The following is a 71,022-nucleotide window of genomic DNA, read 5'->3' on the forward strand; positions in this document are numbered from 1 at the left end:
TATCTTTTTGAAGAATTGTCTTTTGTTGGGGTGGAATGTGGAATTTCTTCTCCACTCCCCATCCGCGCTTCTGATTGGTGCATACATTGAGCCAATGAGAAATCGCCACGGAAAAGTACTCAACCAACTTCTCCAGCTCAAATGAGCGAAGGTATTAATCATGCTATCAGTATGAAATCCGGTGTCGAGTTTGGAATACTACCACTACAGCCATCGTCCCGTGGTCGGAAGGTGCCGAATGAACCCTTACTCAACAATCAGGAGTGCATACCCGCAGGGAGTGGGTTTCAGGGTCACATTCATTTCGCAGAACTTACGAAAGATGTGCCACGACAATCCATTTCCACAATTGCAGCATTAACAGCACTGGAGTTACGTGAGACAACAAGAGTCTCAACGACAACAACGCCACCGGTGAGCAACCCGTCTTCAGGCCTGGTGGCAGTGAATAAGTCCCCCCTCCCATCACATATGATCGCTTTGACGCCACAGACAGCACACTTTGCGGTGAATACAAACCCCATCGCCTCGGAGATGTTGCGGCAACACAAATGGGAGACCTGTCGGAGGAAGTGGTTGATGTGAGTGCGTAGGGAGTATTTACTTTCTGGCCAGTCTCGTTTAGCCTGACTACGGCTGCGCGACGCAGTCATTTACTGATTTTGGAGAATATTAATCTTTGAGATATTAAAAACCCCACAAATTAGTGATATAAGTTTTCTTTGGAATTGCAATAATGCAGGATATTTTAACAAGGGAATATAAGACGAGCCAAGAGAGAGAGGGAGGCAGAGACAGAGGCAGATGGGGGGAGAGGGAGGGAGTATTTCGGCTAGAGATTTACGCAGGTCTCACCCAAATTAAAAAGGCCACATGCATGAATGTTCACTTAAACAAAGACTGGTCGACTGTATAGAGTTTTTGTTTTTCTCTGCCTCCTCCCTCCCCCACTGGTGAATTTTTGGATAGACGCAACAGGTGGAGGCTGCAATGTATTTGGGACACTCCCATGAATTTTTCCCCCAAGGATGTACAGTTAAATAATTTTCTAAAAGAGAGATGATGAAAAAATCATTTTCTTTTAAGCCTATTGGATGATTTTTTGAGGGTGTATATGGATGTCCATGTCAAGAGCCCGTGAGTAATTATTAGACTGTCGCCTTGATAATTAGACCAAAATTAAGGAAGAATGTCATTTTATTTTCTTTTACAAATTAACTGATGTGTTGAAAATCTTACTAAATGAGAACAAAAAGGAACTTACAAACTTTTACTAAAAACCTTTTTTGCCTTCTTTAAGTCCACCAGAAGCGACTTTATCGAGGAGACCTATCCAAGTGACCTTAAAAATTGATTAATTATTTATTTCTTTCCCAGCAATATTTTTTAAAAGTTTCGTTGAATTATTTCTATATATTTCTGTTGTTTTAAACACAAATATGTCTGTTTTCTCGTCTGAAAATGTATATACCCCTGCTTAGGAATACAAGGCGGTCAACTTAAGTGGTGGAAAAAAACTCGAGTAAATTATTATTTCTCCCCCTTTATAAAAATTGCCTAATATTTTAATAAATAAAACAAAATGTAGGCCTTTTTAGGGCATTTGTTGGATGCATGAGATAGTCAAGTTGGTATTTAGCAGGTTTTAGTTCGAGGAACAGTTCCCTCCATTTTTTCTTACTTTAAAAGAGAAAACAAGCATCAGCAGGCCACAATTAAATGTCAAAGAATTAAAAATTTGTATAACAACTCTTTTCTTTAGGTAAAAAAAGGCTTCTTAAATAGGCGGTACCGGGGACGGTGCTGAAACCAAACAGTGGGAGGTTCGCACTGCCTCTCCTTTTTGCAAAAAGTACGTAAAAGCTGGGAGGATGAAAATGGAAAGGGGATCGGTGGGTTTGGAATAGAGCAAAATTTAATGACCACCAACTGTCGGCATTGTGACCGTCTTTTTTACAACCCCAAAGTGAGTGGGCCATAGCCGGAGCCTTGGACCTCGGCAATCGAGTTGGGAGTGGGGGTGGGGGTGTCCCCACCCTCCTCCTCCCCCCTCCAACATTCTGGTGGTATTTATTGCGGTGTTAGTCAAGGCCCGCACACTCACACACACACACACGGAAGAGGAGGAAAAAAGAGCAATAAAATTTGTTAAAATTTAATTGAGAGGCTTTTTACTTTTCTCTTTTTTTTCACCTTTTTTTATCGCTCCTCAATAAGAAGCGTGTCGTTCTTGAGAGGAAAAATAAGCGAGATAAATATAAAGCAGATATGTACTTAATGATTAAAAAAAAGATACAACTTGTAGTTTTAAATTTTTTTTTTGGCATAAAAAAATTGCCAATTTTTTGGTACCAGTTGTTAAAAAGTCAACATTTTGTCTTAATTTGAAAGCCCTCGAGGTCAGCAGCGCCTTCAAGAAACCAATCAGGTTTGTGCGATTTCTAGTGAAGTTGACTTAATTTTTCCCCGTACGAGGAATTTTTTTAAAAGTATATGCATCCACCTATTGTTATGCACTTTTAACCCCCTGTCTCCCTCGCCATGTCACGGAATGTGTCAGTCAAACTGAGTGGATGTAAGCGGAGCCGATTAAGTGGAGAGGCTTCAAAGTCTAGGCCTATAATAACAAAGGAAATAAGCGTAGAGTGAAATCCTTACAAGGGCAGTTAGAGGACCCTAAATAACTTTGGTTAAGTGGCGGATCAAGCTAAACTGTCAATTTGGTCTTCACGTGACAGGCTTTCAAGTCTGTCTGCTGTGTGGTTGCGGACAGACGGACTGGTTGATTTGTGAAGCGATTTGACATTCTTAATTTAGCGATGTGGTGACTCACTTATCGAGTCATTGTTTGCCAGTCACAACATTGCATAAAATAATTTCTTTGGGCTTTTCCTCTGGAATGCTAAATAAAATATAAAAAAGGAAAATTGCATGAATTTGGTTGGCTACCGTGGAGGGTCAACATCCTTCGCACGACCTCCTTTTGACCTGCCTGTGTCCGCACCAAATGTAGCGTCAACCAATGACACGGAGAAGCTCAAACAATTGCGGAAAATCAAATTTCTTTATTTTTTAAAGTATAAATTCTGGGCTAGTAAATGGGATCATCCCTCCCTTAATGCATTATTTCCACCTATCTCCTCCATCTCAACTATATACCCTATAAAATAACAATCAGTCTCTTAATGGCCACAAATTTATGCAAAATGGATTTTTTTATATTTTTTATAATAATAATTTTTATTAATCGCTTTGTTTTACGGCAGGATTTAAATACACCGCGATTATTTATTTTTGCCCAACTGACCAATGAAATTATTGGGCGTAAAACAGTGCCTTTTTTAGAATTTTCTTCTTTTTTGGAACAAAAACACAAACATAGGAATTAGGCGGTAGAGTAGTGGCATATTTATTAGGCACTACTCTGCCTCTGCGCTTTCGACCGTAGGAGGAAGTGTCACTCGCATGTCAGTTTATATTATCAATTGTTTATTCGGGTCGGGGAGAAATTGGAGGCACAATTTTTCATCCCAATGATCATTTTAGGTAAGTTTATGCCACTCTGAGGTAAATATTTGGTAGGACTTACTCTCATGTTATATTTCAGTTCAATGTAGTGGGTGAAAGACAAATGGGTGGTGAAAAAATTAGGGAAGGAAAAAGAGAAGCATTAGGGACGATGATCCTTATCTCCTTCTCCTACCCATCTTCCAAATGGTAAACTTTTAATGTCTTCTTTCTTGGCTGTGGAAATCTTACCAGCACTGGCTATAACTTACAGACTGCCTAAAGGTTTTCGGGCACGGTCAACATGTCATACCACCGAACGGAGGGAAAAAGTGGAGCTAGAATTGAGCAGCCTGCTTAGCTAAGCGTACAGGTAGACACGTAGTAACTGCGCTGCTTTTTTACACTCCTCCTTTTGAGCGCCTCTTTCCTCTAACTTATTTTATAGGTCACTTGGGTCATTAAATTGCCTTGCAGATGCATTTTGTTGCCTCGTCGTTGAGGCGGGGGGAGGGAGGAGTACACTGATATCGTACAGATCAAGGTGGGATGGTAAACTCTCCTGAGACTTCATGAAAGTGAACGCCTCACAGAAACAGGCGTCAACGGCTGATGCACTTCATTAGACAATTTGTGTGGTAAAATTGCTAAAGGCAAAAAGCCCTAACTCCAGAAAAACGTCCATTTTTTACCATGATGAGGCACATATTATCACTAATAAGCAAACACGGTAGTAAATACGTCAGAAAGGAGTTTTTGTAGAAGCATGATTGTTCGTCTTAGGCCATATTAATCCATTATGTGTTGTCTCGAAAAAATGACTAAAACTTATCCACTTAACATGATATTGTCTAAAAATGTCACCCAGACCATTGGTACCCCCCTCGGAAATCGTGAGCCGCTCACATTACCCTACACCATAGGATCTACCCGTGAGGAGACTTGCCCTTTCCTAGCCATCTGTAATCACCCCTCCTTCTCCACCCCAGAGTTGACATTTCTTCAGTTAATGGTTATCGTCTCTTCAAGTAGACAGACGAAAGTAACTGGACTAATGGAAATTCCGATCTGAGAAAGACACGGAGGTAGGTAGAGTTAATTTGAGGCCAGCTTGTGCCTCACTGAGGCGGAGAGACATTTAAAGAAGTCCTTAGCCTTCACGAACTCGTTTGCTTCATTTATACCTTGACAGAAGAGTGGGCATCGTTCTGGCCGTCGTTCTGGTGCTAATTTGTGTTGTCTACCAATTCTGCTCCTGGACAAGTCGATGGCAGAAACGGCGCACCTTTCTGCTGGTGCAAAGAACTCCCGCCTCCTGCGTCAGTGATGGTCGAAGCAATTCGGAGACGGAATTTGTGCTAAGTGGTGTCAACATCACTTTATGCAATGCTAATCCGTTTCGGTAGGCGGATTGATTTCAAATCCTCTCTCAAGTTCTCTAAGGAATAGGAACTTGGTGCCAGATTATCCTGCAAAACCTAAAAAATAGGGTTTTTAAGAATAGATAAATTTTTTAGGCTAAAATTTCAATGAACAAAATTACGTTTATTACCAAAATTGTCATTTTTGGTTATTTACCTCTTATTTCATGCAATACTACTGATTAGTGGCTTATCAGTAGCAAGAAATCATTATTTAGAAATCCATAAAAATTGATGACATACTATTATTTTTGCGCATTTTATCAATATTTCTTAATTTGGTAAAAATCTAAATAACAACGAGCTGCTAAAAGACATAATTTGAGGCCCATTTATATTTATTTTACAAACCCGAATTAACCTGCTTTTTATTCAATATTTAAATTAGAAAAAAAACTTTCCGATATTTATTGGTTGAACTATTATTACCGGAAAGGGTCGTGCGGATTTACTAATGCCTTGGTGCAACGACCTGTCGTAACTCGGGGACGTGGGGTGAGGCTCTGTTATTTTATGCGCGTTTTATAAAGCACAGACAGATGGGCCCGTCCGCCACTTCTACCACATTTCCCATTTCATTGTGCACTTTTCCAGGTCCTCAAAATGTAAATTGGTATTATTTGGTTCAACCTCGTCCAATTGTGGCATTGGCTCTCGTCCAGAAGGATCATCAACCTTTGACAATGGCAGAGAATTACGTGTCAGCATTGATTATAATGTCAAAGGAAATCCAGCGAAGATGCAGCCGTCAATTTATATTTAAATCAAAGGATATAAAAGTTATCGTAGTGAAAGTTAAGCGGTTGGACTCCCTCCAAATGCGTATATAGATACCAATACATGTGGAGGAGAATCAAGTTGCTCTTCCACACAAATCCGTCAATATTAGTACCTGGCGGGGTGAGAAGAGTCTTTTTCAGGGCAAAATGAGCAAGCAAATAAATCACTGGCTACCCTTAGACGGTCCACTCACTACCCTCCCCACACATCCAAAACACATTCACATCTCCAGAAGACTATGATAATCTTTTGTCTCCAAAGCTAAAGCCTTTTCCTAGAAACAGGAGTTTGTTCCAACCTCACACCCTCTAAGAGGATTAGATAAGCTGTTCTGTCGGTTAATTATCTGTGATTTTCCTACAAAAATATGCTTTATTCATGTGTTCAAAGATAAAGGGGATATAATGCTCTACTATTTTGATAGACCTGCCATTTGCAAGTGGTTTTTTGTGATTTGATATGACTTTACTGACGATCTATATGTAAACTTGGTAAGAAGTTCACAGCGCACGTAGGCCTACAAGCAGACACTCGAAAATCTTACAAAATTTCGACTCGTAAAAAAACCTACAGGTGATTAATTTAAACATGGAAAATATTATGGTGGTTTCCCGAAAAACGGCCTGTTTTGAAACTAATTTTTGTAAAATAACTGTTGTTTTATTAAGATATTCTTTTTAAGTATTTGAAAGTCAAGCAATTGAAGCCATCTCAAACTCCCAATTCGAAATACATTTCATTAAATAATTCTTACTAACCATCACCAACGACTGTTTTTTTTAGACTTAGATTTGTATTGCCATGCTTCGTGATGCCTAGAAGTGATTTTGAAAAGGATGTTAATGGGAAATTCTCCAATATATCAATAATCCGGAAACGAATGGAGGTAGCTGATTGACTTAAGGCTCATGACAACTGACTAGGCTTTTGTGGGACACGAGTCATTCCTTTTATTCCCAGTATGATAAATAAGTTGTATAGCATTATTGCATTGTACTCTCTGGCCTAGTTGGCATCATCTTTTTCTTTCAACTAACCGTTCGGGAACACAATACACGCACTTTTAATTGTCCTTTAGGTAAAACGCTTCATCGAGGTTGGCAAAATTGTTCAGGAATAAAAGTATAGTCCCATTTTTAGCCAACATGAGAAACGATGTTCACAACGGCTAGATTTGTAGATAAAATGTTATAGTAGATATAAATTACCAGCAACTTGCGCTTTTAAAAAGTACACCAAAAAACGTGGATCTGACACTGTGATCTGATTAATTCGGAGAAATCATCATCTTTTAGATGTTTTCTCCCCCCTTTCATCACCACTTTCCCATCTAGACATCACAAGCGATCATTTTTTTCGGGGTTTTTGAACCATCTTTCCTCCCCGTCTTATCCTCTTTTAGAGGATCCGCAATCTTTGACTTGCCCAGTGGAAGTTACCTCTACGACACCTTGACGCGAATTCGCAGTGGAGCTATGCGTGTTCCCGACTTTGCCAAGGAGCTCAGCAAACAAAGTCTCTCCACCCTCATCGCTATCTCACATCACATTCCCGATATGCTAAAAAGGTGAGCCTCACTTTTTTTCTTTGAGAATATTCTCTTCCCCCCTCAGATTGATTGCCATTTAACAGTGCGCTGATTGGCTGATTTAAAAAAAACATTTCTCATTAGATTTTTCCCCGTTAATGCAATTTTTGGTTTTTGAGGGGAAATAAGAGTCACAAATGTAAAGATTTTGTAGAATTTGGGATGCGCTTGTTCAAAAACTTGTTTTGAAGTGTAAATAAGTGTAAAGAAATTTTGTGTATTGGGTATAACTTGGAATTTTGACATTTTATTAAGAATTGAAACCTTTTTTCCTATTTTTACCTAAGAATGCCGTTATTAATGTGTCAGCCCTGGAGAAGTCTCGGCGCTCTGCGTGATCGCTAGGGCTGGTGGAGAGGTTGAGGGCGTTGCAAATTAATATTTTCTCTTCCCACGACATTTCGGTGTGGTAGGTCTACCGGTGAATAATTCAAACAAATGTTGGAAGGATTAGGCTAAAAAAGGTAGGTATACTCTATTCCGACCGGTAGTCACTTTGAGAAACATGACGACAGCAAAATGACGCCAATGTTGGGGAATGTCACCAGAAAATCAGGCTTTGTTTATCCGCCTCTCTCTAAGGCGTCAGTAAAGTTGGTAAGGGGAGACCGCTAAATTACCGGTTTACTTTTGCCTGTCCAAGCCTAATTAGAGCGGGTATCGGCCGGCTTTCAGAGTCGGGTGTTGGGGCAGGTCTACTTCATGACAGTGTAATATCTCAAGATGGTGGGATCTCAGCCCACTGTTAAACTGACCGGTGAGGAACATTGTGCTGCATTTGATGGGAGGGGCAGAGTGAGTGAGAGAGAGCGGAGACATGGGTTCACGTCAACTTTACCTCCTTTTCCCCAGGTGATAATTATCGCCTCTTGGCATGTACAATGACATGAAGAGGTGACGTAGATATCTGGGCGATAAAAGAGAGCTAGGAAGGGAGGTGAGTGGTGAAGAGGATGACGAAAGAGAAGGCAAGGGTTGAGATGGGTTGCTGGGGTTGTTTTCTTGTCAAGGCAAAGAGCTTTATACACGTCTTCCCCCCCCCCCCCTTAAGTCTACGTCTCCTGGGTAAAAGGAACCGCCTACCCTAGATTAGAGCAGTGACGCTGTCACTGAAAGAAAAGAAATTCCAAGATTTCTCTCTTTTTAAATTATGTTATTCCCTCCTCACCTGTTTTATTGGTAAATCACAGTTCTACTACTCCATCGTGTCGTCAACCTGGTGTTTGTCTCCAGCTAATTTTCGGACACAAAAGGTACGCCGAATCACACTCAACACATTCTCCGTGTGTGGGATATTTTGCACGCACCTTGGAATCTTTGTTGTTCTCATACAAAGTTAAAATAAACCCTCTCTTTTTTGGTCTCTTTTCATACACAAAAGAAGATTTTGCACTTTTTTTATGACGGCGGAAGAGAAGGTGGAGAAGGGGAGTGGGGTCTTTTATTAAAATAAATTAAAAATCAACCTTTTTGACACAAATTCTTTGTTATTTGTCTTGTCTTTTAGCACTTCCTAATTGTGGGGTTGTTGTTACTAAGGTGACTGAAAAAAAAGACTTTTCTGTCAATAAGAATATTCGCATTGTAAGATATGCTAGTCTCTGTTAAGGGCTAAAGCTTTTCATCTTTCCAAATTTTCGTGGTTTAGAAACGAAAAACACAGCCTTTTAATCTGTTTGTAGGCAAATGTCCTGCATCACTCATCGGTGCCTAAGTGAGGAAAAAATGAAGGGAGGAATAAAGAGAAATTTTATGCATCCTGTCTCTCTTTCAGTTGTACGATCAACGGGCTGTCCTGTGGACAGAGGGACTTTGAAAGTGTCGTTAATTTCAACCGGCTCTGTTTCCGTCTAGCCCTGAATTCTTCAGGTAAGTAAAAAAGTGGAAGCACTATAGAGTATACCCGTGAAGTATAGGTTTATAACCCCTGATCTACTTATTAACTTGTGAGTAGTATTTAGCTATGTGTTAATAAATTACAAAGAAATCTTAGCTTTTGTGATTACATAATCATAAAAGATACTATTTTTATTTAAAAAATTTTTAACAATTTTTACGAAGAATGACGTCAAAGGTTGGCCGAGTTTTAGAACTCGACTTGGAGCTAGGTGTCAGTTGATGACCCCTTATGCTGTGGGTCAGGTCAATTAAGGCACGCACAGTGTTGTAATAATTAAATGCGGAACTGGAGGAGGTCCAGATAATGTTGCGGCTGTGGATGGGATTGGTTGATCGCTGATTACTACATGAGGTACTGCCGTCAAATTGAAGGGTTGGAAGGTCATTTCGCTGAGAGAGGCGCACCCTGAGGAGAGAGTGAAAATTTCAACCACTTCACAACGCAATTGAACAAAGTCCATTGGACTACGGTCTCTACAGTTTACACTTTAGCTGACTTGCAAACCTCAAGAAGGGGAAAAGAGCGGAGAAGTCCTTCTCCAAGCCTGACGACATTGCGTCTCCGGTCGTGAAAGGACACACACCAGTTGAGAGGAATGTCTCCAGCCAGCATGGAGACGCACTAGGTGGCGACAAATGTTAATTAGCCGGCGTGCAATCAACTGGCTCATTCAAACACTCAGCACGCTTCCACAGAAAGGAAATTCAAGTACAGATCATCCCAAAGGAATTTTGCATTCTTAGATAACAAAATGAAAACCTCCCTGTCCACAAAACAAGAAGTTTATGCAAAAAGATTATTTATCCGGTGAACTAGGTAATAAATAGTTTGTTTAAATCGTGCCGGAGTTAAATGAGCAAGTGTTTAAACCATACATTCTAGTTGAAAAAAAAGGGGCAAATTCAATGTCAAATAGAGCCTCCCCTTTTGGTCTTTTCTTTAAAAAAGAAGAAAAGGAAAGGAGAAAGAAAAACTTGGAGTGTAGAGGTCTTCTTGTGCCTCGTTAATTTAGTGCAATAGTCACTCAAGCTGAAAGTTCCACCGCCGTTACGCATGCGTTAGCAGGCTGCGGTTAAGAGAGGAGGAAAGAAAAAAAAGAGAATGGAAATACGTGAAAAAATCGTCTTGTCACTTTGATTAGAAGAAATAAAAGTGTACTTTTCTTTCTACCATTTCGAAAAAGGGTCACCTGTAACGCCTGAGTGTCGACGCTATTATCCTGCTAGAGCGGTAAAAAGCCGGCCATTGCTTTATCATTCCGTCCATCTCTCTCGACATCTGCCAACCCATCTATCCATCCGTCCACGCAAGTCATTCCATCTATCCACTCCGTGTCCATCCAACCATCCATCCATTCATTCACCCATCCATCGACCCATTCACCCATCCATTCATTCACCCATTCACCCATCCATCCATCCATCCATCCACCCATTCACCCATCCATCCATTCATTCACCCATCTATCCATTTGTCCATCCATCCATCCATTCTGTATCCACCCACCCATCCAGCCTGCATCGATCAATCCACTTACCAGTCCGTTTATCTTGCCATCACTCTATCTACCCACTTGCCTCTCTATTCGTCTATCTGTCAAATCACCTTCTGCCTGCAGTCTAAGAGCCATCGCAAAGTCTTTCGTTCACCTCATCGAGCGGTGTTTAAGTAAACGACCGAACAAGGCAACCAACTTTTTCAGTCCATCAAAGACGGCTTTGTAATTAAATACTTTAACAATACAAGGGCAGAGTGAGGAAACACTTCTTCCTTATCCCTTTGAATAAAAAAGTGGTAGAGTCAGGGTGGAGGGCCAGGCAGAGGCGGAGGAGAAAAGGTTGATATTTTGGTCAACTTTACCCTCAACTAGCCATCGCATCCCTTTTTACTTAGCTGACTTCCCCAAACTAAGGAGGAGTGTCACTCATATCGGAGGATAATTAACACCTCCGCCTAACACAGTTAATTTGTGTTGCTACGGCAACTTTTGTTTAATAAAATAACCCTTCAGATCGGCTGCCGTAACACATAAACCCTGTTAAATTTAAGGTGCTTCTCTCTTCTCCACCTTTTGAATTTCTCCCTTTTTCCTAGCGCGAGAGCTTCGGCTGATCTTGGATCCGCAAGAACACGAGTACCTTCTACCCAATGAGGCAGTGGTCGGCTTCTACCTCTCAGTGGACAATAGCCACGACCAGGCCATATCATCTCGAATGGGTTTGAAGCAGTACGAACGATCCATTGATATACTTCAACCACCGTCAGAAGGCGATGAACTGTTTGTGGGCTCCCAGTTCCAGACCTTCATCCAAGTCGGCTTCTCCGATGCTGTAGGTTGGAGGCGGCCTTAGATTTGTCCATTGTTCCTTCATTTTTTTTCTTGAAGAGACACTTCCATTGTACTGCTTTGGAGGGAAGTACTTATGGTGATTGGACTTCTAGTCCCATTTTCTTGTTCGACGTTCTGATCTACGGATGGTGTGCTTTTAAATGGCTGGAGGAAGATAAGGGTGAAGATTAAAACAAATTGGAGGTTTATTTTACCTTTTACCTTTTAAAGATTTGTACGTCATTCAGGATCAAGGAGGGAAAGCGGGAGGGATGGGGGGCACTAATTTACCTCACCTCCACCTCCGTTCCCCCAGGTGATGATTATCTCTCGTGTTGGTACGTACATTGCCATGGTAAGGTGAAGCAGACAGTTGGACAGTAAACTAGAGATACAAAGGGAGGTGAGGTGGGGGGAGAGGAGAGGAGAGACGGCTAGAGGTGGGCTTGGCAGCTTGCTTGTGGAGACAAGGTGCTTTACAACAGCCTTCCTCCCCAAGACCGCGTCTCTTGGATGGGGAAGGAATTGCAAATCATAGATTGAAGTAATGATTATGCAAAGAAAATAACATTTTTTCTCTATTACAACCACAAACCATTGAATCATTATTACTAAAAAATGAAAGTTTTTCCCATTTTCTTCTCTTCTTTAGCCAATCCTACCTCCCAGCTCTCTATCATCAAATTCCAAAGGTACGATTTAAGTAGTATATTTCCCACTGTTTTTTGAAGACAAGGAGGGCGTCAATTAAATCTGCTACTTCCTGCATTCAGCTCATTCCATCCGCTCGGTGATACGCTCGGTGGTACAGGTTGCCAAGCCAGTGTTCAGTTCCAACCTCCTTCAATTACGGGAGCCAATCACATTCCGAGGCACCTCCAGGATGACAAAGGCTCGACTAGTTCAACAGTGGGCCTACCTACGACATGAAAATACCTCAACTATTGTGGTTATTGAAAATCTGGCCCTCCGATTGGGTAACCTCAAGAAGGACTTCGATAGAATGCTTCAGAGTCTAGCGGAATTGAGAGCAGCACAGCACATGACCTCTACGTTTGAGGTGGGTCAAGTGTCCAAAATTCACCATTCACTTTGAGAAAGAATTTAGTAGACCGAAAGGTCACGGTATGAGTCATTTTGGCCAAGTCAGTAAGTGAGAGGAAGTAAAGATATCGTGGATGCGCTTGTCGACTAGTCTTCCGCGGGGTTTCAAGTCGATGCGTCTAGGGATTGCGTGGTCATGAAAGCTCCTGACCACTCGCTCCTGGATTAATCAGGCTGATTTCCCGATCCAGACACTAACAACTACCTCAAATCTCCGGAAATAGACATGGCATGACATGACGTAATGCAAATGATTAACCCTAAGCTCAGCTTTCCTGTCGCCAAGAGGCAGATTCAGACAGTCTCGGGTTTAATATAAAAATTTTTAGAACCTGTAGAGCCAAAAACAAAATTTCTAGGACCCAAAAATAGTTTAAAAAAATGCCACGACGTTTCATTGTCTTCCCTCTTGTAAAATAAAAAGCCTCTTTTCTGTGGTAGAGGGGAGAGAGGAGTAGGAATCGCAACTTCTTTTGCCTTTCTTTTCTTCCCCTCAAATAAAGTGGGGCTCGCGGAGGAGAGGCCATGTACCCGCTTTTCCTCCTAGCTACCCAACACATACCAAGGGGTGATGGCTTAGGGGGAAGGGAAAAAATAATGTGACATGACGTGACATGTTTGACGTGGCATTTGTACTCGGTTTTGGCAAGTGCCCTGGTGCATTGACCAACTGACAGGGGGCTGAGATAGCTGCCACCGCTACCAATTTGCCTTGATCTTAATGAACGTGTCGCACATACTACTGAAATAGCAAGCTGCTTATATATTACTTGTAACCTTTGACCCGAAATGGGGGGAACGTGGAGATTGAATTAGTCGAAATCACCGTGTCATTGTCCGTTGGCTTTCAGTAGAGCCGAGACAGGCACACGCGAACCCCCAAGAGGTGATTTAAGGGGGTAGGGAGGGAAAGACGGTGGAAGGCAGAACCATGGCAATAAAGCATTTTGATAGTCACATTTTTTGATTAAAAGAAAAGACGACTAGTCTACCACTATGGCAACCATGAGTTTGAACCCTCCGTAGCAAAAAAGGGCGGTTCAAATGACGACAGGAGTTCCAAAATCTCTCTCCTAATTAAGTAGAGCCATCTGTGGTATTTAAATTTGAGTGTACCTATTTTATTGTTCAAAAAGGCAAAAAATGAAGCTTTGGAGGAGATTTATTACTTTAATGTTGCTATTGGAAACCAACTAATTTGGAGCGCATAATTTTTTTTGCTTGGAAACGTTGAAAATGCTACGAACTCCTCCCAACTGCATATACTATTTATATCAAATGCGCTGTGTATTTTGATACAAGAAAATAATTATTAATTGGAGGTCTTCACTAGACGATCCAGAAATTTCGACCTAATTTCGTCCACTAAGACGTGGAAGAGAGAGTTAGAGAGCTGGAGAGAGATAGAGACGAAAGGAGGGAGGGCAAAATCAAGCAGCAAAACACAACGGCCCTGTCGGTGCTGACCTCGCTTGTCGGTCAGTTGGGTGTCGGTTAGACCGAGGTAAGGCTTACAGCAGCACCTACCACTAAGGTGTTTGGTGGTGAAGGCGATGTCACTCCCGCATACGACTCCTCCTACCTACTTCAATACGGAATTATTCTATAATGCCGTTGGGTGGAGATTTGGGTGCCCTTGTGGGTGAAAGCGCATATAAACAAACAACACATCACTCTAAGCTCCCCTCTCACCCCATACCCCCATTTAAGTGCTGTTCCCGCCGTTCTTTGTGGCAGTTCTCCTGCTCTAGCCGTAATGGTAGTCTGGGTAACAGAATCTAAGTTGCCACTTAGTAACGATAGTGCAGACGAGCAGATCGCAGAGGTTAAAGGCCATGCCTTTGGCTAGGAGCGGAGCCTGTGCTCTTTGCCACTTCAAATTTTACCTTCTTACAGCCTTCAAAGTGGGACTACGTGGAGACGTGTCTCTCCCCAACTGGCATAGCCTTGAATACAATCGTCAACTTTACTGACGGTTTCCACGACCACCTCTGTAGCCTGCTGGATTCCAGTGACCAGGACTCCTTCCTAATCCGCAACATTCACTGTGACGCTGAGCTAACACAATTGCAGCCTCCATCTTCCACCTTGGAGACGGGTTCTACTCTCCAACTCTCTGTAGTACAGATGCTCTTCTCTCGACCTCACACCACGAACCAACATATCATCCAACTCCTCCGAAGACAAGTCAGCTTTCTTTCCATCGTGAATCAGGAGTTGCAGCAACACCATACAGCTGGCAACATGAATGGTGTTGAACTGTTGGAGTGCACGCGATGTGAGCGTCTAGGAGGTGGCGGCATTGATGTTAGAGCTTCCATGAGTTGTCACCGCATGGATCGAAAAGCCAAAGTTAATATGACGCAGCATTGGGAGCTCTTCAAGAAGTTCAATCAGGCAATTGCAGCGTGTACACAACGACTGGATGCCCTGAATAAGGACTTGGAGGCCACCACGATGGCAAACTTGAAGCACATCCGGGCTTTTGTAAGAGGCGTAGGAAACGATGCAACAGAGATGGGATCGGCTACACATGGGTAAGTCAAATATCATCGTAATGTCCCCTCCCAAGACGGTAAGTGACCTCCACTAGTTTTGTGTGCCATGTCATTAACGAGAGACGGTGGCAAATTGTCCTCCATCACTTCCGTGGGAAACACGAAACTCCGCCGCATATTTTGCCTCATTTACTGATGAAAGAGGGCTTTTTTGCAGTCAAACAATACTCTCCTGTGATACGCATCACTTCATCTCCACCAGACCATATCAACTTTTGTGTGGAGCTCTGTGCTGGGGTAACTGTTCCCTAGGAAGTGCTCACCTCTTAAAGGTCAAATGGCAACCGCGGATCCTGATCGAATGCTACTTTGCCAGGACAACTGGAAATTGCTAATCAAATGGAATTAGGTCCTAACTACTCCTAAGAGGGAGCCTATACAGACGGATGGGTGCCACTGCATTGACAGTTGTCAAGGCTCCCAATAGAGGCTCCGTTCGCCGACACAAGGTTATGCAGTGTCGCGTGGCTGGGGTGGTTTTTTACTGGCAGACCGTTTATTGCGTTAAAAGTCATTTAAGCTGTTGCTAGGACGTGACACTTTGATTGTCGGTGGTCAGTAGCCCTCTTACGGACGCTTGAATCCACTGATCGGGGCCATTTTTGACTATTCGCTTTTCGGGAGGCATGAATCGCCTGGGCCTTGACAATTATATCACTTCTCACTTAAGGGTGAAAAAAAAGCAATCCCGCTGCTTTCCCACACCCTCTCAATAAATCTGACATTTCCGAGATAATCTTCCCCTCTTTAAGCTAGTAGAAGTAGCGCTTGACGTGTAATCAAACTGACAACCCTCAATTAAGGAAATTTTTCCTCTTTTAATAACAAAGTAGAATACGCAGATCTTGTAGAAGAGTCAAATACAAATAAAATTCATTTACTGTCTCTTTAAGGTGTTAAATTTCACTCGCCTTAGGTAGTAAGCCCTTGGAAGGGAAATAGGGGTGAGAAAGGGCGGAGGGGTGGAGGAGGGTGGGAGTTAAAGCCCATATCAATGAGTATCAGCTCGTTTCATTACATACAGACGCACGTATACACCCCGACGTGGTCTTCGCGCACCGCATAGGGGAGAAGGACTCTTACATTTCTGTGCCCTTATCTGTATTCCATTATCTGTTTACACCTTTTGTGGTCGCCTAACTTTCTGGTAACTTGTGAGGGCAGTACCTAAAGCGGATGTATTTTTTCTCTTCCTCGGTGAAATTTAATCCATTTGGTTTTATTACAAGCAGCGGAGGACCAATGCGTTGGCCAGTGCTCATGCCCTCGGAGCTGCGACTGTATGTGTGTCTCAGGGGATCGAAATAATCCACACAATAACCCACTCAAATGACAGCCATACTAGTTAACCTTGCACATAGTGCTAATATGCCCTTAAAAGTAGCAAGGACCAACTATAATTAAGGTAAGCTCGATTCTGTGCCGCTTTACGCTATACCCCGAAAAAATCGATAAATTCGCTGGACCACCGAGGAAACCGACTGTAGTAAATCCACTTCCGAAGCAATTGAGGAGGTGCATTTCCTGCAGCCTGGAATTGGGGAAGAATTAGTCATGTGCATGGAGGCAACATTTCTTTAAATTTAAGTTTGTTATTCTCTTTCCCCTTTACCAACAATGTTGGGCATTTTTAGTTGCTATCGCACTACTGCAAGGAGTGTATTTTAAACAGTGGGTGTAATGCTCCCTTGCATTGGACTGCTTTTAAGCACCTCTCCTTCATACCGGCAGGTGAAAAAATATAATCTATTAAAAGGTCAATGAAACGTTCCCCTTTTCTTTAAATTTTTTCCTAGCGTTATTTCTAGCATTGCCCAGTTATCAGTATTATCGAGGTTGATGTTAAAATTTGTCGAGATCGCGCCTTTTTTAATGTATTATTCATGATTCCATAAAAGTGCCTTAACAGACAAGTTCCGTGGAGGGAGAGAGGGATGAGGAGGTGCTCGAGGCGGCGCAATAATGCAGTGTCGCTTTTAATGAGACTTTTAGCTACGCGGCTTCCCCAAACCTGCCCGATTCGACCGACACCTTGTCGCTGATGGCGAAGCCAAGGGATCGGAGGGGTCCAAGTACCTTTCGATTTAACTTAGAGATATACTTTTGAGGTGAAGATGTACTTCAGATTCCCGGTACGTCTGAACTAACCTGATGGGTGGGATTTGAAGTCGACTAATCCGTGTATATAAGCTTAAGCCCAAAGCTGTTGAATTATATCTGCGGCAGCAGAAAGGCCGTAAATGTCGGAACAATTCGACTGTATTTACATCAACGAGGAAGGAAAGTCACTGCGGAAACTAAGCCGCTACACTGTTCTTCACTCAGTAAAAAGGAGGCGGGATTTGATGTGAGACTACCGTTCCATTTCTACCGTTTGTTGAGCGCACGATCCAGATATTACCGGGCACACCTAAGACCTCGCAGAAGAACAAAAGATAGCTTTATGTGTACGTGCGACCAGAAATGCTCACCATTAACTCCTTGCTGATGACAAAGCATTTGCAGGTAAGATATTTTGGACAGAATACCTGCAGTCAGAAGCAGTCGGTAGGGTGGAGAACGAGGGATACCGCCTCATTTGTGTCCTCCGTACCCTCCCTCAGGTGATGATTATCTCTGTATTTTGACATTCGACATACTGACTAGACGTGGGCAGGAGATTGGACGATTAGGAAGTGAAAATGAGATAGGAATGGATTTAGCCATCCTGTTTTTTCCTATCAACTACACTTATTTTTATTACAGAAAAGCTTAAAAATATTTTCTTTTTTGGTTTTGTTTTAAACTCTTATTACATCCCTGATCCACCGGAAGACACTATTGGGACTACAGGTCTGAAAACAGGAGCATCTCATGCGTACCGAAAGGCGGAAAGACCAGCGGTGTAGATTACCAAGTCATCATTAGGGCCAGGAAAATGCATTCATCTTGGAGTAATGTCATCCTCTTCCTCTCTTGCTCCCCTCCTACTTTGAGCGTGGTCCCACTGCTTCAACTAATGCGGCCAGAAGCCTTTTTGGTTCCCATTTTTGACTTTACTGCTGTCAAAATGTAGAAGTACTACAGATCAGAGGGGAGTTTTTCAGTGCGTGCCTCCAAGGGCGCTGTACAGCGCAAAACTCAGAAGTAGTCGACCTACAGACTCACAGGTTGGTGGTAAGATTAGTTAAGGGCGGATTTTGAAGATTCTAAAGCTCACCCAAGCCTTATAAGAAGAAAGAGCTTGCTTTGGCCTGTTACAGAGTATATGCAGCCTAAACATCTACGAGGTTTTTTCAACAAATGCGGCAGGATTTTCCCATAAAATGGGTCGTCTAAAACTTCTACCTAATTGACTAGCTAACTTTCAAAATGTTTTTCATTATTATGGACACAGCAGAGGGTGACATTAGTGCCCATTTAATACCCCGATTCAAATGCATTTGCTTTTCAGAAGTGCTAAAGTCACGTAGCCATTTACCCCTTAGAGGAATAGGGGACCTTTCCGAAAAGTACACTTTTTAGCTAAGGTGAAGTATTAATTTTGCTAAAGTCGACATTTCGCCGGGCAGTAATCAGGATAATGTAATTGTAAGTTTCGGTTAAGGTTAAGCCTCTGTACTGATAAGAATTGTGGGTTGTAACATATTAATGGTTAACAAAATAGAAAAGTTTTGGGTATGCTTCCCCTCAACGACCGCTAGAGTAGTGAAAACTGTGCTTGTACTTTCCAAAAGCGAGCTCTGCTAAGCTTATATAAACAGAAAATCCTATTCTAGTGAATACTTTTAGACATTTGGCACACAAAGTTGTTAAATTTTTTAAAGACACTTTAACGAATGAAATTCTCGAAAAATTTTCATCTGCGCCCATATGTACATTAATTGTGCCAACCTAGCCTACGATCATTAGTAATGATTTTCCTGTTTGAAAGGGATTTGAATTGCCTTCTAATTCTCCGCATCAAATCGACTACTTGAATTTAATGTGTTTATATGACAGACGCAATCAGTGGTGCGATTCAGTCGTTAATCCCATCAGGTTACGCGGCATTTCAACATTTGTTAGTATCTATTGTTTTGTCAATCATAGGGCACGAAAGTTTGTCTAGTAACCAGAGTAACTGAGTTTTTGGTGGTAAAAAATATACCCATCTTTTTTACGCATTGTGCGACTAATGCGGCTGAAACACAGGCAGTCGTTGCGGTGGAAGTGGCGATGGCGCGACAAAATTCTCCTTCTTCACTTCAACATTAAATTATGCATAAAATTCTCATTTGGTAGCCATTTCCGCTCTCTGTAATTTGATTTATGCTTCACTCTTAATAAGCTATCCCTCCTAGAAGGCAGGAGTCACGATAAATATCTAACGAAGGAAATTTGAAGGTGGAAAACAGCAGGATTAGTTTGGAAGAAGAGAAAAAGGAATGCAGTTAATGCTTTTATTTACTATCGTAAGGACAGGATTACGAAGCTGTTGGTAGTATTTTTGACCTTAAAGATCGACTCCACCACTTTTAGGCCACAAGGGGGCCTTGGGGGATCTCTCGGGGTCCCGCCAAACAGAGTGCCTCTGCAAGTGTTCAAGAAAATGGGGGGTGAGGGTGCTAGAGGGATCAAAAAAGCTTCGTTGATGCTAGAGTTTGCATTGGAAATGCGCGGAAACATGCTTCGTTCGACAAGTACGCCTATTGGCTCAACGCGAACTGTCGCAATGACCCCGAAGAAAATTTCCTTATTGCCTTTAAAAAACTAATAAGCCGCACCAAATTCTTTAACAAAACCTTTTTTAAAGCGAAGAGATGTATATTTCTGGAATTCATTTATCCTCTATCTTGGCGCGAGAACTGATAGTTGAGTAGAGTCCAAGGTTTAGAAAAACAACAGGACGGTGCATTTTTAAATTTTCCAGTTAATTTACCCTGACAATTGGATGCACATTTTAAACTTCCGCTGTCCCATTTTCATACATCGATTTAAGAGAATTTGGTTTTTTTTTCTCAAATTCACATTCAGGCCAAAAATAACTCTTTCGACGTAAAAAAAAGCTGTTTTTTAAGTAATGCAGAGTCCGAATGAGATTTTATAACATGCAAAGGACAGATAATCTGTCAACGAGGATGTCCTCAAAGAAAGGTCCTCTGAACTCGCGGCGACTTATAGAAGATAGGCCTAGTTGAACGGACAGCTTTATTTTTCGTTTCGCCCCCTCTTTCCGTGGTAACGTCTCCGCGGTGGCTGCAGTAAAACCACTCGCATGACAGAAGCCAAGTTTTTATGCCTCAATCTTTCATCAAGATAAGTCACTGAAGCCTTTCATGGTCGCCCTTGGCCATCCCCACCATAAGTACCACTTTGTGGGTGACCACGGCGGCTACAGGGCTCCATAACGGGAGCATTTTTGCCTTGTCATTTGATAAAATATGGAGTCGCGGCTCTTTTGAAGCTCATCCGTCCGTTTGGGGAGTCTGTCCAGTTACTGGGATGGCTAGAGAAGTAAAATTCTAGCTGCCGTCCTTCACTTCGTTAATTGCATCTTCTTGCAGCACATGCGTTTGGGGTCTGTAAAAAGGAGCTTCTGATATGCCTGTCTACTCTCTCACTCCCTCTGGAGCAAATTCTGCTTCTTATTTGTTTGCAGCAGATCCGCCTACCGCTGTCACCCATGCAGCACAGCTGTCAGTATCATAGCTGGTGGCGAGGCAGTACAATTTACCAAGCCCAGTAACCAGTCCGTAGTGGATACGGGCGTGATCTGAAAATCCAGTGTGACTATGTCTGTGTGGGATGAAAATGGCGAGTGTTTAAAGACTTCATTTAAGCAAAGCAAGTCCAAGCAACGTCTATTTAATCATTTCGCCTCATTTTTTCCCTGCAATCGGGAATAAATGAGGAAGTGATGTAGAAGATTCTACTGATAAGGAGGGAGAGAGAGAGAGGAAAGAAGCATTAAGTGGTTGTACAAGTCCACATCCTCGTGATCACTGTCACCTCTGCCCTTTGATGCTCCTTGGAAAAAAGTGTGATACAACTTTTGGGTTAAAAGGCATTACCCTTAATGGCAGTGGCTGTGGCGTGGAGGCCAGTTAATGGATCGCGGTGATTACTTTAAATTTTAACATCCGGACTTCCGCTATTTCATTTCTGCTGGTAGTTGTTGGATGGATTTAACTACACCTTTGATCAGTTGATAAGCGCAGTTGAGTTAGAGTCATCACTCCATGTATAGTAAAGTTTTTTTAATGAATTTACAAATTCATTTTGTGAAGATTAACTCATCGGAGAAGTGACTTAGTAATAACCAACTTTTTTTGGACAATAGGCTTGTGCTCAGGTCAAACCGGGACCCGCGTGATTACGCGGAATTAGTGGTACACTTCTGGGATTCTCTTCAACTTTCTAATGTATTTCTGGAAGCCTTAAGCATCGAAAAAATCTGGCCTCCAACCATCAAAAAATCATTTACTTTTGTTTTTATAGAAGGCTGGCATCACTAGCTCCAACTTAAGGTGCCCTTAATGATTCCCAAGGCCAACCGGTTACTATGACTACGCGTGACTAAGACAGCCAAGTGACTCGGACTAAGGTGGTATTCGGTAGCTAGGCCTCAGGCTCCCGATGGCCATCATGCCGACTCAGATGCGTCAGTACTGAAGCGAAAAGCGGGTTAGGAATACAATAGGATCCAGGCCACTTCAAGCCTTGTAGCGTAGGCTATCCACGCCTGTAGAATGGATCAGGCTTGTTCACTAATGGCGTTCCTGCCCCCTGGACCAAAACTCCTGGCCATGGTTTGGGGGTAGGTGCATTCCCCTTGGGTGATTTATGAATGGCCATCTCGGATTACTGCTTATAAGCTCAAGCAGTCTATCCTAGGCTGGTTCAATAGAAGGTAATGGAGATGTAAAAAGTGTGTAGAAAAGTGCGAGCCAAAAATTTGTTCTTACCATCGGTAAACTTGAAAGTTCCGGCTAAGCATGAATGGGGCTTTCGTAGATACATAATAGGAGCTAACTATCTTCCTCCATGTTTTTACCCAATTCCTTCAATGACATCATCTAAAAGACCGCATTAGCGAAAGTCCAGACCCCTTTATTTTCTTCCCTCTGCAGCTCTCTACCTCAAAGGGAATTATGTTAGCCTCTGAATTCGATGATTTGAAGACTTTTAGCACGTCAGAGCATTCTTATCATGTAGCTTAAACTCATTATTACGTTATTAAGAATGAGAGAAGGGTATTCTTTATTCTCTTGAAAAAGTCAGAGCAGTGGAATTTTAAAGAGCGGACCCTCCTCAGAATGATTAACTCACATTGAAATGCCTGCCATTCTCTCCCTCTCTCTCCTTCTTTGAAACCAAGATTGGACCACCAATGAGTACAACTTTGACCGAAAATAGCAAATCTCTCTCCTTTTACTTCAAACCTCCCAAAATGTGGACAAAAATTTAACCTCAATTAAATTTGAGAGAAATAAATGGATTCTTTTGGATTTGGGAACAAGACATTTAACAATTTTTGCATCAGTGATATTATAAATTCTGTTAGTTACATATTCTAAAAAAATAATAAATTTCAGCACTTTCTTTGCTTATTTTACGTCTGTATGGCTTTCCGCTTTCGGTGTGGAAAATCGATAACTGTCGCATCCGTCCGCCACCGCCCACCGCGTCTCCCGAAGGCAGTTCACTGGTCAAGTGAGCCACCAGTGAGGTATAACGCCACAAAATTCGATCGGATCTTCATGAAAGGGGAGGGGGGAGTTAAGGGAATTACGGGCAACTGTATGCTCTACGAGTTCCCTTAATGCATGCTCCCAATTTGTTCGTTGAAGGAGGAGGAGGAGGAGGGGTTTTGCATTTCCGTGCTCTCTTAATGTGCTTTGCCTCTCTCTCTCTCTCTCACTCCCTCTTCCGGAGAAGGCTTTTCAAAAGCGTCACAAAAACTGTCAAACCGACACATGAGCTCTTTCGTCTTCTTCTCCTCAGGAGAAAATGAACTTGCTTAAAAGTGTGTCATGTGCTCTTCCTTGGCTTATAGCTAACCGAGTCGTACATTTAATTTAGCTAGCTCCAGCCTCCGCCAGGTTGATTTTGATAGATGCAAGTTAAATGAAAGCGCAACCCAACTGCTTAATTCTTCCTATAACAAGCTAAAAACTGATTCCACTTTAGGCTAGTTTCTCTGCGCATCAAGGTGAACACGGAGGAGCGACCTGTGAGGACAGAATTGGTCGCCTTTGATGCCATTAATTCACCGATTTGTAAGTCCATCTATATTTCAGTCAACTTTATTTTCTTACCATTTTTATCTACACAAATCGACACAGCTGAACAGTGAGGGAAGGGGGGCTTGAGGGATGTATCCTTGCTCCGGCTACAGACCGCCGCGTGCAAAACCAACAACTTTTATACAATTTGTGCTGGAAACAAAAGACCCATTGTTCTGGTACAGAGGATAATGGAGTACTTTTTATTGCAAAGATGTGCATTAAAAAGGTTTATAGGGCCAGTAAATTTTCAAGCATTGCAGTCCACGTGGCACTTACGACTACGTGCCAGTCTGAATGCGTGGGTCAGGGGGGCTAGGGGTTATGTCTTCTAAATTGAGGTCAGGCGAAGTTACATAAAGTGGAGTCGAAGCAACAAAGTAGGACGAAGGGGAGTCACATAAATTTAAATAGGGCCTTCTGAAAAAATGGAACAATCGGGAATAGGTAGTTTGGATCCAAATGCATTTCCATAAGGAAAATTGGAAACTATCATTCGCCCCGGAGATTAGAATCACTGAGTGGTCAGAATACATTGGGCTACCTTAAAATAGGCGTCTTTATACTCCAACGGTGTAATTGAAGACCAAAACTGGAGCGCAACTGAATTTAGCCCAAGTAACGGCTTGTCAAGTAAAAAGCTGATCCTGTTTGTCAGTTCTCCCGCTTTATACACCCTGAGGCAAACCATTTTAAATAAATTGACACAAAGAAGCATAAAATCCTGACTTTTATTCGAAGAGACATCCGGGCACCTGGAATCTACTTCATAACCTTCGGAAGAATTGCCACTTTATTTGTAAAAATTTGCAAATTGCTGCGTTTCAACGAAATGTCGATGAGAATTCTTGTAGGTAGTTTCCTCCCAACGCTTCCGAGAAAGGATATAATTACTTGACCATCTTCATCACTTATTCAGTAAACTGCTAGGAATATTTTCTTGCTTTCCACTAGCAATTCTAGATTTGACAGACGCTATGCCTTAAAGAAGCACCGAATTCTGTCCAAAACTGCAGACGATGCAGAACCGAACGCCTACTTAAAACATGTCAGTAGTGCCGAACCGAACCGTTGACGTTTTTCTTTAATTCTTTCAGCCGAATTTCTGGGCATCTTAACCAGCGGTATTGCAGGAGTGCTCGCCCTAATCACTCTATGGAGGGTCCTAGAAGTTAGGAGAATCTTTTCGCTACGAGATCTTGCGTGAGTCCTTTGCCAACTTTTAATCGACAAGACCCCCGTAGTGGTGGCGACTGGAAATACCGCCGAGATGAAAGGCACCTCAGCGAAGGCTGCCAATTGCGTCAGAGGCACTCCACCTGTCAGCTGAAAAGATCGCATTGAGAATGGTGTGAAGTGACTGTTCCTTTTAAGGAAACCGATAAAGGAGTCCCTGGAAGGTAGGCACCTAGGCGCGATGTTTCACCTAGTCCACGCCCTTCATAACCGACACCGAATTTTGATGAGACAGTCACGACAACGCCTCTGACGTTGAAAACGAAAGCACTGACTCATCGCAGCCTCAAAGGCGGTGGCACGACCACAGAGCATGCACAATACAGCCACACAGGCACCATACTGCTAGAAGCTTTCTTCCTTTCTTTTAGCGAACAAGTCCCCACCGATGGCCTCACTAATGAGATGGAACCAACTGTGAACTACTTCAAAGCCCCCTCCATTACAGCGTGAAGCAAAAAAAGGAAAAGAAGAAAAACCCTACAGCCCTGTACATATTGACAAAAATCCCACCTCCTCCTACTGCCCCTTGTCTAGTCTAGATTAATATTGTCCTTTTGATACGTGTAAATGGAAAGAGACAAAGAAGGTGTGCTATACAACGCACATCAACTTTTTCCGGGTGGATAAAACCAAACAAGTCAGATGAGTAGTGGCTATGGCAGTTCAACAAGCAACCGCCAGCCCGTCATTGCTCTAACCTCGGGTTTTCGGATTACCAAAAGGGCGGATCGATTTCCGTCCGTGCTGGAGGAGTGCGTCTCCGGAGAGGAGTAAAAGAACTCCACTTCTCGCCTTTGACTCGGCTCCGAGGCGGTTGTCACGATCACTCGCCTCGGTCTTGCCATCTGTGCGCCTAGCAAGACAATACGCTCGATATACGGTGTGCTGACATCGTTATGACCTTGAAGGAGGGTGAACTCGAATACGTAGGAGTGATTCTCTCGGAAGAAGTTCATTTGGTAGAGACGGGCCTGGCTTCGGTCCAGTGAATGGAAATCGTCGAGATAGAGGTAGCCAGTAGCGTCAGGCCTCTCGGTAGATTGGTCTAGAGCCACGACAATGGTGTAGGGATCGTTGAGCATCATGGCGGAGGAGCGTCGTGGACGAGCCTTCTTGGGAATGATGTAGCCACCACGGTAGAAAAGGGGAATAGTTCGCAGATCCACTGGTATTTTCACCACTTGACCGCCAGAATAGACCTGCAGGGAGAGATGCAAGCGGCAGCATTAAAAAAACCACCAAATTCGTTACCACCGAGACGCACCCTCCAGTCATCATGCAGGTACCACGTGCCCTCAGGCAGGTAGACGTCTACACTGGAGGCGCCCTCCTGCACCACAGGATGGACGAGGAGGCCCTCACCCACCATGAAGGCGTCGTCAATGCTGAAGCTGTTCTCGTCAGTAGGGAAGTAGTAAAAGAGTGGCGCCATTGGGAGCAGGGAGGTAACTTCGCTGCGGGCGAAGAGGGTGTACCAATAGGGCAGCAGGGAGTAGCGCAGTCGCAGAGCCTCCCTGTGTGTGGAGGGAAATTGCAGGAATGTGAAGCGAATAAAGTAGAGACAGAAATAAAAACGAAGCCCAAAACAGCGAGCCGATGCAGTTTTCCATCTAAACCAACAACAGAAGCTAAAAGCGGGGTTCTACCACTATTGGATACAGGTCGGAAAGGTGGACATCAACATGGCACAGAATAAAAAGGTGCAGCCCTACCGAATGGGATCGAGGTACTTCTCTTCATAGTTCCACGGCTCACGTTTCGGTGTATCGATGTGGGCGTGGGATCGCAAGAAGGGATGGAAAGCGGCGGCCTGGTACCATCGTGTGTACAGCTCGCCAGAGGGATGACCAAAAAAGCCACCAACGTCGGCGCCACAAAAGGTGAGGCCCGCTAACGACATACTCAATAGCATTGGTGTGCAGATCTGAAAAAAGGGGTGGGGAGAAAAAAAAACGAAAGAAGCAAGATGAGTCAGTAAATTTTCTTTACCACATCGTAGTGTCATGAGGGTCCACTTGTTCCTATTAACGGTCAACCAGTCCCTCTGTACAGTTGTGATTAGCTTCTCCCTCCAGGAGCCTCAATAGCCTCAAAGCAGCTGGAAATACGAGCTATGTAAATGAGTTCAGACCTGATGTCCCTGGTTAACGAGGGGTTCAATGTCTGCTTGGTCATTTTTGCGCTATGGTCATCCTAAGGGGAAAAACATAGGTTTTCCAGAATGCAGTTAACACGAAGGGTCAAGACTTTTAGGGTTTACTATATGCAACTGGCGAAAAGATCGCCTAGAAGGGGAAACAGACCAATGAGAGGAATGCCTTTGCCATTGGCACGTAAGAGAATGTCAACACAAGCCGGAGAGGTTGAATAGTGAGTAAATGTTTGTAGGGCGCTGCTCGTGGCAACAACACCGCTGGTCTCTCAATTCCAACTTAATGGTGACAATGAATATGACGCCAGATTCGCAAACCTTAAACCCTTCCACGCAACTCCCAATGAAGACAATCAGGAAAGCTGATATGAATGATGAGTAGGTTAGTTCTGACTAACCTTGAGGTCAAATCTGTGAGGTAGGAGAATGAAACACCTTATTTATTGGACTTACCTGAAGGTGGTCCCATGATGCAGAATTGTCCCCAGTCCAAACAGCAGCGGTACGTTGAGAGCCAGCATAGAAGCCACGTGAGAGGACGAAAGGCCGCTCCTTGCGATTGGAGCGTCTCAAAAGCCCCTCCCACGTGGCGTTGTGCACCCAGAGCGAATAAAGGTTGTGCAGATCTCGGTTTTCCCACACTCCACCAAATACCGTGTCCTAGGCGGTAATGAGCGAACTGTCAGATGACGAAAAGGGAGGGTATTGTTCAGTCTCATGTGGTTCCCCATCCTTCGATAAACCTACCTCTAGACTTGTAAAACCTAGTGCAGCTTTGAAGACAGAAAGCACTAATGGAAGCAGTTATGTAATAGGACAATGCTGGAACCCCATTGTACGTCCTACAGTGCGGGCCTTTCCTGTGTTATCACTTTTTCCAGCTATTCTGCGCGATTACGAAAGGTACGCCTGAAGTGGCATGCCTTATCACGACTTTGGAGACGACTATGAGGTGGGAAGTGTAAGCATATCAATTGGAAAAGAGTATCAAAACCGTTGGGATAACAAAATATAGTCACAGAAGGAATGCATCTGCTGTGGATGGCTGAAAACACCCAATATAACCAACTTTAACTTGGCAATCACCCCGACCTCGCGTCGTGTAATCGTGTGTAAGGAAACGTGAACACATTGGACAAAATGCAAGTACTTCAATACGATACACTTCACTTGCACGGTAGAGGAAGCTGAAAACAGACAGCGGAAACACCAAAACAACATTGAGAAGGCAATGGGGTGGAAAGGGTTGAAAAAAGGTAGTTTCGTGAAACAACTTTACGGTTCACTCCTTAGCATAGGCTGGTGCAAGACCTCCCTATCTCTCACAGTAATGGAAATATGTGCAACGTTCCCTACATGACAGCTGAATCCAACTTACTCGGATACTATTGCAATTATCGACAGTGAAGAGTGATTACAGGGACCGAAGCGAATGGCGTTAAGAGTAAATTACCATTGCTATGGACCAACTCGGGTGCTATGTTAGTTTCATGGCATCCTGTCCATGCAATTTTCGCCTACAGTCGTCACTCTCAGGTGCTTTCATGTGATATAATCCCACTTATTGACTGGTGCGATTAATTGCGAGGGAATGTATTCACCTTTGGGATGGTAACCTCGGCCCCACTGAATACAGAAGGTTCATTCATATCATTCCAAGAGTAGAACATCCGGTCCTTGCTCAAAAATTCGCCACTGGTAAAAAGATTTGCCCACCAATCGACAACTTCTGGACGGTAGAAGTCCGGCCAATAGCTCGATCCCGGCCAACACCACCCATCAAAGTCGGTTTCGCTGTTCACCTTCTTCACAAAGAACCCCTCCGATCTGGCTTGCCTAAAATGGAAAAAATGACAGTTTATAAAAACAAAGGGATTAAAATCTGACTTACGAGCAAGTAGGCCAGGAATGATCAGCTTTAATATGAGGGTCCACAACCACAACGAGTTTGCGTCCACTGACACCCAAGTCGTCAACTATGTCATCGGGAGAGGGAAACCTCTCGGTGTTCCAAGTGAGGTAGCGCTTATCATTGGCATATTCAATATCCAACCAGAGAACGTCCATAGGCAGGTTATGCTTATTGTAGTCGTGGTTGATAGACTTCATCTCCTCTTGATCACGATAGTTCCAGCGACACTGGTGATGTGCTAGAGCGAAGAGAGGTGGCAGTGGAGTTGAACCTGTGAGTCCCGCATAGGCCCGTAGACCAGATTGAGGATTATCAGCGAGGATTATGAAAATGTCGAGGACACCAGTTTCAAACATCCAGCGCGTCTTAACGAGCGGATCAGGGTTCTTTGCCTTAGCGAATAGATTGGATAGTAAACCGCCAACGGAATTAACCTCTCTAGAGGATTCCACGTCGATCCAAGCTTCTGATGGGTTATCAATGAACACACCAATAGTACTGCTTGCTTTATGGGCCCACATTAGAGGGACAGATCCGTAGAGCGCCATGGGATTGTTTAATTCGTATTCAAATACATCCAAATTGTAGAGACGGTAGGGGTCGGTTTGGTTGGTGTTTCGCAGAGCTAAACTGTCTGCGTGCTCGGGAATACCGTAGACGTATTCGAATCCATGAAAGGTAAAATCAATTCCAACGGAGGTTGGACCATGTGGTCTTGAGTCTCGATGACCCTTAAAGGATTCTGACCAGTCGACTGGAACGCGCTCTGTGGGAGGTGGCTCTAATACCTTATTATTTTGTGCCATATCACTGTTATTAGACTCACTTCCGGTTCCATCCTCGGACGTTGAATCATTTGTTGCCTCGACAACGATGGGCCGTTCTTCAAATTGTTGTTCGAGTTGATGCTCAAAGTTGAGCAAATCTCGTTCATTAACCGTTACTTGATGAACGCCATTTGAGAAAAATGAAACCCTGAAAGGGCTAAGCCCAATAACAGCTCGGTCTCGGTATTCTCCAGAAAGAATGACTTCTGATCCCGTTCTGTGCACCTCCAACGGTAGAGTTTTCGGTTCTCTTACCAACGAATCACCGATTCTAGGATGAAAACGGGGGCGGATCGGATTAAATTCATCAAGAACCAGGCGGAAAGTGTGATCAGGATGGTAAGTGATATTCACATTGAGACGCTTTTGTGATTCGGAATCAATCACTTGAAATTGAACACTCTCGTCGACACGCAATTTTTCAATATCGACACTGTATTTTGGTGCAGATGGCCAAAATACCCTTTGACGTACGCAAAACGAACTCTCAGCACATGTTCTAAAGTTGCTTCGATCGACGCACAAGACTTCATCAATCAAGAGGATCAGCCATAAAAACCACATCTGCAAGCGACACAACGTAACACAACCCCCAAGCTTGTAGGTGCGTCAGCGATTGGTTAGAACATAGCCAATCAGAGAAGAAGTGATTTTAGTAAATTTTTAACTTAATAGATGCGTTTATTTTAATCTAAGCAGGGGTATCCCTTCTTGTTGTTAATTGCCTACAAGGGTCTATTTAAATTTTCAATTTGTTTTGACCAAAGATCACAAATGGGTCTTGCCTAAAGTAATGAATCTTCCGTATACGCAAGACCTGTACTTAATTTCATCGCCAAGTTTAAAAGCACACTGTCGTAGAGCTGCCCCAAAGAGCTAGACAGAGCATGCACATAAAGGTGGCCATGGAGTTTAACATTTCTCGAACGACTTTAGTCCTTCTTCAATATATGCTCTAACTCAATCAATTAATGTCTAGTTATGTCAACTCACTAACTCCTATTATGCTTTAAGTTTGTCTGTAGCCTGCCCATAATTCCCTAAATTTTCGTTTAACGGTTTGCCCATAAAAAACTGAATACTAATGTCTACTTCACTCACGATTGCGGCTTTAACGCCAATTTACATGTTCCTTTTATTTTCCTATAGAAGAGAAATTTTCGACTTTCTAATTCCTGGAGGTCCAAGCAAATTTTCAAATAAGGCGCGTTTCCAAAGATTTAGACTTTCTTATAATTAATCAGTTATCTTGAGTAGAACATGTTGTGCATTATTCAGTTTGTATTCAAATTTGTATGGGTGTGTTTGTTTGTGAGCGTGGGATTTGGTTATTAGTTTACAAAAACATTTCACCTAATATCTCCGTTTTTGGCTTGAAATGCTTTTCTCATTTTCTCTTCCTTAATGTTTTAGCTGATCGAAACATGTTACAAATTTGGTACTCATAATCATTTTCAGATTATACTCATAGTTTATGCTATCTTGTGGATACTTGTCTAGGAATTGCGAACTGTCGTTATTTTTTAGAAATTCAATTTATCGAGCCATGCTTGTACTTCCAGTCATTGTACAGATAATATGCTGATGTGCTTACATTTTATTTCAGTAGGAATGTCAAAATTACCCCGATCCAGTGCTTCGAGAAAAGCACAACCTCAATCTAACTGGATGTCCGCTGAACGCATAAACGGCAGAGTTCACTTGCCTCTCCTCCTGCCTAAACCACCCTCTTCTCACGTCTTGAATTCTGTAAGGCTCCTTGCATAAGACCAGTGGACTGAACACCATTGCTTATGAATATTCTTCCCTCTAGACCGTTGTTTCTGCCACTTCAAATGAGAGCGAGCAGGTCAATGAGATTAAACCGCGCTGTCGGGTCGTGAGAGGGAGGCGAAGAACCATAAGAACCAGTAGAAGCATCAAGCCTGTCATACTGGAGAACGGTACTGGGTCGCCGTCTGCCACTACGGAAGGTACCACTACCAACGGTGAAAACGGCTCTTCCTCCCGTGTCACAGAAATCGCTACCCAGCTGAGTGGCGCCGAATGCCAGGCCAACTACGAGGAGTTTGTACGGACCTTCGCTGTGCCAACGCACCTTTATCGCTATCTGGCTAACCGGCATCGTGCTAAACCTACCTATTTAACCCGAAATCTAAGATATATGCATCCGACAGGACGGAGTTGTGTTAGACGAAGGGGTGAGTGATTAGCCCGCTTACTGCTCTCTGATGATTCCCTTTAGCCTTATAAAGGCGTTTATTTTTTTTGTACAAAGAGACGCTTGAAGAAGTGGCTGCTCGACTTTCATCGGCGGAGACGATGCAATCGGCTGGTCTGTCGCGACCGAAGCGCTCAATTAAGCTGGGATCTAATGGTCCCTCTGCTGTCAGTAATGGTCTTTCTACGGAACACCAGTGGCCAGACGAGATTGAAATTATCATGGAGGGGTTTTCTGATAGCGAAAAGGAGAATGATTGGGTTACTGTAGAGGTGAGAATTGTGATCTGATGATTATTTATCTTATTTGTCCATTGACTTGAGATAGAGAGATTTAGTCATGCTGTTCGGCTGTGTAACCCAACCAAACCGGCAACAATGTCCTCTATCAAAACAGTCATCAGTATTTATGTTAAAAATCCATTTTAAAGTCTGAGTTACTGAAGTCATTCCCCATCCCTCTTAACTGGAAGGGTGTGCCTTCCAGATACGGTAGAGCGATGTTTTAACGTCTCTCGCATAATGTAGACTGATGGAATAAAAAATTAATTATTGTTATTTTCAGGCTTTGCTTTCCCATTAGAAATTGTGCAAGTATGGGGAAGAGGCATGATTGGTTATGCCTGTTTAATTCATATGGCTTGTTCACTCTAACAAGCCAAGTGCCTTTTGAAGTTTATGTATGCGTTATCACTGTGGTATTAAGTGGCTCCTCCAAAGGAAATGAAGCAGGTGGAAGCCCAAACTACCCTGCCAATATGTGCTTGATGTGGACATAAAGCTTACCTTTGAGTTGTGTGGGAAATGGTTGGTGCCTGTGACGGAGTCAGGACCCTTCGGATGTCTATTTGATTGCACTTACCATTACAAAGGTTGCAGAAATTAGGTTGAGATATAAGATTTGCAGGCGTGTTTTCTCGTCGATTTCTGCCTCTCCCTCCACCACATCTTTCACGGTCGATTTGGTCAGATCTCATTTGGCTTTTCAGGATGTTAAAGTTCGCGCTGTTTCCACTACACTATTTTTCATGTCCCTTATAAACCATTTAACAGTTCTGTACAGCATCTTCGCGTTCTTTGCGTGGAACTTTGTCGCTTTTGGTACGATTGAATCCCCTTAAAGTGAAGATGGCTCTTCAAGACATTATCATTTAGGCCCTTGATAAATCCCCAGTTTTATAGTAGATGGAATGCTATTTCGAAGTCGCTGTGCATTGTTAATGCGAATGCTGTGTATATGCTTAGGGAATCTAGAAAAAGCTTACTATTTTGTGTATTCACCAGGAACGCTCATGGGATTAGGTTTTCTTTGGAATTACTGAATTTTTTGATCTCTTTCTCTGAAGTGGATCATCTTGACAGGGAACAAATGTCCCATCCTAATGACGGATAAAAGTCGTGGGGCTTTAGAAGTGCCTTGCTGCGATTGTTTACATTCATGCATTGTAGAGCGCAGACATAGGTCAGTCTATCGACGTGGTTCACTTAGCGCTGCTCACCTGCTATCTCGAGGCAGCTTCACATAATCAAGTGTTGGTTAAACCTGACTGATTTTAGTGGAACTTCTCTGCTTTACGAATAGAGTTTACGCCGGTTTTAAAGGTGCAGAAGCTCCTGGTCAAAGTTTTTACATGGCATTTGGAGAAGGTGAGGAATGTTGTGGCCTGACGCGCTGTCTGGAAAGGATTTACCGAATTGGATTCCAGTTTTATGATGGGTATGCTTTGCGTGTGTTTGTGTCTTTTTGCCTGTCTGTAGTGGCTTGCATGCACTATTGCTCGTTTACTGATGTCTAAGCAGCTATTGCGGCTGAAATGATTCTATTTGGCACCCTACAGCATTAGGGTGTGGCAGAAAAACTACCTCAGAAATGGCCAAGACTGGTGAATCACAGGTGCTATTCTTGTTCTTTCATGAAAGCGCGAGACCTAATACCACATTCTGCAAAAGTTACCGACGAAGCACCCTCATGGTTCACCATAGGGCGGAAAAGATGAGGCGGTGTACTGCCCTATTTTATCTTTTGCCTTCGTATTCTCTGCTCCCTGAGACGTTGGCATCTAGGCTCATATCATCGCCAGAATTATGCTTGTCATGGAGATCAAGTGTAGCTCTCACCAAGTCTTTACTGAGCCATTGCCAAATTGAGCTTCTGAAATTTAAATCTACCTCCTCTAGGGCTATTAGAACTGGCCTACTAACAGCGCTACAAATGACTCGTTCTCTTTTATCAAGTCCTCCGTTAATCTCTTCTCTCGTGTCGCTTGGGCTTGGCGTCGTAACTTCTGCCCCTTGGACTCCCTTGTCCTCGTCTCGCGCGACGTCGCCTGCAATTGCAACGGTGAAACTCCTTCTACCTCCGCCATCCGTCCTGCTCTTGTTCCCTCCGCCCGTTTCCGTATTGTTGACGTGCTACGCACCGCTGCAGCGCTGGATAACGCTCCTCCCACGGAGGCTCTCGTCTCCACCATTTGTTCACGTGCTAGCAGCGCACAACTTGAGCTAGAAGTTCATGTGATCGAACGACGCCGGGCGCGACATATCAATGGCGCGGAAGCGGGGGAACCCCTGGGGCAGACCGCCTACCCGGTGGTCTACTCTACCTCCTCGTTACCCCTCTTCTTCACTCCTGGTGAGTTGAATAATAAAATCGCTACATTCATTGACTTATGCCTCCGCCTAGAGCCCGGATCGACTGCTAGTTCATTCCTACTCACCCCGGGTATCTACGAGCTTCGCTTGGGCATTCAAGCGGCTCCAATCCCGATACCGGAAGAATGCATAACTCTACCGATCTCACTACCCTCAAGATCAGTTATGGCGCTGGAGGGCGGAACACCAACTGCTGGTAATGGGGACCACCGAGTGGGATTCCAGGGTTCTTCTTCAATTTTTCCACGATCCCCCAAGGGCGCGGCTTGTGCCGCGCTGGATGAGTACTCTCGATGGCCGCATTTACGATTCCGTGTGATCTGGCATTCTATCTCCTCCTTCTCCCCCTTTCCTATCTCTATTCCAAGACCGCGTAAGTTTGCAAATCCCAATTCGATCTCTCTTTCTTTTCTCACTCTTAGCTGCTTTTCATAGACCCGGTGAAGGGCACTCGAAACCCTCTAAAGCGCTTGTTGTCAGAATTGGAGGGGTCTCCTCCGTCGAAGGTTCCGAAGCTTCAACTCCAGGACGAGGGGGAGACAGTGAAGGCTGAGGAGGAGGAAGAGGAGCCAAACAACTATAGTTCTAATTCTAATTCTTGTAGCTCCACCTCGACTTCCATTGATGTAATCTACCTCTTCTTTTATGGTGGTGATGAAAAGCGTATTCTGCAGTGGACAAAAACTCGAGATATGATTTGTCCCTGGTGCAAGCTGGACTGTCGTCGAGGTGGTAAGTTCGCCACTATCCCATATCCTAGGGAAGGTTGACAATTCTGTGCTTTAAAGAGGGAAATCTTGTTTTGACACCTTAGAAAGGCCATCGTTTACCTTTTTTTCGATTTCTGGTTTATCATGATGCCAGTTAGTGGTTGTTTTTCTCCTGCACAAGAAATCTGATTGCAGAAGGTATTCCAAGTCAAAATAGTGATTAGTTGTGTCTTATCGTGTTTTTTCGATAGCCAGGTGAAGATACCTTCAAATTGAATGGGTGGAATCCATCTTCGCCATTGTGCCCGGTTAGTACGGGGATAGAGTCCTTCTCCTGTGGAGATGTCTGTGAGCATATTAGGGAGTTAGAAAGTGATCGTATTGGTTTAAAGATTGCCAAACGTCAGATACTCATCCCTACCTATACGACACCAACCACGGAGAATGAAGAATCGGTCCGTAAAAGTAATGGTTGTAGGTTGAACCAGAGTCCTGAATCTGATCTATGCGAGGGCCTATTCTAATAGTATATGATGGGTGGGCACCTTAGCAACAGAAAAATGTTTCTTATCAACGCCTATTCTCTGACTGAAAGTAATAATCAGGAAATGTCCTTTTTTTCTGGGAAGTAGACATTGAAAGTTTAGAAATCGAAGCGGATTTTAAATTTGTCTCGTTTATTTGCCTCAGCATGGAGTTCGGATCATTGCAAATCGACGGGGAGAAGGCGTATCGGTTTGCGTAGATTTGGAGGCAAGCGGTGGAGTTAGCCCCAATGCCAAAGTCAAAGTGCCAACCACTGCTAACCAGTCTTCAGTCAAAAAGGTCTCTAATTTAACACCTCATGAGATGACACTGATCACGCGTTCTCTCTCGTCTTTCTTGTAACTCCGGATTTTACACCGACTGGGTTACGAACTCGGGTTAGGCTTTCTTGTCTTCCTCCTCTTAAACGGGTCTGCGTAAACAATCATGTAGGGCGGAACGTTCCATTTTACCTCTCATTTTTGGACGTCCTTTATGTTGCGGATTATTGTCGGTGTACCTTTGTGTTTACAGATGGGGGGTAGTAGTAAGTTGATCCGATTTACAAGCCTGATCTCTGACCTCTTCACATCAATGTCTATCGATGGCAGAATTGACTGTCCCTTCAATTCATCCATCTCTGAATTTGTAAATGGACTAGGTGTTCTTGTCTTTGATAAACTCCGCATCGTTGATCAATGAAATTCCCTGGAATGTGGAATCTCGGTGAAATAATGTGCCATCCTCCCTGCTCTCCGTCTTCTGTAACTCCATCGCCTCACACTTTCACCTCTAGTGTTATACATGCGAAATCGTGACTCCACCACTGCAGTCTGCTGTCGCAGCTGTGTGATAGGCGTTCTTCGTCAACTTTAAATACGTACGGTGCGTCATGGATGAGGGTGTCAGTTTGTCACATGGCCTCTTATTGCTGCGCCACATGGCCTCGAAGACCCTAACAACTGGATTTTATTGTGCTCAACGCAATCGTAATTTGACCTGCAAATCAAATTATCAGAGAGCAACTTATCTTTTTCTTCTTTGAAATGGGACCCAAGTACCCAGAAACATAAAAGCAAAGTTGTAAGGGAAGGTGTTGATAAATCAAGCTATTGTTAGCTCCCCCCTTAGTATGTACAGTATGCAGAAAAACTGCACTTTGCTGTCAAAAACTGAAGTTCATGACTTGCCGACGAATTCATCTTCTTTCATGCCGCTATGTTTGGTATATTTAGGGGTGACTCCTCCGTCTGTTGACTAAGGCGTAAGTAGACAGAAACATGGAGTCAAGGTGATGGAGGTTATTCTCATTCCCATTCATGGACTCGGAGTTGGAGAGTTGGGGTTTGGATCAACCTCTGGTTTTGGAAAAAAAAATTACGTTGCTAGTTAATCTGGTGGAAAGATTACAAGTTCTTGTGTATTTACCCCCAGCGACTTCATAAGCGAGGCATAAGAAGAACAATTTTCACTTCTTCTTTCTTCATGCCTTTGACGCTATTTACAAACTGAAAAGTGCTGCTCTTTCTGCCTCTACCAGATAAAGTGTATCCCAGCTGTCTAATGGCCCACCTCCGCTGTTGCCACCCCCGTTTTCGCTTCTCCGGATCCTGGCAACGCGAGACAAGTCATCTTGTACTTGAAGTGACTCTAGACGAGAGTTACGACGGCTCTAATGACTGTGTTCCGCGCACCTATCGCCCCAGCACAGACAGCGCACCGGACAATGGGGTAGACGTTTGTCTGACTGAGACATCGGCTTCACGCAATCCCCACCACCTCCCGCTTGTAGGCGGGTGGACGGGCTACTGTGGCGAGGCGGAGAATAATCTTCGGGACGCAAGAAAGGTTGCTACGTCGCGATTTCTCCAGCGGCGGCGTCGACAACCCCTCAAACGCTTACCGTTTAGTCAGCTCATTTACTGGCGTGGAGTGGAACGCTTTTCAGGCTCCGGTCAAGAGGTAGGATTTTATTGGCCTGGTAATAGAGGGTCTCAGAGTGCCTATTTTGATGAGAAGTCCCCCCCCCATGCATTCTTGTTTTCCTATTCCATTCTTATTCTGGTGGATTAAACTGATTAGGAAAAGGCGAGCGTTGTTAATGCGGGAGAAGGGGGGTGGGCACATAAAGAATGTTTGGTAGATTCCCAAGCGTTGTTTACCCAGTCATTGTTGCAGCCTTGGTACGTTAACCTCCTCCATGTGTCATAGCTCACTGGGGAGATTGCTTCAATGTCAGCCGCGGCGGCTGCAGCCATGGCAGTAGCGGTGGCAGCGGCCGGTCCATTGGAGGTGGGTCACAAGCGGGTGTACTTTCACACCACCACCCTGCAGCCCATTGAACCGACAGCTTTCGACGACTGCGACTCCGAGGACGAGGATGCGCCACAATGGCTGCGCGATCACTACCAGCGCAAGGTGGAGGAGTTCACGGATGTCAATAAAGTACGTTTTCTTGCTCCCTTCTACCATCTGGGTGAAGAGGGAGTGAAACCATATCCCTCCTACTCTGCCTCCTCTCTCCAAACCTAAACTTTGGGGTTTGAGACGTTGCATTATTTCGTGGGAACGAGACTGCTTTGATAGTTCCAACTACTTCTGGAGGAAAGGTTTTTTCCCCTGTCCACCTTCTTAATCGCGGTTGCAGGCCGTAGTCCCCCACACACAGCCACGAGGTACAGCATTCTGGAGGCGAAGTGGTGCATGCCTTGGCGTTGTAGGGAGTGGAACTTTGAGTGAATTGATCGTTTGCGACTAAACGAGATCAGTGGACAATCGGAAATGCATCAAGCATTCGCGATTGCGTAGGCGGAAGCGCAGAAGAAACTTTTTTTTGACTACCACTCGTTGCTGATGCATGTGGATGAACCGAGCTGATGTAAGTGTAAACGACCTGTTTGGTCGGTGTTGATGGGCCTAAACACCAGCTCCTATGCACTCTTGGACACGCCAATCTCGACTCCGGCTTGACAGGGCGTTCAGCCACCGCGTCATCCAGCTCCTCCAGATGCTTAATAGCGCGTTTAACGAGAAACTTCCACTTCTTCAGAACCGAGTTTAGCCTGTTTTGTGGAATAGACAAGCTCCAATTGCATCCGTCAGATTTTGCCCAACATTTGGTGATGTGGGGGTGCGTTAAAACTAGCGCAGAGCAGGCTGTCTCCCATCAACGCTTTATTAATGGCATGCAGTTGATAAGACCTCTCAGGTAGCAAGTTATACCGAAGGTCAAACATAGGTCTTGTCCAATTTTCACCACTTGTTTACCTTTTTACAAGTCTCCCATCTGAGTCATCCTCCACACTCCCCAATGACAATGCAGAAGTCTAAATCTCACCGTTTCACGCCTCGGCCACCGTCATACAGGCTAGGGCTTCTATACAAATGAATTTTTCTTCCTCCGACCCGGAAGCTAACGCCGTTTTTTGCCTACTTTGCTTGGAGCTTGGAAATCCAGCCATCTGAATTAGGTCAACTAGTCGATCCATTTTTGAAGCATCGGAGAAAACGACCGCCTCATTGCAACTAATGCACTCTTCCAAGCTATTCTCGAAGACGGAATGCAGAGCAGACGGAAATCGGATTGCAACACTCGGTTGTGAGCGCCGACGGATTCATGAGACAAGTTCAATCAATCCGTCAACCAACCAACCAGTCAATCAGAATAGATCGGCACCAGTCAGATTGCTTTATAGACAGCAACTGAGCGATTGAGATGGCTTTAGGAAGCTCTGTCACTGATATTTCAGATTTACTTCTTTGCATTTTAACCCCTCCAGGATGTGTGTAGTCGATTCTACAGAAACTCAGGCCTTCATTTCTTATCAGTGATGGCGTGAGACCGGGTTCAGATGACTGAATTGATGGTAAGCAGGGTGGACGAATGGACAAGTAGTTGAGTTTGATGAACGGGTTCCGGGTGGTTAAATGTACGCCTTTCATTTATTCCCCCCTTCCCACGCATCTTCTCTTCTTCCCAGGGGGAGAAGGAGTTTATGCAAATCTGGAACGCCTTCCTCCTCTCCATTCGACCCTCCGAGACCGTTGTCAGTGATAGTCAAATGGGCCACCTCCTCCTTGCTTTCGTCCAACGCTATAGCGACCGCCTACATCGTCGTCGCCTTCGCAACAACTTCATCCTTCACCTTGCCAATCTCTACGACTATGGCCTTGTGGCGCCCAGTCTCATGCGCAAAGTTACTTGCGCTTTTGATGATTTGAAACCCTCCTCCCGTTAGGTCCACCTTCTCTGTGCTTGTGAATTGAGTGTCTGTGTGTCTTCTCGACCTCTTTCCGTCCTAGTCCCCCATTTTGTACTCCCCTTTCTCCGGTTCTAGTACTCTTTCTACTTACTTGATGTGCGTAGACCAAGGACAACTGATTGAATGACGTGTAATGTTGACGGAGAGAGAGAGAGACGCTTATGCATGACCCGTGTGTCTTTTCTGTGTGGATTAGCGCATTTACTAGGCCAATGCACATTATGTATATTTTTTTTGATAATACATGCATAATGGATTAAGACGGCGGTTGGTTTTTCTGCATTTTGGTCTGTTTTTTGTTTCTTTTTTCTTTGTTTTGTTTTACTTTTTCGCCCTCTCGACGAAGGAAGGTTTGTTTTCGAGGCGTTGTGTGCTCTACTCAGATCTCCTCTCGGATAACCATGTTTTGCAGACGGCTGGTGGTAGTCGGGTCGATGTTGATGCACTAGAAGGAGAGGATAAAAGAAGTGGAGAAATGCAATTTGTCTACAAGGCAAAAGGGGAAAAGTAGACTGAATGGACGAGCCCTCCTGACTGCTTAATTGGTAGCTGTGGAGTGGTCTGACGCGTGCCCACGTGTTCTGATTGGACGGTTGACGGGCTGGTTGATCGTTGGCGCTTACGATGGATGATCCCTTTTTCCAACAAGATCGGCTCTCGATTTCCGAGCCCCATCTGTGCTTCCTCGTCTGACGCCTCTTCTGCTTGCCCTAAATCGCGCCTTTGGGAGTAACCTGGGGCAGGACACTGGGTGCAGTGAGGTGAGATGTCCCCACGGTCTTACTTGTCAACAAAATTTTGGTCACCTTCCCCGATGCCTCGAAAATGGATCGTTTGGTTGAAAGGCACCTGATTTGGAAGGCTGAGTTTGCAAAATATCAACACAGTAGTCAAGCTTCGTCACCGTCACCTAAACACCCTAAAGTTCAAGCCTCTTCCTCGCTATCCGTAGCGGGAGTAATAGACAAGGTCTCCCCCGTTGTCTTGAGACGGATGGCCTTGCAACCTACAAGACAGGGAGACTCCATAGCCGAACTATCTAATGATGGTCTGCCTAATGGTGTAAGTCAGTAACACCATCGACAATAATTAGTTGATTTTATTTTTCCCGTCTTCTCATCCTTTAGCAGCCAAAAATAAAGTTGGGCTTCCTCAGCACCACTTAAAGTTAATCCCTATCATCCTCCATTAGCCTCACCACCTCGAAAATACGCTGCTAACTGTTTGTAAGTTTGGGGTACTTCCAGATCTGTGGCGGGGGAATTTGGTCTTTTGAAAAGGGGTAAGAGTAGCCCTCCATGAACGAGACAACATGAGATCTCTCGCTACAACTAAGCCACTAAGGTGAATACAGAAGAACAATGACGACAGAAAGAAGGCGTCAACCCTTAGCTGCTTAAGGTCAAGGGTGACTTGAATCATCAGGGCCACTGATGACTCCGTGAGATTTGTCTGAGACACTTAAAATCATGTTGAGTGCTCTGCATTTCAGTGAGGTCGATGTGGTGGAAGTGCCACTCAACTTTCCATTCTTCTGTCAAAAAAGGGTAAATTGATAACAATCCGTCCAAATGATCCGACTGGAGAGCTTTTCGTTTCAGCGCTAGCTGATGTGGCCACTTGCATCTCATTCGACGGCGATTACAGCATTTAATTCTGTCGCAGAACTCATTCCCAAGGTTAAGGCGGCAGGTTAACTACCGGAATTAGTTTTCTACTGAAGGTGGCGCCAAGTATCTTCAGGCTTCCAAAAGACTATCATAGAATTTGATCTATCAGTGAAGTGGGTTATAATTATTTCTCTGGTTATTCACGATAACGGACGGGACGAATTTCGGCTTTAGGATGTGAACTTTAACCTCGCTCTGTGTGTCAGTGTCACCATCATACACCACAAGTGATTTGAGGCGTCGCCGTCTGGGCAGGGGCTTAACTCTCACCGCCAATGTGATGAAAACGTGGTAGAATGCAACAACACCGAAGTTGTGACAACTACTACCGATGTTTTATTTTCGCGATAAAAAATGATGGCAAACACATTTCATTTTTCAGGTTTCGGTGTATCTACCAGAGAATCAATTATTTCCTGGACAAGAGCACAGACCTCTTTCTCAAGCAGTCGGGAGGATTTCTCTCCCTTAGAGGCAAATGACCCGTAAGACTGATAGAAGGAGAACCTTTACTAGGAAGGGAGAAAATCGCTACCGGTCTCCTTTCATGACTTACTACAAGACCTCCGAGAAGAGTTAATTGGAGGGGAGATTTGTTTTACCCGTGGGCAAGCCCCTATTCACCGATTGGCTGTGACGCAATACGTCCTAGAGAATCTCAAGCGTGTCCAAGACAGCAACTTGGAGATATCACAGTTAATGCTGTTTATTTATTTCGGACTGAAAAGGAAATTTGAGAATGATGCAAATTAAAGTCTATTTAAAACCACTAATTCGTTGATTGGTTGAACCTAATTATCCGTACCAACCAATCACAAAATGACTTCAAGGTAGGAACCATGCCTCTGACAGATGAAGGGTTTAAAAAAAGTCGGGGCAGGGAAAGTGTTTCACATGGAAGTTACCCAAGATTACAGGTTGGATAGTTATGTCGGTGTCTATTTGACTGGTCGAACCCCTCTGCCTCCACTAATCAGAAGGCGAAGTTGAGACTGGGGGGGGGGGTGGGAAACGCCCCTAACCCAATCCACTTTCCCGCTCTCTTCTTAGGCAAGTGTTTCCACAATTTAGGCGAAAGTTGTCTCAATAAGTGAACCGAACGTGGAGCATCTACCAACCTTGAGCGCCACGACATCAACACGTCTCCCTCCCAAAGGATAATTTACAGAGGTGATGTAAATCGCTATTACTGACATCGGGATCAGAAGACTAGCAACCCTGATTCGTGAGGGTTGTGCTTTTCAAGACAGGAGTTGCCAAGTAGATCACTAAGGAAGTGGAATGTATGTTAATTTGACATTTCTTAGTCTTCCAGTTTAAATGACCTCTATCCTGCTGTATTTTAACCGTTGCAAAGAATTCAAAAATCGGTCGACTCCTCGGGATCAAAACCATTATCCCACGCCTATTTTATTGTTTTAAGTCTCTGTCGCACAAGCTGATGCAAGCGGTTAGCGTAAATTGGTAAGGATTACATGTGATATTTGTGATGCTAGGGTCAGGTAAGAAAATCAAGGTCTTCCGCGCATAAGATGCTAACAAGAGCTGTTTTGATGAGCAGGTAGAGCTTTAACCTCGAATTTGATCACGTGTCGTCTGACCTAATGTGCGGCCTTCCACTGAAACTGTTGACGATGCCTTCTGATTGGAAGATTGATGCTGTGACGACCAACAAGGTGGCGGAGGGCTGTGCAGCCTCTCGTGATTGGCTAGTTCAAGCCTTACAGACAGCGGTTTCGGTGACTACTTACCCGCGAGTACATCGTGCTGGCAATTCCCCGATCCTGCTGTAGCCCCAACCCACGATCCAGGCAAGTGGCATAGATGAAACAAGCCACTGTTAGACCTCGTTGTATGAAGCATCGCGCTTGAATGTCAAAAATACCTCTTCCACTCCCACCACCACCGCTGCCACCTCCGTTTCGAGTATCAACCATTAGACTGTTTCGCAGTTCCGTATTTCCCACCAATGAGTAGGCAGTTCGACTGGCAACGGTGTATAGTGCACGACGGAAGTAGAGGAAGGAGAGCATACCGGTAGCATAAACACTGCCTCTCTCAGAGGCATCACGGAGGCAGTTAAGTGCAGTGCCCCAGTCCTTACTAGCTGATCCAAGACCGAACATATGGAGAACGCCGAGTACAGCTGGAAGAAGAAAAGGTTTTCGTGGTAATTTTTTGAGAATCCCGTCAATTACTCACCTTGTGACTCCACACTGCCATTCTGGCATGCTTCTGAGTGCCAGTAGAATGCCTTTGACAAATCCATGTGGTCAGCGGAGGAGTAGAAGTACCCCATTGTTGTTTGTGCCATCACAGAGACCTTAGTGTCTCCATTTGTGGCAGCAATCTGAAGGTATCTGTAACAGGGATTTAGAATTTGGCTTACTTAATTAATCAAGACTAGTTTTTTACTTATTTTAAATCGGAATAGGGTCCTTGATGGAAGAAGAGTGTAGAGAGAGGGACGTGCGAAGGACAATAGACAGTTTGGGGGGGGGGGTAAAGTGTGACGCGGAAACGGAGACATCGCAGGCTAGGCTTTTTCTTGACATCTCGAGAGAAAGCTTTTTGTAAAGGCGAAATGCAAAGCACGCGTTCATCTCCTTTCGAGGGGATTGCAGACGATAGATTGATTTTAATCTCTCGCCGTCAGTACTGCGGTTGGACGATACTACTAATGACAGCTGTTGAGTAGTGTGTTATGAGCAAGTAAAGATGGCTATTGAAAGAAGAGTAAATTAGTGTAGGAGAAATAAAGTATGCGGTATCCTCATGTGTTACGCCCTATTATGGCATTGGGGAGCAATTAGGGTGCTGCATTGGTGGCAGTAATGCGTGTATCTAATTTCGGTTGGTTTGGAGACCTGTTTGTAGATAGCTGAATCTACGGTGGCTCACAGGCGAAGAGTTAAAACGGCGTCTACTTCAATTGTGGCTTCTATACAGCGATCGTCGAAAGGGGAAGGGTAGGAGGTTCAATGCGCCCCGACTGACCCCATCATACTGTTGCTTTTAGGCGAATCTTGCTGCAGAAAAGCAATTGGAGCATTGTCCTTTCAGACAACGTCTTCTTTGATCCAGTCAGCCTTGGAGAGGGGAAGATATTCAGAAATCTCGAAGCGATCTGTAGCAGTATCCATCACGAATAAGTAGACTCCTTCCCCCATATCATTCTTGTTCCATTCTTGCGATAAATCCGGATTTGTGGGAAGATGGAGTCTGCGGATTATGCTTCCGCTACGATTTCATGTCTATGATTCTTCTGCATACCTACAGTAAACGCTTCTCCCATTGCTGAATCTGGGGAGGTGTCGGGGAGCGCTAAAGTAGACCAACTCGTAGTTCACGGTTGCATCCTGGGAGGGGAAGGGTCTTAAACCACTAGTCCATAAAGCTATCCACTTATCAGAATATTCAAAAGTGCGGAAGGTCAGAGTCCATCTCGTACCTTAGAAACAAAACTTCAAAGAAAAAGTATTGGGGGGGGGATTTCTAGTGTAAGTAACCCACTTGAGAGCAATTTCATCCGACTGTTCAACCCCCCAGCCTTGAAGGTAAGCTAAGTACAAGTTGAACGCAGCCGCGTCCACAAGTTCAGCATTGCCTAGGGGTGAACCGACACCTCGATCCAGCGACAGCAACCCTTGCATCATGTAAAATGCAGCTCTCTGACTTGATGAGAAAAAAATCTCTGTTATTACCTGTGGATTTTCAAACTGCTTTAGGTCTTCACCCTCAAGCAAGTCATCAAACAACATCACGCCTATCTGATATTTGGCCCGAGGATCATCATACCTTAGTACAGCATCTTTGAAGTGCACAAGAGCCTGAGAATAACTACCCTAGGAAAGATTAAGTATCCCGACTGAGCTAACTTTCTCGAACAAAATCTGACCTAACTGGAACGAGTCGTCAGAGCGTTCTCTATCACGCTCTTCCGACCTTTTTTGAAGAACATATTCCAAATTTTCACTAACAATGTATCGCGTGAGTTTGCCTTCTTCACCGATGACCTTATGTTGTTTACAGGATTCGACAAAATCCGCACAGAGATTTACAGGAGGGAATACCACATCTCCTGTTTCGAGCCGTATCATGAAAATTGGTGCCTCTTCCCTTTCTCTACGTGTTGGTTTAGAAGTGGGATCCGGTTTACAATTATACAAACAACTCATCTCTCGGAGATTAGATCCTTATTGGAGTAATAATGCGAATATGCTATCAAGACAGTAAAAATTCTGCTTCAAGATATGTTGCGAATTCACAACATTCAGCAGACCAATCAGCCAAGAGACATGTACAATTTGATGCATTCAAAATAAACTATTATTTGGTTTCCATTACACTACTTAAACTAAATGCAATAAAAGGAAAGAAGTGTGCAAAAAGTCTTCATATAACAAAATCGCATCAGTGTGGGGAACATTGACAGTTAGGAATTTGAGGTGCATATACTCATTTAATATTTACTCGACGATTGGGAATTTTGTCCGGAATTCAGCAAATTGGATTTTCTTCAGCATAAAAATAGTAAAAAAGGTAACTTTATGCAGACAGTTTGGAGTATAGATATAGAATGACAACAATTTAAGGAAATCCCGTTCCTAAATAAGCATGTAAAGGATACAGATGTAATTAATCAAAACAAATGCAGAATTTCACACAAACTAGCACAGCTCTGTAGCCAAACTAGCAAAACCCAGATTTGCAAAGGCCTAAACAAGTTCGGTTTATAAGAAAGAATGAACTGTACCTAAGAAAATAATTTGGTAGGTTTTAAATGGCTTCTCAAAATAAACTTTACTAAAACAATTTTTTAAGAATGACAAACTAAACAGATTGTTGTAAGGTCAAGCGGAAATGTTTTTTTAGTCAAAACCTCTTATTTGTTTGTAAAACTTAACAGAATTTATCACCGTCGAGTCTGCACATTTTGAATGCGGGGGGCATTTGGCGGATAGGCGGAGCTGCAATATTATCTCTAGATTTCAACAACAAAATCCCAAAACGTTTTCTAAAAAAAGGAGAAATCATAAGATGGTGAATAAGCCTGTTCAAGAAACTGCCGACGAATCTCAACGAAGGAAAATATTTTCCATTTCAAAAAATAGCAGCAAATTGGACGGGACTGCAAAGTCCAATCGTCTGTTAGCTGGCGGAGATAAGGATGAGCCACCAAAACGCCAAGTCGTAAGTGTGCTTCTTTGTTTTTATACTCTGTTGGTGTTTTTTGTATGTTTTTCCTCTGAGACAAATCTAAATTAATTTTTTTCATTCTTACCAATGTTTTGCTCACCTACTTCAAGCCTTGATGATTGACCAAATTTGCGTTATATAATTCTCTAGGCTGTCTTTTCGTTTTAAATTCTTCTGGTATCTAAATTTTCCCGCGCTGGATTTGCTTGCTATACCTAGTTGTTCACGAAATCTATGTTATAATACTAAGACTTGTAATTTATTTCAAAATCGAAAAATATTCTGAATACTTGCATTAGCGCTTCAACTAATTTCACCTTGTTTTTTATGCATGAGTATCGCAATTGGATACGACTTATTTGAGGATCACTTTAATCAAACGTTAAATAATTTTCCTAGGCTAAGAAACAAAGGCTAATTGATCCGCAAGAACAATTCTTTTTGCTTTGCTTTTGGTTTTGCATAAGTTAATGCATTAAATTTTCACACTATTTTCACACGTTAGGCACTTTCTCATTCTGCCGCCGACACTGACACAAATGTAGGTACGCAAATTCACCATCACTTTTTTCTAAGATTATTTGTTCGTAAATAGGTAACACCTTAAATTTATTCGCAACAAATAAGTGCCTATTTTAATGGAATAACCAGATGAACTTTTGGCTTAGGGCGAAAGGGATTGACAACTGTAAAAAAATGCTTTATTCTACCACTTCGGTGCTGAAGATTCCTATGGTATTCTCACTCCTTTAAATTAGGTCATGACAGTCATATCAGTGACGTCGCATTGGCCATAACCTCTGGGTGCCTTTGCTCATAGACGTCTAGTTGGGTGCGAACACCCATTTACCCAGTCATGCAGCAAGGCAGGCATGCATGCAGTCACTTTGCATCAGGCCCTATGCACGCACACGCACACATACGCATTTAGCACTCACACACGCAAGCACTACTAAAGACACAATGAAGTGCGCCACTTATTTACATATACCTATTGATTAGGCTTGAGAGGTAGCACCGACCTCTCTCCTCAGATTAGTGGAATACACCTTCTCCTCCTCTTCCAATGTTTTACCACCTCTACTCCAGTTGTCAAGGTTTGACAGCGCTAATGAGCGGATTAATTGATGAATTAATGCAATAAAAAGTGCCCCAACTTAAGCTGTGAAATGTGGTCTGCCTAATGTGTGTGGGTATGTGCCTGCGTGTCCAAGGCCTCACACACACGCACACACATTTGCACATGATTTTCATCTGACTAGTTCTATCGACACCGAGGTGATTTGTTGCGTCTATGTAAATTAGGTCTCGCTTTGTACGTGTGACATGAATCTTGATGAATTTATCATATGCCTCAACATGATTGGTGAGGAGGGTTGATGTGGCGTTTTTATTGGCCAACTACTAACCAATAGGAATGCAGGTCAATGGGGGTTGTGCCTCTTGTCGGTTTTATCTAACAACTGACGTTATGGAACACACTGTGTAAAAAACGGTGAAATTCTCCTACTTTCACGACAAATGATTGACAGTTTATTGTCATTTGAAATACCGTATATTTGCATGTGTGTGTGTGTGTCTGTATGCGTTCCTCATGCCTTCATTCACTAAACAGTTACATCAGGCAGACGCACCCTCTGTCGAATACACAAAATTTGCCTGACAATCAGTAGTGCGGAACCACTGTGACGCATCAAATGTTAAGGTGCCACCACTGATTAAAAACTCCAACTCTAATGCAAAGATGAGGGCTACCTCTGTCTGCCTTTTCATCCACTGGGAGATTTATGCGCTTTGTCGGCAGAAATGTGAGAAAACAGGCAGGGGCAGTTTGTGAAGAGAGTGTGTCGCTACTAACGTCAAATGCATTTGAGAACTCATGACGGCCTTGTGCTCAAAGGGTTTCTTCATGGGTCAGTAGCAATTACTAGCTGTTGAGGCACCTATTTAGGCGCCTTAATTAATATTATTTAAGTCTCTCTACCCCACTTACTCTTGAGTTGGTATTCACACCTGTGTGCAGTTGGAAAGCCAGTTGGTTGATTGTTTGGTGGGTAAGCTGGTTAGTTGTTTAGTGGCCTTGTTGTCTCAGCCTCTTTGAATATACCTTAACTTAGTGGAAAACGAGGAGTCTTCAGTCCTTGAAAGCAATCACCACCATCTGGCGACTTTGAATCCGGTCTGGATGGCTAAACTTTTGCCGATAAAATTTTCAAGAAGCTAAGATTCCTTGTTGATGAGGGCTCTCTCCGCCATTACAGTTTTAAAATAAGAAAAAACTCAAATAGGCTTTCATTTTATTGTCAATCATCATTCCAAATTACTTAGTACCCAATTAACTGTAAATCTCTCCAATAAAAGAACAATCTTCTGTTTTTGTTCGCAGTTTTTTCTCCTTACTTTATCAAAAACTTTTTGAAATTCAATTTAGGCTCAAAATTTTGCTTTTGAGGAGGCACAACTTTACTCTGCCAACATTCGACCAAATTTAAGCACACTTTGGTGTTATGTACATTTAAATGGATTAAACTTTGGCCCTAAAAATCATGTTTTTTGTAATCCATAGTTATGAAACCAAAAAAAAAATCCAACTCGGTCGACTGTATGCATCAAGCATTCGCTAGTGTTTAGCTTATACAATCCTGATTCCTTTTTTTCTTACCTTTTCTTTCGGCATTTTAGCTTTCAAAAGTGGAAAACAAGGTGAAAACTAGTTGCCTTTCGCTTCTAGTTTGTCTACCAGTTAAATTCACTTTGCATTTTCAAGTGTTGACTAGTTAATTTGGGGGCGTCAGGATGAAACCAGTCCCCTCATACGTGGCTCTGTCTATTTTTGTCTGCAAGCATGTATGAAACTTTTTAAAAATGAAATAAAATATGCACAAAAAAACGTTACTCTCACTAGTGCAGGACCTGGAATTTGTGGCCACTTTTTTTTTTTGCGCAAGATGTGACACCATTCGGTGCTGTCAAAGAATGTGGATCTTAAGTCACTTTTCCACTCGATTAAAGCGCTTCTCCTTCTTTTTTTTCTTTCTATCTTTTAAGATTTATTATCAAGGCGAGAACATGCCAAAGGAGTCCTCCAAACACATGAGTTTTCGTTTAAACGGTCGAAAAATCTCCAAAGGTAGGCGTTAATTGCCTAGATAAGCGTGGAGTATCCACACGAGTTATTTTGCATGTCACATGACACCGTTGGGCCTCAATTTATTGTGTAATACCGTAGCATGGCATATAAACAAATAATAAAAACAATAATTAAGTTTTACCGTGAGTAAAGAAATCATGTGGAGAAATTGTTGCTTTAGACAAATTGTCACATTTCCATCTCGATTTAAGGTAATAAGTGAGAATGTCTTTTGAGAGTTTCAAAGACCCAACGATGTTCTTTAGCTGACATGATTTGTGGGGCAATCGAGGGTGTCATCGCCTTTGGCTGCGACATAACTCACCATGTGGTTGGTGGTTCTCGAGGTCCCCAGAAAATCCCTCTCACCATTGACACGTCGTGATGACACAACCGGTGATCAAGCCGCGTTTATTTGAAGGCACACCAGGGTGAAATTTGTCACTGAGTCTGATTAGTAAATGTGGAGTGCTTTTTGATCAAAAGGACTCTCTGGCGATTGTGAAACCTAAGCACCATGGAGGTGATCCTGGCAGTTAAAATATCAAATGAGAAGGATTGAGGAGGGATGACATGTTTCGTAATGAAGTTCACTCAAACCGCTGCCTGAGTGAGTCAGAGAGCTGTCAAAGTGCGGCTTCACTCACTTGCGGTGTTATTGTGCCTTAAAATAGCAAAAATACTTTCACTTTGGAGATAAATTTACTCTACTTAGCAGTATAAAACCAGTAAGACAGTTATGCCGCAAAATGAGGAGGACGTCGGTAAAAAAACGGATTTTATAACACAGGCGAGGCCAAAAACAGTTCGTGGATAGGGAAAGCGAGGATGTGAATGGAAAAGATTTTTGTTTCTTTTTTTCTGGTTTATAGATACCACCTACCATGAGGTACCGCACGATCACATTGACTACCGCTACGAGTGTATCCGGTCTCTGGGTAAAGGCAGTTTTGGCAATGTCATCCTCGTGATCGATCACAAGGAGGACAAGGAGTGTGCCCTCAAGGTCGTTCGACGCGATGTTCGTTTCACCGCTCAGGTGCGTTCTCAGCATTACAACACCTTTTTTAATGTGGAAAATAATTTATTGCCTGTATAACTGGCAAGAAGTAGCTTGGAAGATTGACTCCTCACTGTGGGTATTGACTCAATCAGTGCTCCCACCAAAGGGGGTTTTTTTCCTCGAAAGTTAAGATAGAGCTGAGGTCCAGTCGGTCAGAGTATGGCCTCTCCATTCCTTACCGAATCTCTACGTCTTGCCGACCACCTTCTTGATGAGCTTCCTTGTCACCTTCTGAAGTGGGGCGATTTTATCTGAGGAAGCGGGACGGTACAAAATTACTCTTGCATTGAGGTGCAGATGTATCTTCGCAGATGTCGTGAGGGGAGAGAGAATAAAACAGTGATCTCGTGATATATCTCCTAGAAGTACGCAATTCCTCACCAGTAGTTACACACTTCTACCTACGTTTTCGTCATAGATTCATGGAAAAAAGTGAGGAGAAAAAAGGAGGGGAAGTGGAAGGCGTAGGCGCAGATGGGGAGGGGGGGGAAGGATATGACTCCCTGATAGGAGGTTTTACTGGTGGCGGATACACCCAGTCGCGCCTTTTCGCCACTCCGGTTGCCACCGCCACCCCCGCCTTCCCTCAGTTAGGTAAAAAGTAGGCACAACAATGATGAAATTGAGCTTTCACACACTCGAGAATTGAGAGAGGTGAAGGCATCGCAATTTCTTATAGCGACAGCCTCAGAAATGACATTTGTAGGCACAGAAATTTGCCTCACGCCACACTTCTACCTATTAATGCAGGGCCCTTCGACAAACCCGTTTCATTGGAGAGGCAGCGGACTCGTTGAGATATGGGGTGCCGTGGGGGAAAGCGACGAGTAGGAGTTGAGCTAATTCTTTGCTACTGAATGAACTGAAATTTTATGAGGCCTACAAAATTCGCATTGTCTTGATATGCTTCCTTTTTTTATATCCCCAACCGTGGATTGTGGCAAGGACTAAGGAAAGGGTAACTTGTTCATTGGTTTCGTGGAATTGTAATGCCTCGAGTAATCATTTTGTTTGACCACTGGATCACCCGTAAAGCCGTCCACTTGTGTGGATTAAACCCCGACATCGTGGTAACTCTTCCCCTGTTGAGACAAAATCCCATCGGACGCTAAAATCTGAATGGTGGTGTTCCACACCGAACCTATTCCACAAGCCCCTCTCTCGGTGGTGGTAGTTACCATGAAAATTACGACAGAGCCATTATCTCAACTAAAAACATCAATGAACATGTTGCGGTCATTGTCAAAACTCAAGATTGCCTCGGTGGCAAGAAGAACTCAACACCAACCCATTGCTCTGAATTACGTAATTAGATGTTCCGACTTGTCGGGGCTGGATCGCTATAGCCATGGACACACGAGACGCCTGCAACTCACATGAATTTTAAAACAAATTCGTATTCGTTTGATCTAATTTTATCAGACCAAAAATGTGAAAATACTAATGAGGGAGAATTATTAATTTTTGCTTATCAAGCCTGGGATCGCCAAACGCATACACACGCAAACATGGAGATAAGGACGTGGCACAACCAAAAAGGTGAAAAAATAGGATTTGGAATGAGTCAAACTTTGTCATAGGTTGAAAAAATAGCTATCGATGTCTTCTAGTCTTAAGAAAAGTGGCCTTTTTCCTTGCGCGGAACGCCGATCGCCTTAAACAACGAAGGCGGTTTTTGAACGCTGACTGATCCCAACTGCTTTTGGTGGCCCATATGGGTCATTGGTAGGTTGCCATTTTGAAAACGTCTGGGAGTTTTGGCTTCATTTTAAACAATTTAGAAAAAATCGCGACTGTTATCTGAGAAAAGAAAAAAAATTGAGAGGACAGGACGTGCTTTTAAAGTGCCTCTGGAACGAGACTACAAGCCCCGCAAGGAGAATAAACCCTCCACTTATTTGTGTCCTCAAAAGTGTATAAAAAAGTAAACTAAGGTTTAGGATTTATTTAATTTTAAATAGTAGAGATAAGTATCACTGCTAAAATAAACGTGATTTGAGAGGCGACCAGCTTCTTCTACCCTTTTAAACAACTACTCAAGGTATGTTAAATAAGGTGAATATTTAAACAAATGAAGGAAGATTTGCTTTTATCATAATTTTATCTAATAGGATTAACAAGAATGAGTGCAACTGGGGCCTTGTATTGTTTGCGGTATTATTTGGCATAAATAACCGCCACCCTACTGAGTAATATTTTATGTACTTGACTAATCATCTCGGGACATTATTTTGAACAATGTCCCACTAACTGTTTGAAAAATATTTTAGGGGGAGATGTGGTTAAAGAGAGTAGGGACATGCATAGGGTGAGTGATTAGCAAGGGGAAAGGGAATAAGCGACTTCGAGACTTCGCTTCTTCCTTTTTCGCGATTCTCTGTATTTCATTTGAAACCGCAAGATGGGATGACGAATGGCAGTGGAGGTGCGGTTGACGTGGCGTTTGTTCATCGGCCTCAGCTAGCACAGGCATTCTTTTTTTCCCTCCCTTGTGGTGGGTGACAAGGTGATTCATTTTTTCGGTTTCATTTTAATTCTTGGTTGGACATTTTCAAGACTATAATGGAGAACTGAATTGAGGTGTGAGAATGAGCGTACTCCCTGTTTCCATAGCTGGGAACGAGGACTTCCTCTTTCCTTGATTTACTTCACTCCTCCTGCCTACTTTTACTCCAGCTAGCAACAATGCCTCCCAGTTGGATGGGAAAGTTGACGCGTTTGTTCACCGTTTCAGCATCCTTTGCTGAATGGAACTCGGAGCTTGGAGGTTTTAGTGACGTTCACTGTATTTATAGACTAAATTTTTTAAAAAGAATAATTACATTCAATCTAATATTCCAACCAATTTTTTTTTCTAACTATCATGTACCATCGCCAAAAACGTTGCGGTTTTATTAAAACTTATCACATTCGAAGTCGCCTTCACTTCGCTAAAACACGGCCATTTGCACCCCTTTCGAATGGTTGCTTTACCCAACTCAGAACAGCCACACAACTAAAGATTTTCTTAAATACGGTGTATTTTTCAGGCCAAAGAAGAGATAGCCATTCTCGAGCTGCTTCAAAAGGCGAATCCCAATCCGAAGGGCTCGTGGGATCGCTATCCTATCGTCAGGCTGATCGAGCACTTCATGTATCATGAGCACATGTGCCTCAGCTTTGAACTGCTCGGCTGTTCCCTGTACGATTTGATCAAGGACAAGAAGGACCAGGGTCTTCCCCGAGATAGGGTTAGGCGGCTCATGGCCTCCGTCCTGGATGGTCTCTCCTACGTCTGGAAGGCGGGAATTATACACTGTGATCTGAAGCCGGAGAATGTCCTCCTCGTCAGTCGCGACGCTGACGGCGGTCCCGACGACATTCGTGATTATGTCAAGATAATTGATTTCGGCTCCTCGTGTTTCGTTGGTAAGCAGTGCTATCCTTACATCCAATCCCGCTTCTACCGGGCACCTGAGGTTATAATGCGCTTGGACTACGGCCAACCAATCGACATGTGGAGTTTCGGATGCCTCATCTTCGAAATGATACGAGGTGAGTGCACAAAACCGATGACAGGCAGGCAATTTGCATATTCAATGCCGCCTCGCATGGTTGCTAGGGGGCTATGGAAGTGGTGGTCTTGCGTGCCTGCCAAGCTGTCAACTCTTGAGCTACACATTTTAGCAAAAGACGAACATTCTTGTCCTCCTGATTTCAATTTCTAACACTAAACCGATTATCTCAGTGATGTAAATAGTCTACAGTCGCCTAGTGACGGATTAAGTCGAAATGAGACATTTTTGCGCTCAAACGTAGGAACTCTATGCCCGTTTTTCTCCTCTTTCTCCATCCATCCACAAGTAAGGAGATTTTCTTTGTCATTTTTAACTGATTCTCACCGACATTTTTAGTAAGAAGTTGGAAAAAAATAAAGGGGAATGTTGTGGGGCTGGACTTTCGGAGGCCGACTAGCCAATCAGCAATAAGGGCCTATTACCAACTTTTGTGGTCTTTAAATTTCTGGGCCAAAAAAAATAAGCCACAATATTCCAGAGAGGGCATATCACAGATGAGAAAAGCACGCTTAACCTTCTAGTTTTAGCCACCTGCCCTGACCTGCCCCGCCCCCTTCACCCCCTCCCTTCAGGCTATTTCGACTTAACGCGCAACTCAAAAACTTATCGGTTGGTTTTTTTGGCAGCAGGAGGAGAGCGCTCTGAGTTGATTTAAAAATGGAGCAATAATTACCGGTCAAGTGGGTTGTAAAGTCAGGTCTTCGATCAATCTGTAGCAGGAAGCTTCAATATACACAGATAAAGATGACGTAGTGGTGAAGGCCACTTGAATATCTCTCCCTTTTTTACTCCTCCCTCCTCATCTTCCCATCAAAAAAGTTAATGAGCCATCTCGGCGATGTGTACCTTTGTGAGGGATTATGCGGTAAACATCATGAGGAGCACAGACGGGGAGAAACAGGCTGAAAGCCACGTCTCCCCCCGTGCTTCTCTCCCACCTTCTTCAGGTGGGCTCCTTATTCCAAACTGAGTTATGGTATCATTTTTATGCCTCAAGGTTATTCCAAATTAATTTACGACATCCAGTTGAAACTTCGGCTTCCTTGCTAAGGTTGCGGAAATTGCGCCTTGGATTTATGGTGAAAGACACCCCTCCGGGTTGATGATAACGGTGGTGATGCACCAACCCAGTTGGCATGCATGGAGGTTTTTTTTGCCTTTGTGGTACAATGAGCACGAAATCGTTCTCCTACTGACGGTTATGATTAATCCCCCCACCTTCCAGAAACAACCGGCATGAATGAATCATTCCTGCTGACCCCTGTCTCGCCTCTCCCTCTCCTTCTCCTAGAGATGCTGGTATCCCACTCACCACGATCCATTTTCACGGCCATGGTTACCGAACCGTAGTAGATGGCGTGCTCGAGTAGAACTTGATAATAGGTGTTCTAAGAGGTCAATAAGGTACTGAAATTCCTCCTTTTTAGGCTATCCACTATTTCCTGGTGAAGATGAGTTTGATCAACTGGCTTGCATGATGGAGAAGTTGGGAATGCCTCCATGGTCGATGGTAGGATCATCGCGAGTCTTTTCTCGCTACTTCTATGAGGTCAGTGGTGCGATAAAGTACTACAAACCACAGGATAGACAGACACCGCTAAAATTCGTCCCACACTACTGCACAATTCGTCGAGTGTCGGAGGAAGTGGCTGAGCTCCAGCACAACCTCTCAAAGAAGACCCGACGCCTTCGAAAGCCACCAGGTGCAGTGTCAGTAGAGCATGCCATTGTCAGTACCTTGTCTCACAACTCTGGCAAGTACAGTGACTACACACCAACATCGTCAGAAAAGATGGACAATACTCATGTGGTGAAGTTAATTGAGGCCTGTCTCAACTGGGTACCGGAGAAGCGGATAAATCCAGATCAGGCCAAAACTTTCTCCTGGTTCAGCTACAAACCCACCCATCATAACGAACATAGCCAATTGGCCCAACTCCCTCGATCTACCCTGTTTTCGAGCCCCTCTGCAGCCCTGAGTAAACGCTTCAGTGATTCCAGCCAAGTGTCATTACCTGCAGAGATTATTCCACCTCATAAGGCAGCCGTATCGAATGGGGGATTGGCTACGGTGGTTCCTATTCATGCACCTCCAGTGTCGACAATTGTTCCCCCCTCACTACATGTTAACATGGCGGCTCGAAACGTCGCCAATCCGATGCCTTTAGGGAATCCCCTCAGGGTGAAGAACTGCTTGACCTCTGTTTCAACGCCCGATTTTGAGACGTCTAAGAAGCACGGATCTTCAGCATCTATCTCCTCCGATGAGAATAAACAGGAGGAGAGGGTACTTTATCCACGAATCAATAAACTACAAAGTCCCAAATCCTTTATCTTTGAATATAACCCTGGACATGGATATAACCCGGGTAATTTGGAGAAGAAGGTCTCTGACATCTCATTGGCATCCCACGGCTCCAGCATTGACGATGTGGCGTCGCGCACGCTTGACAACCTACTGTACACTAAACGAAATGGCGTACAGATGAATGAACGCCGTCTAGAGCCGGTGGCACGTGTACGACGGCGAAATCAAAGCATGGAACCGAAAAGGCACACTCAACCGGTTGGAAATGAGGAGGTGATAGAAGAACAAAACATTTTACCATCACTAGGCTACACGTTTAGCAAGACAGCCACTAGAAGCTCCTCCTCGGAGGATGAATCAGAGAGCAGCGGAAGACACAATCCCCACTCCTTCAATAAGACATCTCAATGGGACATTTCTGCCGTGGATCGACGCGCAGGGAAGGCCATCGACTTTGGTGTCCCAAGAAGAGGATCAAAAGCGGATAGACGTCCAACCTTGACAAAAACAAGATCGCTGTTAGGGCGTGAAGAGACTTTGTTACAGAATAACTCGGATGACTCGGAGATGTCATTTACCAGGAGGCCTATTTATGACAATTTACGACAACCAAGGTGGGACAACTTGAGAGACTTATCCAAAGAGTCTAGGATGAAAATCTCACCACAACAGTCCACACTCCCCTCAATAAATCGTCCCTACGCGGCCAAAGATGGCGGTGTCAGGTTGGCACAAACTCACACAGATTATAGACGTCGTCGAATTGCCGGCAAATCCTCCTCCATCAATCAAATCAACGACTCACGGGATCTGGATCTCACCAATTCACACTCCAACGAGACGATGAAAGTCCCACACCTACCGACTGCTGCACGTTTAGATGACGCTGTAGATAGAGACAGCAACAATTTTATGGATTTAAACAAAATACCGTCCTCCATCATGATGATTAAACCACAGACATAGAAGAACCTCCCTCTACAGCCCAACCACCCCCCGAACTGTGGTAAAACTCGTCGCTATTTTCTCATGTTTCATAATTTCTTTTTTTTTTCAATTAAAGTGATTTATTGTAAAATACCACTTCGGCGTTTGGCTTCTTTCGTTTTCTTCCTCCACTCCAACTTTTCTTCGTCTCCCAAACCCTATCTCCTCCTTCCTGTTGCTAAAGCCATTACTTCTCCTTCGTCTGATGTGCTACCCTTAAAAGCAATAAGGAAGATGGTGACCATTGTCTTGACTCAGGCCTTCTTGGAAAAAAGAAGAAGGTAAGATGCCTCGAAATCGCTGACTCCCGCCGAAGTCTTTCCTACGAGCCCTGTGTCTTGTTTTGTACACTGGTTTTTCACTAGCCCATATTTAGACCTCCAGACTTACTCGATTCACTTTTTCACCCACCCCCACTCCCCCACTTCTCCAGCCCCTACTCTCTACTGCGCGAATTACTACTTCATTCAGTAAAAGAACGAAAAGCGAGTTCGCTTTTTTTTTGTTCTGTGTGCGTACCTATGTGTGGTTGTTTAGGCACGAAAAGTGGTATAAATTATGAGAATGTGCGAAGTAGATGTTTGATGTAATCGCGCTATTAAATTACACGGTTAGAAAAGTATAGGCAGAACGAACTCAGAAAGCCACCTTCAAAATAGAAAAGCAAAATTGGTCCCTTGTTTGACCTTGAAAGTGGTAAAGCACCATAGTTGTGCGAATTCCAGCGGCAGTAAAAAGCACATAAACGGCTGCTTTTGTCTACTGTATAGCCAAACGCATTGGGGGAGGATTTGACGGGGTCCGTGAGACAACAGTTAAACCTTTTTCAAAATCCCTATCTTCGATAACATAGGGGAAGATTTGCTTCAATCTTTCACAAGCGCGACACAATACCATCTTGTACTTAAATACAAGGTCAAGGATATGCGGAATATAAACCAAACCTCAGGAATCCAAACTTGCAAAAAAATGACATTTTCATGCGTATATAATTCAAATTGTTAAAAAATCCTAAAAGAGATTAAGGGTTAAGAGATATCACACAAGACCTTGGTGCTTCGAAAAAGGCATATGTGAAGGTGTTTTGAAGATTCATTCAAAGAAATTTGACTATCATTCTTGAAGACCGATGAATCTTTTTGGAAGACGCAGGCGATCTTGGAAATGATAACGGGGGTACATTGCAGTTGCAAAAATGGCTGAGGTGATAATTGCATAGCTCGGAAAATATGCCGCCGATAAGAAGTACAGTATTCGAAAAATTAAGTGGTAGTAAGATCAAAGGCAGAATTAAACTGATTAGCAGAGGAATATGCTCCTAATAATAAAGAATAATTCGCAATGTTTTTCGCGACTGTTCCACATACATGTATTCGCGAAGACGTCAGGAGGCACATTGATTGTGTCAAAATGCAAAGTGGGACCTCGATTACTTAAGCAAAAGAACGCTAATCTCATAGTTTAATGCAAATTAATCGAGGAAAAGAAGATGGTGCATCTCCTCCTTCCCAAACGGAGCGCAATTGGCAAAGGCCACGAAAGTTAGGTGTTGCGTATTTTTTGCAGATTTATCTTAGGAAATCGAGGTAGCTAAATAGTCGCCATGTGGCAAATTAAAATCGTAATTTGGAATATGAAAGCACTTTCCCGGTCATTAAAAGCAGATAACAAATTGAAAATGACCAAAAGAATCCCATTCTGCCAACTCTTGTACAGCGCATATTTTGCAAAGGCACGAAAAGCATATGTCAATACTACCTGTAATACAATGGTTGTTTATCCCTCGGAGTGGGTGAGGCGCCACTTTTGGAATTTCGAATTTTGTCTTCTTCTACTACCCTGGGTAGGCTGGCCTTCAATCCATGCTAGCAGCCCAAACAACTTTTTTGTGCTAATTACATATATTTTCCGCAAGAGTACTGTGTTTTCTTTCGTCTCTAGGGTAGTCTCAAGGCACTACATAACAATTATTAGGGAAGCCCGGGCGCGACCATGTTATTCGCAATCTGGGTGTTTAAATTTACTCAAAACCTGAATCTTGTAATTCCTAGGTTAAGATTGTACTTATTTTTTCAAACTGTTTTAGAGTATAACATGTGTAGTCTAGTGTGCATCTCGAATATTTATCTTAGAACAAATCTAACGCCTTAGCACTCTCTTGAAGAAGCTCTAAAGGCAAAATATTCGCCCAATAAATATTTATGCTTTTGACTGCAAAATAAAACAGACTTTTTAAGGCCTTTGTTTATTTTAATAAATTAACTAATCTTCATGAAGTGCTAATTGGGTCAATCAGCTGCATCTGCTTAACCGCGTGTTGTGATTTATGAGAAGGCGAGCGTCGCCGTCACGTCATGGGTAAATGATTAACTACAATTTAAGGTTAAAAAAGCGTGTCCATGCTTAAATCCATTTCTAACGGTACCTTGACCTGCCTACTTCTTTGTTGTAAGGCGTCTGAACTTTCTGAGCCATTTGAGTTAATTTGTTTTCATTTAATTAAATGGGCAGTTTTAACTGCCACAGCTTGTGTTTGTGGCTGTCCTACATTTGCTTTTAAAAATTTTCTAACTATAATAACTTTTTGAGATATTTTAACGTTTTGTTTACTTTTGACTATATTATGTATTTTTTAAGTACTTGGCTTGTTTATAGACTTTTTTCGATTTAGCACTTTTTTCTTGGTTAGGCTTTAACGACACAAACACCTAAAATTGTTAGAACTTTGCTTTAATATTGTTGTTTTCTCCCTGTGTTATTATGGAAAGTTGGGAAAATTGGTATAGTCCTATAAGCAATATTTGCTGGGAAATCGTATATTTTTTTTAGACAAACATGATGATTGTTTGGGAAAAATTCCTTTCATCGCGGTTGTTGCATTCATTTTTGTGCTTGTTGGCGCTTTAGTCGCTGGTGGTACGCTTTATAAGGCATTTCTTGAAACAGAGGATATTTTCGCGACAAACTTCGTCTCAATTCCATGGTTAGTAGCACATTTTTTTGCAATATTCTTTTTTTACTAGGTTTACAGGTTGTTTACACTCTGGATTTTATTTAGAACTGTAAAAATTGCAAAATCATATATGAATTTTACTTTTGTTATTTTTATATTAAGGTTAATGAATATTTTTTAGCAACGCTGCTTTTGTGACCGCCATTTAAAAAGCACAAGGGCTGCTTTTTAAAGCCTGTCCTTTAAATGTTTAAGCTGTATGTTAAGCATTGCACTTGCAAATCATTAATATGGTAAAATTTGGCCCTTTTTAATAACTAATATTTCTTGAACACCCTTTGAGCTAGATGAATAACACCAAAATGTGTCCTGCCAAGCCTTTGCAATGGGTAAACAGAAAGAGTAGAAGAAGAAATTCGTTCCTTCACAAAGTGGAGACAAGCATTTGTGTCCGAGGTAAAAAAACACAAATAGGGTGGTAGAAAAAAGCAGAGCCGCCCCTAAAGCAGTCACTTGCTGCGATAAAAACATGCCTAATTGCCTCTTGTTTTCTGGACAAACTTATGCGGTATAAAGTAGAATAGATAGATGGTTGGATGACATTGGTTGTTGGCTTGGTAGTGAAATGTCATTTTCGTGCTTTTAGGATGTGGTATCTACAAGTAGCCGAGTTATTGGTATGTGCTGTGGTGGTCTACTTTGCCATTATGATGCTCTCCTTTGCCATCGTGGTGAGCAAACGAACTCGTGGAAGGCATCACCGAGTTCTTGAAGAGGGCTGTGTTATGGGTGGACGCAAAACTGCAGCATTCGTAAGTCCACCTGTCTGCCTATTAGCAACCCATCGATAGGGGAACCAGTCCTATGGAAATTTTAATCACTTTTTAGGACAGTTGAGGAGGTACTACTCACATGATTTCAGCGTAGGGGGGTGACCTCCTTGCCTTTAAATATGCGCGAGCATTCCACATAGCCTCCTCCTCCTACCAACGCAACAAATGGCCAATAAAACTCGGCAGGCATGATTCGAAGTTATCTCCTGCCTCACGAATGGCGTTGTAGGGGAGGCTGCTTGCACAGCCTGTGGAACCTTTTAGAGGTGGTGTGATGACAGATCAATTTCTGACGAAAAGTCTAGCAAATCGATCTCTGAGAATGAATTACTCTGTGGTGACGATGCATCACGTTGAGACATATTCGTTCTTTCTATCTTTCTCTCTTCTCTTTTACAAAGGCAAAAGCTTGTCCGATTAACCAAATAGATGCGCGTCCAATAGGTATCACCATGTAATTGGATGAAATTATCTGCACCATTTCTGCGTCCTCTTCCTACTTCTTCTCCAATCCGAGACTAGACTCCATGCATTTGCATGAACTTTTTCGGCTACAACATATAATTCAAAGAGGCAGCTGTGAAATCCCAAATAATGGGTTACCAAGGTAGCGACATTACTAGCCCCTAATGCCCATTAATTTTGGTACTCCTCCTAAAAATAGACCATAATCAGTTGCCACTTTTATGGCTCTTTAATTTTGGACTGCCGCAGTGCTAAGGGCTTTAGCTTTTTGCAGGTAAGGACGGTTTTATTTAGGCCCTGACAAAAAGGCCTTCAAAAACCACCCGCTGGAGAGACCTACCGATTGGCCGGTGGCCCGCTGTGACAAATGCGATTGGCTGCTGCAATATTTCCCACATGGGCACTCTTTGTAATGGAGGTAATCATTGCAGCCCCCGAATTGGTAAAATGGTAGCTAAAGTAGATAAAACTAAAACTTCGGACGCGTGAATGTAAAGCGACTCCTTTGTTTGTCTAAACTGAAAGTCATCTTGTCAACAAGTGGGTGGTGAGTTGACCTGAAAGTTTACGAAGGTGGAAAAAAATTTGCCGAACATAGGGGCTTTTTCATTTGTTTTCCGAAAAATTTATAAGCATGATAACAAGTTTTTTGTTTATTTACCGCCATGTCAAATTTTTAAGCAGATATGGATGTGTTTAGGTCTCTGAAGCGACGCTCGCAGCAATGGCGGTGGTGATGGCAGCAAACGTCACAATAATTGTTTAAGTGTAGCTAATTGGGCCGGAGGTATAAAATTTAATAAGTTGTGGCCTTAAAAAGATATTTTTTGGTCCCTGTATTTGCTTAATTTTTGATTAAAGGAAGAAATCCGTCTGCTGAAGCAGTCTAGACACACTTGCTTACGACGAAAGACCGCACAGCGCCCCCACGTCGCCCCGAATTCGTACTAAGATGTAGAAGTATAGGCTAGCACATACTACTTGCAAGTGCTCGGGTATTTTGACGCACAGCTGAGCAAGAAAGTTGTCAAACTGTTGCGTTTCTTTGCCACTTGATAACAACTTCAAATGACAGCTTTCTATTCTCTTTCCTCTTTTTCTCTCCTATGTCCAGTTTGGACTGGAAATGTTTAATCTCCAACCAAATCTCTTTCAAGAGTTGCTTCTCTTTTTCATCCGGTAGACCACTTCCCGTAAACAGCAACTTCTCGGCTTTCCATTTGTCAAATCTTGCCTACATGAAACAGCATCTCCAAAGCCTTTCTTTCCCGGGAATGAGAAATAATGTCATAGTTAGATAGTTTGACAGCTAGTTAGCTGGGGTAAACAGTTGGTCGGAACAAGGACACCGCCAGAAACTTTCTAATCACTCTTTAACTCTTTTAGGCAAAAGCCCAATCCTTTATTTTTGCAATGCAAATCTTGCTTATTTTCCTTATTCTGCCTAGAAATTACTGCACTCAATCACTTTTACTATTCTGACTTCTGTTAATGATGGTCTCAGTTTTTATGGGAAGAAAATGAAATATCAGCAATTAGGAAGTCACTCATTCACTTTGCCACTAGCATATGGGTTTCATTAGCAGCCTTTAAATTGTACCCAATTCCGACCTTCTGATTGGCTGCGTAGGTTGACTGTACTCGTGGTGAGGAGGAGTTTACCTCAATCTGATTGGCGCAGACTAGCCAGCATTCCATTTGGGTTCAACCAGCTTTCGAGGCGAATTACCCTTGCAAAGTCTCCATTAGAATGGGCAAATCTCCAACTTTCTATCGTGGGTTGTACTCACTGGCACTCTCAACTGGTGGCGATGGCTCTAGTAGCAGGGCTGCTTTTTAATTCTGATTGGCTCACGAAATAGCCAATAGCTGGCCGAGTATAATACTAAATGAATTTTTTCTTAAATATATTTTAAATAATTTTTATTTTAAAGAAATTTACTCACTGGCCATTAAATTAGCGATGCATTTTTTGCCATCATTCTAGACGCATTAGATATGTGTCAGTAGCTTTTGAGACCAATCGGGTAACTTGGTAGTGTTTTTGTTAATTTATTATTTACTGGAAAGCTAACAACGCTAGTTTATTTCAATGGCCAGTTTTTTATGCGGTATTCTGCTTCTTATGACCATCAGGCACAGTTTTCGGTGGCAATCGGGGTACCTTTGTGCATACTTTTAAGGGGAACTTATTAGCTTCCCGCGTTTGGCAAGTTAATGAGTCGATTAATAGGATACAAAATCAGAAAAAATGAGTTTTTAGTTTGCCCTAGGTGAAGGGCAATTAGAAGCAGTCAGAGTGATATCGATGCCAGAATTCGAAACTCTAGAGTGGGATACTTTAAGCAAAAGATCACGAATCCTTAGCAGTGATTTTGAAGCTCTCTTCAGCGCCAATTTATGAGTCCTCTAGTTTACACTTTGAGGTTTTTTAAATTGTACTAAAACGGCGCTTAAAGTCTTACTTGTGGGTTAAAATCGTTGCCTGCGGGGAAGAGGTCGTCTAAGTAATGTGCCAGCGGAAGGTGGAAAGTGCAGCGTAAAGGAGGGTAAAAAGTTTGACAATTAAGTTAATAGTCTTATTCAAACTGCCTCAACTTTTTCCTTTAAACCTTGCCTATGTTGCTCTTCTTGGTTACTCTTCCTAGACTGGCCAGAAAGCTTCATAACTTATGAACCAACCCAGTTAGGCTGGAGTTTTCTCGGCATTTTTGATTGAAATATTTTGCTTTGGATCCCTTTCACCATGCGCCATTTACTGAGGTCGGTAACAACACAAACATCAATTTCTCCATCACTTTGTTTACTTCCTTCCTATCCTACTTTGAAAATTTATGACGCCCGTGCTTTGACTTTGATAATGCCTCTACCAGTGTGACCTTTTTGCCACACTCTTGACAAGGTGATTCAAGCACCTAGACTTGAAAATGGCCGCAGTTTTTGTATTCTAGTCGTTGTAAAAGAGGAGCTGTCTAGTCAAAAATATCGTGCCTCTAATAGGAGTTGTGTCTACTCAAGTCTCTGCTAGTAGTATAAGGCGACTGAATAAGTTTGTATCGTAAGGGGGAAAATTGATAAAGATGTAAACCATTTGCTCCATTGATCACTTGGGACGTAGCTGAAGGGAGGTTTGGATACCTTTCGAAAGGTGGTCTCTGCTACGGCACTTTTTCTCAACTTGATGAGAGGTATCGGCGGCCTTGGAAACGCGGCGAACTTTCTTCTTGAAGCTGACAAGCTCGAATCCTGTACGTGCCGCGGCATTAATCCTCGGTGGTGATTTTAACTAAATAATCACGTAAGTTCCCCGTGGCAGCAGTTGTTGCCGTCTTCTGTCTTCAATGCCTGCTGGACTGAAACCATCGCGTTGATGTAGTGTGAAGGCTAAATGGCAGATATTCTCAAAAGGACGAAGTTTTTCTTTGTATGTTCATTCATAAGTGAGTCATGCGGCTTGAAAGTAGCCGTGTCGGTGTTGAGGGTGCGTGATACTCCCCAGGCATCGCCTAAGTAGCAGACTGGGCATCAATAAATCATCTACCAGCAACAATGAACCGCAACCCCTGGCCATGACAGGGTTTGTGTAGTGATTAACACTAGCGTCTAAACGTTTGTTGCCTACTGGGCGAGTGTAGTGATCAGAAGAACCTCCTTTGATAGTCACTTTTTAGCAATATGTCTGAACTAATCAGAAACGCCGAGCAGCTCTTAAGATTCCTCGCCACTTTCTCCGTCTCCACACAATAACACACACACACACAGAGAGAGAGAGAGAGCGAGACACATTAGAAGTCCTTGGACAACTGGGTTACCTACAGAGCTCATCAACGCCCACGCTGGTGATAATGCTACTTCCCAAGGGTTAAAAGGAAAAGTCCTGTCATCGGTAACATAAATAGGAGTTGCAGAACATTAGCAGCTAGGCTAAAACTTCACTGCGATGTAAACGAGGCTGCTACTTTGTCCTCTAAAAAAAACAATTGGCTTTATTGTTGTCAAATGCTTTCTGATAATGCAAATAGGTGCTGCCAGGGCAAATGTGTTTACATGCGGAAGGGTTGTATCGCGCTATTCACGACCTCGTAGGGGCAACAAATTCAGTCAACGCACTGTATTCTTTGGACAAGGAAAGCTGTTTATAGGGGCATTATTGTTTTCCTGACTTCTATTTCCATTCTTTTAAAGCATTTTCTTCCCGGAATAATGAGAGATTTAATGCCTGAGTGATTGAGCTCTTCATTTAAAACTGACCAATCAGAGCATGGCTAATTGTTGATCAATTATATTTCAAGCCATATAAAGTCATCAGTCAGTAAACATCATTTATCCATTTTATCACATTTATTGCTTATGTGCCATTTTTTTACTGAATGCCAATATCAAAGTCAAAGTGGCCTTCTTGCACAAAAATTTTGTCATCCGCAATTTAGTCAACGCAGACCCTGTACTTGCATATTTCACAAGGAAAACTCCTTGAATTCTTATTAGTTATTTTCTACCTTTTTTCAATCTTGTGGAGCATTTTTGTTAAAAAAGAGGAATATTTATCGTTTAAAATGCTAATAATGCCCCATGTAGAAGTACAATGGCAAAATTTCCTAACCAATTAGATTTCAGGTCGTAATAAATCCACCAATCAGAGAATCGCACACATCTGTGTGGTCTCCGACACTGTGCGTTGTTTTTATAAAAGAAATCATTTTAAAAATCGTTTTCAGGCAAGAATTAAAACTTGAGTGTCACTGTGAAAGTCGGTGTTACTCATGCTTCCTCCAGTAACGTTCAGGATCTAAAGAAGCGGTAGTAAAAGAGTTCCCACTACAAAGTCGGAATTTCAAAGTGAAATGTCTTTTTCTCTCGTACATTCCATGACGTCAAAAAATTGGCCATAATTAAAAAAAAAGCAGGGACTAAATTTTTTGCAATACAAGCTACTCAAAAGTAACTGCTTTAGCCAATCATCAACTTTAATTTCTTTGCTAATTTTTGTCAAATAAAGAAAAGAGGTTTTTTTCTAAATAATTTCAAGGCAGTTGCTTTAAAACACGTCGATCACAAATAAATTTCGTTTTGCCTCGGGTCTTATCAAAAATCTTTGTAAGCCTTGCTGAATGGAAGGATAATTCACTATTAACGGTTTGTTGTACCGTGCATGGCCTCCCAAACGGCGGGAGCGGGAGGTTTGGAAGGCGTAGGCCGCAGGCACAAATCATGGAGTGTCTAAAAGACTGAAATTTTCGAGAACTTTTCCGTTTGCATGCAATTCTGTCTATGACCTCTCTTTTCTGTGAGTGTAAGGTTTCAAGGTCAACGGATGGCATTCGAACACTCCTGTCAAAAATGGGTCAAAACTTCATGCAGTTTAGCGTGGGATTTAGCACTGTGGAGTTAAGCTGCTGCTTGAGAGACGGAGAAGGGGAAACTTTTTCCTTATTCACCGTGAATGGCGAAGTGTATGTGCTCGGGAACAAGTATCCTTCTTCGGTGACAGGTGTGCCTAATAGGGGAGCAAAATCCCAGCTATTAAGCAATTGACAAGTCGTCTACTCTAGGTTTGATGAGTCTGTATTGAATATGTGTTAATGGTACACAGTTACCCAACTTCTTCCCTCCAGTTCAAAGAAACCTCTTGTCACTTACCACGGCTTTCGCATTCTTCTTTAATGGATGCAGTTCCTGTGGACAACCTTCCTCATCCTCTTCTTTTGGCTGTTGCTCTCTCTCCTTCTGGCGGTGCCTAATGTGGCCTGGTGCATGATTGCCAGTGTGTGTGAACACGAGTTGGCAGGAGTCTACACCGGTCCCGGTGTTCGGAGGCCCGGCTTCCATCAGAGCAACATTCCGCTGCGACCCTTTTGGGAGGAACCTGGCTATCGACCCCCTGAACGTCCACGCTATGATCCAGCCTATGGGAGGCAAAGTCTACCCGTACCTCCACCTGCTGGATTATCTTTTGGTGGTGGAGTTCCACCGGTACTGGCCAAAGCAAATGAATCCCTCGTGGCGCAGTTTGGCATTGGACGAAGCGAACCCTTCTACTATGTCTTCAATCTTACCTCCTATGGTAGGTGCGGTGGTTTGGGCATTTCCCCAACTGCAGAGGTGAAAACTCCCTGTCGGAGTGGCACTTCTTCATCGCGTAAAAATGCTTTAACGTTCTTTTTATGTATTTAAGAGTATTCTCTTTGTAGTAATTTACCAACGACATTTAAAATTTAAGAAGAACTTATTTAAAAAATTGAAGGAAGTATAAAATTGGATCTCACAAGTCGGGAACTAAGGCAGTTGACCAGTAAAGGGCGATGAGTAAAGTGAATGTTAAAACAATACTTCGTATTTTCTTTAAAAAAAAGTTGAAAAAGTCACATTTATGAAGATGTAAATAACTTTCTGGAGTAAACTCATGAAATGCCTTAAAATAGCGGGCATATAGGAGACCACCCAAATAAATAAACTGAAGCCAGTAATGAAGCGAATAAACACTGGCCTGCTTTTTAAAGGAATGGCACTGGGCTTAGGAACTTCATTAAATACAATTTTTACCATGTTAACAATGCTTTATTTTTGCCCTTATAAATGGATAAATATTTTCAGTTGTATATTCTTGTTTATTCCTATTGGATGCCTTAGTAGATGAATCAATTTTTCAGAAAGTTATGTTCGTAATAATTAATTATAAGAAAGTTGTTTCCTTTTAGTGGATTTTATCCTTGATTCAGAAGCCGGCCATAAAGTCACGTAGAGTAAATTTAATGAATAAGGAGGGTTTTCAGTAAATTTTACAAAAAAGGACCGAGAATTAAACAACTCTTAGTGTCCTTTTTTCTCCAACGTCCCTATTAGAATTATTCAATGCCAGGATTTTAAATTTAAAGTAGGCATACTGTAGGATAAAACATATAGTTCGTAAATTTTGCGGAAAAGTCATCTTTATTTTTAGGAAAACACCTGCGCATTACTCAGCAATGACGGAGAAAGTGGTTGCTACTAAATAATTAAGCTAGTTGGAACCAGAAACAAATTTATTGCAACATAGGGCATTCTCAAAGTTAACGTCCGACCACTTGATAAAAAAAGTAATTTTTGGGCGATTTTCTTTTTAAGGTTTGTAATGCTTTGTTTTCAACATTATCAAGGGTAAAATTTCCACCTACAAGCTTTTGTTTATTTTCGTTGCTGAATGCAGCGCGTGACGAGACCTCCTAGTATAAACAATGAACTTGTTCTTTTTGAAGGGTTAAAAGATATTTTCTTCATTTTAGTGAAGTAAATTGAATGACAAGCCGGTAATTAATGTTTAGTTCTAATCCCTCATGGATCAATTTCAGCTGTAGGGTCGAGTTGAATCAAAATCTTGGGGTACAAAAGTTTTTTTTTTTTTTTTTTTTTAAGGTTTCGGCTGTAAACAATGCTGAAAAACTAATAAGCTTGCATTCTGTCCAACAGTTTTCAGTCATGGTGCAGAGCTGTGATGTTTTGTCTGACTATACTCAGCCAGCTAGAAATGAGGTCTCTTCCCTGAAACCTTCGAGGAAGACTTGGGAAGCTACCTCCAGATGTGGAATAAGACCTCTGAATGGGAGGAGCAATCAGTCACGTAGAGAGGCACCAGAGTCATTAGTCGAGACAGGAGGGTCGGGAACTGAAGATTCTGCGAAATCTCCTTCCCCTTGCGCCGGTCATCATCCCTAATTCCCCCCGGCCCCCTCGTCCAGTTCAACTCATTCACTAGTGGCCACAGCTAAGGAAGATAGTCATTACTTTCCATGGAGATGAGGATACATTTAACCTTGTCGGTTTGCCGCAACCGAGGTTTCGTCCTTCTTTATGGACTGGAACCCCAGAGCTTGAGGTTGGGCTATAATCGTCGCCGATTCCAACTGATGTGTTGATCGTTGCCCACGAAAACGGTTGCTCAGAGGCAACTCAAAGACCCCTTTGCCACGCGCGTGGTCCGTCATTCACCTGAGGCCCCACTTCCCTCAAGTGGAGGGGTGAAGTTACCATTTGTCCATGACGCTCATGAGCCCTCATGAAAGTATCGGCGGCGAGTCCTATGCATTCTTTCCTTCTGTAACGTTGAAGCTGATTAAATTGCCCACGAGGTCAGGACATTTGTTCATGCGGCTTCACAGAGTTTGTCACTTTTACTGAAGTATCCTCTCAAATTCTCTCTGAGGTCACGCACGATATCTCATCACTCCGCAGAAGGAAGTGGGGAAGTACAGGTTGGAGAGAGTGAGAAGTGCCTACCTGATTTACTAGATATTTAAACAAGCATCAAATCATCATTATTTGAGTAAAAAAGAAAAACATTTTTCTTTATAAATTGCATCATGGTTGATGGTTGCCAGGCAACATCCACACGCCTTCAATGCGCAGTTTTTACTTAGTCCGTGCCTTCTATTAGGGAATAGGGAAAAAGAGGGTGGAATCGCATGTCTAGCTAGACAGAAGAAGGGGTGAATTTACTTAGATATTTTTTTTCGGGGAGCGGGGACAGGCGGGTAAGAAGAATTTGGATTGAATCCGTATCCAGGCCTCGGGTGGCGTTGGTCTAATTTATCGTCCAAAGTCGCGCAGCTCAAATCAGCCACGCGACAAATTATTTGCGTCGGAGAGGCGTTTTTCCATCCTCTCTTGGGTAAGAGGTTTATTCTCTTTTTTATTTAGAAAAAGATTTATATATTAAATTGATCATTTTAAATTAATTGGTGGTAAAAGTGGAATTCGTTGGTGATTGGGGGTGACAAAGATGGTATTTTGAGTTGTCTATTGGGAACGCGGAGCGAATCAAACCTCTCCAAAAGGACCCACTCACCTCCACATCCAACAGTTTGAAGGTCTGCATCACCTCATATCCAAGGGACAGTGTAACTTGCGTAAGCCGTCCACTGTAGAGGCGCATTTGTGCGCCTCCTCAAT

At 43.1% G+C, this 71,022-nt stretch overlaps 7 protein-coding genes across 7 annotated transcripts in view; 5 read left to right on the plus strand and 2 right to left on the minus strand. All coding sequences in view use genetic code 11, as the record gives it.

Moving 5' to 3' along the window:
• The window catches only part of EGR_04459 (hypothetical protein), a gene marked incomplete at both ends in the record, with an annotated part of 4,023 nt that extends 634 nt beyond the window's left edge, over window positions 1-3,389 (plus strand). Inside the window, 4 exons of the mRNA XM_024493708.1 lie at window positions 1,378-1,463; window positions 1,650-1,762; window positions 2,306-2,428; window positions 3,179-3,389. Coding sequence (XP_024351822.1) covers window positions 1,378-1,463; window positions 1,650-1,762; window positions 2,306-2,428; window positions 3,179-3,389 — 533 coding nt within the window. The remainder of the gene's footprint in view (window positions 1-1,377; window positions 1,464-1,649; window positions 1,763-2,305; window positions 2,429-3,178) is intronic.
• A 975-nt stretch (window positions 3,390-4,364) lies between these two features.
• Window positions 4,365-15,170, plus strand: EGR_04460 (acid sensing ion channel 4 pituitary; the record flags this gene model as incomplete). The annotated part of the gene is made up of 9 exons (XM_024493709.1): window positions 4,365-4,400; window positions 4,540-4,592; window positions 4,700-4,909; window positions 7,111-7,275; window positions 9,071-9,165; window positions 11,291-11,526; window positions 12,178-12,217; window positions 12,299-12,585; window positions 14,526-15,170. 9 exons carry the CDS (start codon window positions 4,365-4,367, stop codon window positions 15,168-15,170), a joined length of 1,767 nt encoding a protein of 588 aa, XP_024351823.1.
• Window positions 15,171-24,468: 9,298 nt separating this feature from the next.
• Window positions 24,469-30,127, minus strand: EGR_04461 (Neutral alpha-glucosidase AB; the record flags this gene model as incomplete). Its single annotated transcript, XM_024493710.1, has 7 exons — window positions 24,469-24,759; window positions 25,371-25,871; window positions 25,937-26,186; window positions 26,385-26,596; window positions 27,278-27,484; window positions 28,426-28,660; window positions 28,716-30,127. 7 exons carry the CDS (start codon window positions 30,125-30,127, stop codon window positions 24,469-24,471), a joined length of 3,108 nt encoding a protein of 1,035 aa, XP_024351824.1.
• A 1,104-nt stretch (window positions 30,128-31,231) lies between these two features.
• EGR_04462 (Polycomb protein Suz12) lies at window positions 31,232-39,908 on the plus strand (the record flags this gene model as incomplete). The annotated part of the gene is made up of 10 exons (XM_024493711.1): window positions 31,232-31,312; window positions 31,377-31,764; window positions 31,842-32,056; window positions 34,019-34,415; window positions 34,467-34,808; window positions 34,871-35,167; window positions 35,401-35,619; window positions 37,211-37,632; window positions 37,882-38,115; window positions 39,651-39,908. The coding sequence occupies 10 exons, from the start codon at window positions 31,232-31,234 to the stop codon at window positions 39,906-39,908; spliced, it is 2,853 nt and encodes a 950-aa protein (XP_024351825.1).
• A 3,415-nt stretch (window positions 39,909-43,323) lies between these two features.
• Window positions 43,324-45,702, minus strand: EGR_04463 (LRP2-binding protein; the record flags this gene model as incomplete). Its single annotated transcript, XM_024493712.1, has 5 exons — window positions 43,324-43,748; window positions 43,805-43,962; window positions 45,116-45,273; window positions 45,307-45,447; window positions 45,481-45,702. 5 exons carry the CDS (start codon window positions 45,700-45,702, stop codon window positions 43,324-43,326), a joined length of 1,104 nt encoding a protein of 367 aa, XP_024351826.1.
• Window positions 45,703-46,642: 940 nt separating this feature from the next.
• Window positions 46,643-57,825, plus strand: EGR_04464 (Dual specificity tyrosine-phosphorylation-regulated kinase; the record flags this gene model as incomplete). Its single annotated transcript, XM_024493713.1, has 5 exons — window positions 46,643-46,795; window positions 49,850-49,931; window positions 50,804-50,970; window positions 54,024-54,528; window positions 55,979-57,825. The coding sequence occupies 5 exons, from the start codon at window positions 46,643-46,645 to the stop codon at window positions 57,823-57,825; spliced, it is 2,754 nt and encodes a 917-aa protein (XP_024351827.1).
• Window positions 57,826-61,446: 3,621 nt separating this feature from the next.
• EGR_04465 (myelin proteolipid-related protein) overlaps window positions 61,447-71,022 on the plus strand; it is a gene marked incomplete at both ends in the record, with an annotated part of 17,797 nt that continues 8,221 nt past the window's right edge. The window contains 2 exons of the mRNA XM_024493714.1: window positions 61,447-61,611; window positions 67,771-68,161. Coding sequence (XP_024351828.1) covers window positions 61,447-61,611; window positions 67,771-68,161 — 556 coding nt within the window. The remainder of the gene's footprint in view (window positions 61,612-67,770; window positions 68,162-71,022) is intronic.

The sequence above is a fragment of the Echinococcus granulosus genome (genome assembly GCF_000524195.1).
Source record: "Echinococcus granulosus chromosome Unknown EG_S00028, whole genome shotgun sequence".
Classification (NCBI taxonomy): domain Eukaryota; kingdom Metazoa; phylum Platyhelminthes; class Cestoda; order Cyclophyllidea; family Taeniidae; genus Echinococcus; species Echinococcus granulosus.